Source organism: Myotis daubentonii, chromosome 18 (assembly GCF_963259705.1).
Source record: "Myotis daubentonii chromosome 18, mMyoDau2.1, whole genome shotgun sequence".
NCBI classification, from domain to species: domain Eukaryota; kingdom Metazoa; phylum Chordata; class Mammalia; order Chiroptera; family Vespertilionidae; genus Myotis; species Myotis daubentonii.
The window spans coordinates 13,333,337-13,390,270 of record NC_081857.1 but is presented as its reverse complement, the minus strand read 5'-3'; the positions used below and the strand labels follow the sequence as shown (position 1 = coordinate 13,390,270).

The 56,934-nt window shown below is 52.2% G+C and overlaps 2 protein-coding genes and 1 long non-coding RNA gene across 4 annotated transcripts; 2 read left to right on the top strand and 1 right to left on the bottom strand.

Annotated features, from left to right (window-relative positions):
• Positions 1-383: 383 nt before the first annotated feature.
• G0S2 (G0/G1 switch 2) lies at positions 384-1,410 on the bottom strand. Its single transcript, XM_059675713.1, has 2 exons — positions 1,248-1,410; positions 384-1,102 (listed from the first exon to the last, which is right to left on the bottom strand). Exon 2 carries the CDS (start codon positions 1,075-1,077, stop codon positions 766-768), a length of 312 nt encoding a protein of 103 aa, XP_059531696.1. The 5' UTR covers positions 1,078-1,102; positions 1,248-1,410; the 3' UTR covers positions 384-765.
• A 1,456-nt stretch (positions 1,411-2,866) lies between these two features.
• LOC132220563 (uncharacterized) lies at positions 2,867-16,701 on the top strand. 2 transcript variants are annotated; one of them, XR_009449811.1, is made up of 4 exons: positions 2,867-4,833; positions 7,041-7,181; positions 13,777-13,903; positions 15,056-16,701. It is a non-coding gene; the product is annotated as an uncharacterized LOC132220563 (long non-coding RNA). The 2 variants fall into 2 exon arrangements; XR_009449810.1 differs by lacking the exon at positions 13,777-13,903 and having other exon boundaries at positions 4,572-4,833.
• Positions 16,702-19,296: 2,595 nt separating this feature from the next.
• On the top strand, positions 19,297-55,666 carry LAMB3 (laminin subunit beta 3). The gene is made up of 23 exons (XM_059673765.1): positions 19,297-19,734; positions 21,008-21,072; positions 21,863-22,017; positions 32,458-32,572; positions 33,069-33,142; positions 34,870-35,061; positions 36,390-36,453; positions 36,837-37,030; positions 38,734-38,854; positions 39,762-39,950; positions 41,092-41,247; positions 41,585-41,781; positions 42,232-42,343; positions 43,110-43,488; positions 44,761-44,921; positions 45,036-45,256; positions 45,547-45,744; positions 46,075-46,219; positions 49,411-49,618; positions 50,032-50,173; positions 50,529-50,705; positions 52,245-52,398; positions 55,164-55,666. The coding sequence occupies exons 2-23, from the start codon at positions 21,045-21,047 to the stop codon at positions 55,298-55,300; spliced, it is 3,519 nt and encodes a 1,172-aa protein (XP_059529748.1). The 5' UTR covers positions 19,297-19,734; positions 21,008-21,044; the 3' UTR covers positions 55,301-55,666.
• Positions 55,667-56,934: the final 1,268 nt, after the last annotated feature.

Here is a 56,934-nt window from a genome sequence, read left to right as displayed (position 1 = left end):
TGCTAACATATGGTTAGGAAGAAAGAGGTATCAGCCATAGGAGCCTGTGGTGCACAGGTGAGAAATGACAAAATGTACTTTCTATCCCAGAACTGATCAGTATCTCCCATTCATGTCCCCTAGCTCAGAAGCTGATCTTCTGATCTTAAAATGCCAAGTCTGGTGGGACTTAGGGAAGTTTCTCGCTTCCCACTGCCAACGTGAGACAAAACCAAATCCTCAACCGACTGAGAAGCATGGGATGTGAGTACCAGAGTTCTCAGCAGGGCAGGGAGGTTAGCCTGACCTGCAGGAAGCTGGGCTCTGCAGGGCTCACTCAGGGAGACCCCCTATCCTGCCCGCCCACCGAGGGAACCATGCCCCCCAGGAATCAGACACAGATATAGTACAAAATGCTTTCATTTTCAAAATGCAAAATAATGGTCATTGTAAAAATAATAACAATAACAATAATAATATAAAAAGCATCTCTCCTCCTTCTGCCACGGTGCAAAATGACAGGTGCACTCCGCTCAAAGACACGTGGCTTTGGACATGCCACCCCTCCGCAGTGCTGCACGGCAGCAAACCCACCCCAAACTCCTTTTGGTGAAATCTGTGAGCTTCAGTTCTAGCAGGCAGCGGCTTCTCCGAGGTCCACAGGGCTCAGGACTCCTGCGCTCCCCTGCTGGAATCAGCTTCCGTCTCCGTCTCCGCCTCTCTCTCTTTCTCGCTCGCTCTCTTTCTTTCTCCTCTCGCCCACCCTCTGCGGGGCGCCCACAGTTTCTAGGAGGCGTGCTGCCGGTTGGAGAGGGCCCGGCTGCAGAGGGTGGCTTCGTGCTGCTTGCCCTTCTCCGGCAGGGCCTGTGTCTGCAGGGCCTGGCGCTCCCGGGCGGCCCGCAGCTCGGCCACGGCGGCCTCCTCGTCCCGCAGGCGGCTGGCGGCCGTGAAGGGGCTGCACACAGTCTCCACCAGGACCAGCACCACGCCGAACAGGGCCAGCACGCCGCCCAGCACGTACACCTTCACCAGCCTCCGGCTGGGCTTCTGGGCGATCATCTCCTTGACCAGAGGAATCAGCTCCTGCACCGTCTCCATGCCGGCTCTCGGCGACAGAAGGGACCTGGGGAGGAGCGGAGCAGAAGGGGGGCCATTAGTCCCCCAGGGATGGCTCGCTCCGGTGGCCGCAGCACCCTCCCCCAGCCCCGCAGGGAGGACCCCCAGCCCCGCCGCGCCCAGCCCCGCCGCGCCCAGCCCAGCCGGCTCACCTGATCCGCACAGCGAGCTCCTAGGAGGCAGCGCGAGCTGGGCAGTGAGCGCGTCCGTCCGTCCGTCCGTCCGGCTCCGCGTTCTCCTCCTCTGTGGCCGCTGCGGCTCGTCCAGCTGGAGACTCCACAGCTGACACCCCGTCGGCGTCCCGCGGTCGCTTAAATCTTCCTCCTGGACCCGCCTCCAGGGCTCCCTGGGTTGGGGCCAGCGCCGGGGCGCGCGCTTGCCAAAGAGGCGGAGGAGGGGCGGGGAGAGCCGGAAGGGGGGCCGGGAGAGGGGGAGGAGCGGGGCAGGGAGGGGGTGGGGCGGCCACGAGCTGTGCACGCCGGGGCCGTGTGAACTGGGGCCTGGGAGGGGGAGACCGCGCCAGGGTGCAGGGGAGGGCAGACCTGCACGTGGGAGGTCCTGCTCCAGGTGCGTGCAAGGGTGAGAACCCGAGCCCCGAGGTAACTGCGTGCATTTGCCACCCGACTCTCTCTGGGCGGTGTGGGTGGGTGCACAGCGTCCCTGGTCCCGGGCAGCCTCCGAAGGACCCCTAAGGAGCACATCTGGGGTTCTACCTGAGAGGAAACAGCACTCGTTTTTATCCAGAAGGGTGTCATCTTCCCACAGTTGGGGGGATCGTAGAAGAGAAGGCAAGGGGGAGGGATGGGGTACAGAACAGAGCAGGTGTCCAGGCTCTGCCTAAGGCCTTGTGCGCGGATACCACCGTTTCTTTCTGGCCTGACTGGTTTTATTCACAGGTGCTTGCATTGTGAGGGTCACCTGAGAGATAACTTACTCATTGAGGGTGCCCTGTTAGCACAGGTGGGGTGTGTGTGTGTGTGTGTGTGTGTGTGTGTGTGTTTGAGTCTCTGTGCCTGCAGGTGTTTGCGTATGTATTTCTGTGTATCAGGGAACTGCCATTAAATCCAAATCGCCCCCTTTCCCCAATGAGAAGCGAAGTTGGGGGCTGGGGGGAGACGAAGATGGAAGAGGGGTTGTCTGTAAAAGTTAGCCTGCAGGTCTGGAATGTTAGCATTTCGTGCTGTCCTCAAAAGTTATTTCCCGCTTCCCTGGATCTGGGGGCACAACTACTGTGCCAGCTTAGCTCAACATAGTTTAGGGGAGAAGAATGAGAGTAGAGTTTGGTAAGAAGGTCAAGAATGGAGAGTACTCTTGGAAGTGTGAGGATGGTTGGACTGATTGTGACTAGGATTAAACATCATCCCGTGTGTGTGTGTGTGTGTGTGTGTGTGTGTGTGTTGGGGGGGGATGGAGGGGTAAGGGAGTAGGGGCACATAGGGGGGTTCTGATTTAGCTTTGTTCTCCATATGCCAGAGTCAGCAAGTGAGGAAAAGGAGAAACTGGTAGGCCAAAGGGCTTTAAACTAGGAAAGGGAGAGGGCAGGGGGAGGAAGGGGGAAATCGGAGTGGCCAGAAAATTGCAAAGGTCAGTGATGCAATCTTGCAACAGCCTGTCACAATCATTCAAGCTAAGCCCTGCAGGGAGGGTTAGGAGGAAGAGCTGTTTCAGGGATCAAAAATTTGAGTCTCTGAAAAATTTAACAGTAATCTTTCTTTGGTCGGGGGTGGGGGGGTGGGGGGGTGGGTGGGTGGGTGGGAATAAGGCAGTTTCCCAGACAATTTAGTTAAAAATGGTAACAATAACTACTTCTTGCCTGGGCTATTCATAGTTCAGGAGGTAGGATTGGTTTGTGCAGATTGGTCAAGGTTACCTAAATGGCTAATTTAACATTATACATTTTTGTCTGTACACAGTGTTCAAGGTGACAGTGGTCCTAATTGGGATTATTTCTGGGAAGATTGTATCCCCTGCTTATTATCCTTTTAAACTTGTCAGGCAGGAAAATTCTAGAACAAGGAGAGATTGATATTATTCTTGGCATTTTCTTTGAATCTCTAATAACTGGCAGAAATGATCTGTAGGCCTTCCCAAGATCTATGAGTGTCGCAAACATGGTGGCTTTTGGGAGAACATGTTGCGTGCATCTTAATATCAGGGCCTTTACCTGGTTTCTGCTCTGAAGGTGAGTCAGCCCAGCGATGAACCCAAAACTCCGAAATTAACATGTCAGTATTTCCGGTGTTTCTGTAAAGGACGCAAACCACATGTCCTTCAAGGTCAGCAGACTGTACTTTATCTGGGGTTCCCCTTTCTTGTGATTTCTGGTGGCAGGGCACATCGTCACCTCACATGAATTCTTTTCCTTTTTGATAATCTGACTTCAACCCCCAGACCTCACCAGCTTGCTGGCCAGGGCTGGGCAGAGAGGGCGGCACGTGCCATGCTTTGGGGTTGCCTGTGGAGTTGCTGTTCTGGTTTAGGTGTTAGCTGGGGCTGAGAGAGAGAGATGAAGGGAACAGAAGGCCGAGGAATCCACGGTCACCCCCTAGCTAGGAATTGCTGACACAGCTCCTCTGTCTGGGTGGGGAAAGAGAACCCAGCCTCTAGGGTGGGGGATTAGATATCTTCGTTTCCCAAGCCCATGCATTAAAGCACTGGTGTCACTTTAGAGGTGGAAAGTCTTGTGTTGCAACACACAGGTCAGTCACAGGTTATTGCTGTGACGGTCTGAGCAGCCTTGGTGACCAACGGTCCCTCTTTGCCCAGGACTGAGGGGTTTCCCCCAAGATGCATGACGTACAGTGCTGAAACTGGGGCTGTCCCGGGCTGTCAGGAACAGCTGGTCACCCTACCCTTGAGTCTACCCCAATATTTAATTCTTGACATTTCTAGGAAGACAAAGAAGGCTAGTTTAAAATTTGTTTTGCCTTTCCAAGTCCCTTTCTTCCAAACATTAAGGTACCCAGAGCCACCTGCAGAGAAATCAATAAAAAGGGGTGACGTGTAGTCCAAGGGGGAAGTAGGGAAGAGAGAGCTGTCCCTACAACTGCGCCTTGGAGACTGAAGGAGCAGGGGACAGAGGTCTTTTGGGTGGTTGGTTACGTATGAACCTTAATCATTAGTAGCATTATTTTGTTATCCCATCATCCCATCACCCAATGCCCTGCTTTATTCTTCTCAGCAGCCCTTAGTACTGACTTTTATATAGATATGATTATTGGTTTGCTTTCTGTGTGGTCTTCCACATCCTTTGGAAAATGAGCTTCATGAGGACCTGGACTTCATTTATTTCTTCTCTGGGTCTTCAGGGCCCAGTATATTTCTTGGTACAAAGTAGATGCTTAATAGGTAACTATGGGATTAATGAATGTCATCCCTACTGGCCTATGAAGCCTGGTGTGTGGTGAACCATGTTTTCTAAGCTTGCATGCAGTAAGGTTTTTAGCAGATGTTCAAAAAAGCATTCAGCCTTTTTTTGGGGTGGTGGTGGTGGGGGGGCGGTTTGCTGTTAGTCCTCTTTCAAATCCATCTCAAATACGACCACCAAATAAATCTTCCTAAATTACATTTTATTCTTCATTGCCTGTGTAAAGCCTGGGGTGATTTCTCACCAACATGATGAATTTCTGGTTTCTGCATGTTGAATTTCTTGGAATCCAGGACTTCTATGATCTGATCTTCTCTACTCATCTAACTTTCTCCCCTGCTCATCTCCAACAAGAACCCTTAGCTCCACAGGTGGGTTTGTCACAGCCAAAGAAGTAACTCGTTTGCATTGTTGCTGCCTCACCTTGGCTTATACTCTTCTTCCTCCCTGGAATGCTGTTCCCTTTCTATTCTGTCTTCCCTCCTTCAATTCATGTGCTCCAAGAAGCCACCACCACCTGTGCCAGCACACCCTGACCACTCCTTTCTGTGAACTGCAGCTGCCTTTGTGTCTTGTACTGCACAGGTTGGCACTTGCATTGTGGACTGTGCCATGCAGTTCTCCATTGTTTCTTGTGGGCTTGCCCTGAATCTGTGCAAGACCAGATATTTGTACACTTCATGGTGCTAGCATATAATAGGGGCCCAATCAATGCTAGTTTCACAGACCTGGAAGTCAGTACTGGGATAGAGACTGCAAAATGATCAGTGAAGACTCTCTTGGGAAGTTATTTTGGGCACATTGGCTTGTCCTTAGGGTTATAATTACCCAAGCCCTGGCAACTTGGCTTAGTTCCCTCCACTCTGGGTTCCTCACCTTTCACTTGCACTCCCAGCTTAGTGTCTGACGTGGCAGCGATTGGCTCACTCTCGGGCACCCCTCCAACCTGCTCCTGGGACACCAGGGCCTTGTTAAATCAACTCTGAAGAACAGACCCTTCAAAGACATTTTGCTTTTGTCCCTCATGACTTCTGGTCACGCAGAGCCACCAGCTGCCAGTGCATGCAGATGTGCTGGGAGCCGTGGGTAGCCATGGGCACCCTGCTGCCCACATACCACATCTGAATTGCAGCGCTATACTTTACAGATTGCAACCAGCACAAGGGACTTCCCCCAAGCTCCAGTATTAGCTGGACTTGAGAGTACAGGGATCTGGTGCCAAATAGACTTGGTTTCGTTTAAGTCTTGGCTCCTCTTGCCAGGGTCTGACCTTGGAAAAGTGACTTAACTTCTCTAGCCTCCATTTTCCTATCTGTAAAGTGAGAGTGATGGTAGCCCCCTATAAGGTGGTGAGGCTTGAGTGAGCTAGACCACTATAAAGGGCTTAGTGGTCTGGCACCAATGAAGCAATCAATATGTTATTGATTCAGTTATTATTCTTTTATTATTTGGTTGTCTTTACCTCCTGCTCTATGTCGGCAGTTCCCATGGTCCTTTAAGGTCCAAAAACCTTTGTTGAAGCTAGCTGTGTATTCAATACTGTGTTAAGTATAGTTATAAAAGCAGAGTACAAAATTGTCCTTGCCCCAGAGTAGCTGATATTCCAGTTGAGGACACAGACATTAGGTAAGTTGTTGCATTATACCAGGATAAGCACAATAATGGGAATATATACCAGGTACACAAAGAATAGAGTGAGAAATACATTGATTCAATTCAGGAAGGAGGTAATCAAAGAAGACCCAAGAGTGGATGATGACTGAGCAGCTTAGGGTATTAAAGGATGGATAGTGTTCACCAGGGAACGCTAGGGCAGAGTGGGGGCCAGGGTTGGGAGGTTGGAATGAGAAAGGACTGCATATGAAAATGGGAGGATGCAGGAGAAAGCTTTGCATGGTCCAGGAGAAGTGAGGCAAGATTGGTGTTAGAGCATAAAGGATGGGTTTCGGGAAATGGGGGAAACGAAGCAGTGGTAGGCAGGAGTCAGATATTGAACAATTACATGAATGATCAACTGCATATGCCATACCTAGCAACCGCTGACCACTCCCTTTGCCTAGGAACACCTTCTCCTTGGCTTCCAGGATAGCATAGTCTCCTAGTTTCCCTCCTGCCCTATTCTGGACACTCAGTTCTTTTTCTCACTTTTGCTTTTTATACAACTTATAAATGTCAGCATTTCTCAGGACTCAGTGATGGGGCCTCTTTTCTTACTCTACACACTCCTTTAGATGATTTAGTTTTCTCCCAAGGCTCCCATTACTGCCTCAATGCAGATGACATACTACAAACCTGAGCTCTAGCCCTGTGTCCCCTGTCTGTGCTGCGTCTCCACTTGGTTATCTTGCAGGTATCAAGCTTACCTTGTCTAAAGCCAAATTCAACATTTCTACCCCGTAAACTTGCACCGCCATCTTTTTTTATTTTAGGCTTCATTGTCTGCCTAGTAGCTCAGGCCCTAAGCCTGGGAGTCATCCTTTATTCTTCTCCCTTTCTGTCACTGTTCACGTAAACAATCACCAAGACTTGTCATTCTGCCTCTTAAGTATCTCTCTCTTTTATTTCCTTTTTATGCCAGTAAGGAAGTGAATTATTCTGCAATGACATCAGCTTGAAGGAAGACCCCAAGATCCAGATGAGGATGCAACCCACCAGACAGCTTGATTTATTAGCTTCATGAGACCCCGTGGCGCTGTGCCAGACGTCTGACTACAGAAGTGTGAGTTAATGAGTGCATTTTGTTCTATTGTTTGTAGTAATTTGCTACGTAGTGATTGAGAACTAACATAAGCTGCATGCTAGGAGCTCCTGCTGGGTTGACAGGAAAAAACCCATTTGAACTTGACAAAGCTCTTGCTGGTTTGGCTCAGTAGATAGAGCGTCAGCCTGTGGACCAAAGGGTCCTGGGTTCGATTCCAGTCAAGGGCATGTACCTTGGTTGCAGGCTCCTCCCTGGCCAGGCCCTGGTTAGGGCTTGTGCAGGAGGCAATTAATCAGTATATTTCTCTCACATCGACGTTTCTCTCTGACTTTCCCTCTCTCTTCCACTCTCGCTACAAATCAATGGGAAAATATCCTTGGATGAGGATTAACAAAACAACAACAAACTTGACAAAGACTAGGAAGACTAACCAGGATGGGAAGAACCTGCCTTAGATTCTGTGGTCCATTGTCACCTTGAACTCTCTTGACCTTCTCGGTTTCTTTTGTTTTTACCCAGAAAGACTTAACCATGGTTGGAGTCAGTCAGCTATCTGTTCTATATCAATCTATACCCAAGTAGTTTATTATTGCTGGAGTAAATTACCCATTCAGGCTGACTGTATTTTCTGTGAATTTAAGACCACAAATCTCAAATGGGCAATCTGCTATCATTTATTGTGTTACCCAAGTCACTTATCTTTATTACTCTCTGAAAAGACAGCTCATGACCTGGTGAAATAGAAAGAATCAGACAGGAGCTACTTAATTTTCCAACCACCAAATCTATCTGCTCTCCTTTCTGTCACATTACCGGGGAGGAAGCATTCCTGATTATTTCTATAAAGCACTGCTCCTCCATCTAATCCAGGCTCATCTAATTAAGGTTTTGTGAGTCCATGAATAACTCAGGTTGCTTTAGGCTACAAGTAAGAAAATCTAATTCAAAATGATTAAATAATAAGAAAAATATATGATTTCACTTAAGCAGGGATTTCAGAATCAATTAATTCGGTAGTGAAACGTTATCAAGAACCCGGGTTCTTTCCATCTTTGCAATCTTATATCCCCAGCATGGAGACTTATTATAGTCTTCACATTCTGATTCCAAGATAGTTGCCACAGTGCCAGGCATTTCATTCAATATGACAACATCCAGTGAAAGGAGAGAGGATGTTCTTTCTCTTTTATTGCCAAAGAAAGCTTGCCTAGAATCCTTCCAGAGACTTCCTTTCATGGCCAGAACTGGGATGAATGCCCATCCCTAAGACTACTTGAAGGAAAGGATTACCATCTTGAGCTTAGACCAGTAGTCTCAGAGGTTGTCCTTGGGAACAGCGGCAGCAACATCATCTGAGAACTTGGGAGAAATGCAGACTTTGGGTATGGATTTTGGGTAGGGAGTGAACGTCCTGCCATATCTCTCCCCTTTCCTAAATAATTATTATCTCTTTTCATCATAATATTCTGTTAGCATACAAACATACTCTAATATATATATTTTTAAAATATATTTTTACTGATTTCAGAAAAGGAGAGGGGGAGAGAGATAGAAACATCAATGATGAGAGAGAATCATTGATCAGCTGACTCCTGCACACCCCCTACTGGGGATTGAGCCTGCAACTTGGGCATGTGCACTTGACCGGAATTGAGTCCAGGACCCTTCAGTCCTCAGGCCGACACTCTATCCACTGGGCCAAAACAGGGAGGGCATACTCTAATATCTGAAAAGTCTAGTCCATGAAAAAAAAAGTCTAGTCCACGACCCCAAATCACTATCTAGCTGTTGCATGGTTTTTTGCTCTTCTTCATAACTAAAACTATTTATTATCAGTTGTCTACAATCCCTGTAACAGTTTCTTCATCAACCATTCACTCTTTTACCCATTGCCATATGGTTTCCATTCCCACCACCCCACCAAAATCTAATAGGCTGCAGGCTGTTTATTGATTGAAGTGATTTTTCGCATCCAACAGATATAACCATTTCTTCCTTTTTATTTTTGCTTATTGCTTTAGGGACACTGCACTCTACTATTTTTCATATTAGTTTCTTCTCTCTAGGTCTCCTTTGTTACATCTTACCCTCTTTCAGTCAGTGGTTCTCAACCTTGAATGCACATTAGAATCATTGGGGAGCTTTTGAAATTTCTGAAAACCAGGTAATACTAAGAGCAATGAAATCAGAAATCCCTCTAAGCAGGATGCAGACATCAGTAATATTTATTTTATTTTTATTATTATTTTTTAAAATAATGTTTCCATTGATTTTTAGAGAGAGTAGCAGAGAGAGGGAAAGACAGAGAGAAATAATGATGTGAGAGAAACACATCGATTGGTTGCCTTCTGCACGAGCCCTGACCAGGGCCCGGGCCGGGGAGGGGCCTGCAACCGAGGCATGTGCCCTTGACCAGAATCGAAGCTGGAACCCTTCGATCTGCAGGCTGACGCTCTATACACGGAGCCAAATTGGCTAGGGCAATATTTAAAAGTCTAAAGGTGATTCCAATGTGCAGCCACGTTTGAGAATCACTACTCTTAATGTTGGGGCACCCCGGGTCTACCATGATCCCCGCCCCCCCTCTGACTACATTATTTCCCTAGGTCAGTGGTTCTCAGCCCTGCTCCACTTCAGTCATCCTGGGAGCTTTTATAAATGACTGTTTTATAAACTCATTTTGGGAGTTCCCCAAGATGAACTGACTCTGAATCCCTGGGGTGATTCTAATGTGTAGCCAGAACGGTGAACCACTTCCTAGATGATTTCCTGCAGTCCCATGGTGTGAGGCTCAGTGCTGTCCTATAGAAACCTCAGCAATGATGAAAATGTTATATATCTGCATTGTCCAATATGGGAGCCACTAGCTACCTGTGGCTATTGAACACTTGAAATATGGCTTACGTGACTGATAAACTGAATTGATAATTTAATTAATTTTAATAAATCTAAATTTAAATTAAATCACCCTATAAGTGTGGCTGGTGGCTACCATATTAGACAGCTCTATACGATAATGACTCTGAAGTTTGTTTCTTTCTCATGAGCTTCAGGCTTACATATTAAGCTGTTTAATAGGTAGCTCTTCTTAGATAGTTAATGGGTGTCTTTAACTTAATACACACAAAAAGAAATTTTTAAATATTTTTCCTTTACAACAATTCTTGTTCCTTTCTTAGTCTTATCCCTCTTGGTAAATGGCATCACTTTCCATCCAATTCCGAAAGTCCTAAACATGGAAACCATCTTTTATTCCATTAAAAAATATTCTCACCCGAGGACATGCTTCGAGAGAGGAAGGGAGAGAAAGAGAAACATTGATCGGTTGCTTTCTATACATTCCCCAACTGGTATTTGCCCTGACCGGGAATCTAACCAGCAACCTTGTGGTGCCAGGACAATGCTCAACCAGCTGAGCTACTCCGGCCGGGTTTATTCCCTTTTTTTCTTCACCTTTCTCATCCAATTTTTCAGAAAGTCCTGTTTGTTCTACTTCCAAATATATAATTTGACTTTATCCACTTCTCTCCATTTTCACTGCATCCAACCTGGGCCAAGCTGCCATCATTGCTCACATAGAATGGTCAAAGCTAAAAGCCATTGCATCCCTAATGCTTTCTAATGTATGTATTAATTTCTTAATCTTATGAACAACTCTACCCAGTGGGTAAATTATTATTCCTGGTTTTCAGATGGGAAAACTGAGGAATAGAAAGCTTAAGTAATGTGTCTCAGATCACACCACTAGTCACTGGTTGTGTGATCTGTTAGTTTTCCCTTGCCCTAAGGATCCATACTAATAAATCAATATCTATTTATTGAGCACTTACTATGTGTAAGCACTGGGTTATGCACTTCATTAGGGGATAAAAAGAGTGAGCAAGAGTTGTCCTTATTGTCAAAGAGTTTGCAATCCAGGTTTGGGGACAAATCACAAATTAACTAAAAGTTGCAAAACTTTTTTGTCATGTTGAGACAGAAGGGATTCACACAGCAGAACAGAACTGATTGCTAATTGAATGGTGTAGGTAAGTTCTGCTGCTGGTGTTTGGGAAGAATTGACAGAGAATAGCAGAGTAGCATCACTGGCCCAGGAACCTGAAGCAAGTCTTGGAGTTAGGACTTAGGCAAGGACACCGAGGTGGAGAGGGCAGCGCAGACAGAGCCAGATGACTCAATCCCAAGTGTGGTCAAGGGAACAGCATAGCTGGATCAGAGCACTTGAGTGAAGGAGGCTATGTGTTAGGGCCAGAAACACAGCTTCCCTCAGCAGGGCCCTGGGTGCCTGGCTGTGGACTCTGGACTTTAATCATCTGGAGATAATGGAGTGTGTGCAGGTCAAAGTGCATTCTTTTTTTAAAAATATATATATATTTTTGATTTTTTACAGAGAGGAAGGGAGAGGGATAGAGAGTTAGAAACATCGATGAGAGAGAAACATCGATCAGCTGCCTCCTGCACACCCCCTACTGGGGATGTGCCCACAACCAAGGTACATGCCCTTGACCGGAATCGAACCTGGGACCCTTCAGTCCGCAGGCTGACGCTCTATCCACAGAGCCAAACTGGTTAGGGCTCAAAGTGCATTCTGAATGCAACTTAGCTAATGGAGCAGCAGGCCAAAGCTAACAAGACAATACGTCACATGTACAAGTGCAAGGGATTTGAGTGTTTCTACATGTGTGCCTGTGTGTAAGTGTGCATGTGCATATCCACTTTAAGAATAGCTCCAAGTTAAGAAGGGGCAACCCGTTTTAGCAGTATTTGACTCGAAAAAGACAGAGGTGTTAATGCATCTATAAGCTCAGGATGGGTCTGTGGTGTGCTCTGGCTGGGAAAAGCCTCCTGTCATCAGTTCACAGCAGCAGGAATAGAGTCTCCAGAACAAAAGTCCTCTTGGCTACTATTTTCTTTCCTCAAGTCCACAAAAAGGACTGCTTTAGCCTGGCTGGTGTGGCTCAGTGGTTGAGCTTAGATCTATGAATCAGGAGGTTACGGTTTGACTCCTAGCCAGGGCATATACCCAGGGTAGTCGGCTTAATCTCCAGTAGGGGGCATGCAGGAGGCAGCTGAACAACGATTCTCTCTCATCATTGATGTTTCTATCTCTCTCTCCCTTCCTCTCTGAAATCAATAACAACATATTAATAACTAGGGGCCCGGTGCACGAAATTCGTGCACTGGGTGTGTGTGTGTGTGTGTGTGTGGGGGGGGGGAGTGTCCCTCAGCTCAGCCTGCCCCCTCTCACATACTGGGAGCCCTCAGGCGTTGACCCCTGTCACCCTCCAATCACAGGATCGGCCCCTTGCCCAGGCCTGACGCCTCTGGCCTAGGCGACCGGCCCGGGCAGCGGGGACCCGCAGCTGCAGCGGCCCCACAATCGTGGGCTTCGCTTTAGGCCCAGGCAAGGGACCCCTAGCTCCTGGGACTGCCAGCTTCGACCGTGCCCAGCTCCCATCGCTGGCTCCACCCCTACTTCCTGCTATCACTGGCCAGGGCGGAAAAGGCACCTGATTCTCTGATCATGGCTGGGGGGCAGGGCAAAGGTGGCCCCAGGGCCGCCTTTGCCCTGCCCCCCAGCTCTTAGCTCCCCCCTGGGTTTCCAATCACTGTCAGTGGCAGGGGGCTTCTTCCTGCTTTCCCTTTCGCCTCCCTGCATTGTGCCTACATATGCAAATTAACCGCCATCTTGTTGGCAGTTAACTGCCAATCTTAGTTGGCAGTTAATTTGCATATAGCCAATGAAAAGGGTAGCTCGTACGCCAATTACCATTTTTCTCTTTTATTAGTGTTGATAAAAAAAGAGGACTGCTTTACTAAGATGGCTAACATTCTTGCCTATGGGAGAGTTCTATTCTCATGTGCTGTTTCCACCCAGGTTTTTCTTGGACTCAGAGCCAGCTTCACTTTCTCAGATCATTATGCATCTTCACGCAGAGCTTACTGAGCCATTTGGGGTAACACTTTTAAAACTCGTCTGGGAGAAAAAAGTATTAGTGATCAACCAAGTGACCGAGCATTCGTCTGGGACTGAAGGGTGTCCTGGGACATGGAACTTTCAGAGCTTCAACGAGGAGAGTCCTGGCAAACTAGAATGGTTGCTCACCCTGCAACAAACCGGAATTGTCTCCTTGAAGATTTGCCCTGACCCCAAGTGGTTTTTCCCTTAGAAACTGGAGTGGCATGTACATCTCATAGATATTTACCCTCCAGGTGCAACTTGCAGAGATCTCATTGTCTCTGTTTCCAAAGTTTTCCTGAAGGGCAAACTTGTGATGTTTCAGGTTTTGCAAACTAAACCCTTCAAGGTGGCCCCAGGAAAAGAAAGCGCCTTCTCTCTGTAGCCCTCACATTTGCTGGACAATGGCCCCAAGTTAAGTAACAAACCTGCAGTCAAAGAAGAGCTTTGACTCTTATCTTAAGCAGGTGTGGACTGCTGAAGCCATAAAACCATGTCCCTCTTATGCTTGAAGCCAGCTCGCTGCTCTGTCCTCTGTTTGTAAACAGCCCCTACCCCCACCTTCTGTCCTTCCCTGTTCGGAAAGGCCAGAAGCATGGCCTTTCTTGGGGAGCTCAGTCTTCCCCTCGAGTTCCGTTTTTCCTTCTGGTCCAGCTCATGGGTCCTGGGAGTCTGCAGTCCTTATGGGACAGAGTGGAATGCAGAAAGCACAGATTCTCAGGTTGGGACCTGGGGCCTCCTGAGAAGAGTTGGAGAGGAGCAGCCCAGCCACTACTGCCCCGTGAGTGAGCTATAAAACATCTGTGATACTTGCTCTTTGTTAGAACAACTGTAAAGGCTGCTGGTCATGGCCCCAAACACCTTTGTGTGGCACACACACGTGGGGACAGTTGCCCATTATAGAGCAGCACTTGGCCAGGCACTTTGCTGAGAGGTTTACATGAGTTGTTTCTTTACAAGGACCCATGAGGTCGATTGTTAACTGTTCCCAGTAGAGGCAACTTGCTTTGCTCCTCCACGGTCAGACGGTCAGAGCTGGTGAGTGCAAAACCAGACTTGACGCTTCACCTCTCTCACGGTAAAGTCCAGGCTTTTACCTGCTGTCCTAAACCACCAGTCCCTGAGAACAGCATCCTAGAGCTGGAGGGGGCTTTAAGGCAGCTTGGCAAACATTGAATGTCCTGCCCCTCTGCAGGCCAATTCAATCCCTGGGTGGGGCCTGGCCTGCAGATATGATCTTACAGGTTCTCTAAGTAATTCTAAGGGGTGGCCTGGGTTGAGAACCAGGAAAATCCAACACCTTTATTTATGAATCATGAGACTGAGGCCTGGAGAGGGACTTGCCTAAGTTCATGCTTCTATGGAGCAGCAGAGTTGAAGCTAGGTCTCGGATTTTAAGAGAGGTTCAAGTTCAAGCACAGACCCCATGTGACCATAGGCATTGCAGGGACATGCTGATGAAAGGTCACAATGTTGGACTTAGATCTGGAGAACCTAATTCCTAGAGGGCACAGGCTAGACAGCAGAGGTGGTTGGGGGTGGAGGAGGGGGTGTGGTCATGAGCTGGCCTGTCTGCCAGAGGAAGGTAGGGCAGTGGGTAGGGCAGTGACTGTGGTAGAAATGCCAAAATACTCCTCCCTCTTCTCTGGGAAGCCAGCCAGCCATGCGCCAGCATTTGACTCCTGTTGCAGGCTGCCCCGGGCTATAACCCTTGGGAGGGAGGGGGTAGGACATTTTGGGGGTGTACCCTGGGAGTTAGAACAGAAGAAGATGACCCCCCGTCCCCGGTGACTCAAGGGCCTGACCTCAGGGGCAGGGATCTCCCTTCCTGAGGTGAGGAGGAAGTTGTGTTATCCGTCATCACACCCTTTGTGGTCATCACGCTCACCGCGATGTTTTCCTGGTCACCTTCTTGTCTTCTCACTCCTTCTAGGGTGTTGTTGTCCTCACTCACAGTGGCTTCCTGTTGGTATGAGCGGCAAACCCGAATGGTATGTACCAGAGTCTCGGGGATGAGGGATCTGGGGGCCAGCACCTTCTCCATCTGAGCCCACACAAGAGGGGCCGTCAGTATGGAAAACAAATAAAATGTGGTATCTGTTCTAGATGTTTCTGCAGTGTCTCCCAGGAGACCTCAGTCAACATCAGTGCTCCAAGAGAGGGATCAAGGTCTCAAAGAGACATATTTAGATTGTCTTGGTTAGGTTTGGGAAACAGGAAGTTCAGAGTCTGGACTCTGGTCAAGGATTCCCAAGGGTGGAGTCAGGTAATTACAGGTGTAATTATAGGTAAGGGTCTGGGACCACTTACTAGCTGGGACCAAGCTATTGAAAATGTGCCTCATTTTCTCCATCTGTAAAGGGAAGAGAATTGAGTGTCTACCTCCAAAGAAATGTAGTGGGTGTTAACTGAGTTAATAGATATAATGCCTGGCTTGCTGTGAGCACCCGGTTAAATGTTAGCTGTTGTTAATTTAGGCTGACTGCCTGATTTCTCCTGGACCTCAGGCCTAGGCCAATGTGCGCCGTTGTCCGTTGGGCAGACATTCAGGTTGGGGAGGTGAGAGTGGGGGTAGAGAGAAGGGTCTGGAATAGAGTCACTGCATGACAGGCAGCCCAGGCTCTTCCTGAGCTTGCTGCTGGCTTCTGTCCGAGGCCGGTGCCTATCTGCTCAGTAACACAGCAGATCCACTCTCTCTGGTTCCTGGGGAGGCACACAGAAGAATGACTGATTGTCTGGGCACTTGAGCGGTTGTGCTGGAGTGAGGGCCACGCCAGCTTGAGTCACGTGGCGAATCCAGCACCACTCCTGGAGCCCACCCTGTCCCACAGACAAGGACTCAGCCATGACTCACTGTATGCAGGTGAGGCCTGAGCCTTAGTCACTGGCGCCCCTTCCTCCAACACCTGAGCATCAGCATGCACAGCCTTGACCAGGCTCTCTTATCCTTCCTAACCTCTTTTCTCCTTTTCCTCCTCCTCTCCTCCTTTCCTCACCCTTATCCTTTGACATCTCATTGATCAGATCTTGACTGATCTCGTTAGCAACTTGGACAGATGGAAAACGGAGACAGTAGCTTCCACTGCCACTCCGTTCCCTGTCAGAGACACTGCCAGGAACGCTGATGAGCAGGCCGAGGAGGAGCCTGCCTACATTAGCATGGGGGCAGTTCTGTCATCTGAGGGAAGCTGCCTCAAAAGAGGGCCCCCAACCCCCGCAGCTGACTGATGTATGAATTACCACTATTAGCTGTTCATTCTAGTGACCAAAAGCCCAGACTGTGCCCTCTGAGAGGTAACTACACTGACAAGGGCATGGAGACTCATTAACAACATCAATGATTTACTCTTCATTGTGAATACATTCATTCTACATCTATCAAACACCTAATATATGCCAGGAATTATTTCTAGGCAGTTGAATAATAGTAGTGAACAAAATGGACAAAAATCTCTGCCTTCTTGGACACCACATTCTGGTGAGGGAGACAGAAAATAAGCATGATAGGTAGGTAAGTTATAGAGTTAGTTAGAAGGAAGTAAGTGTTGAAAATAAAACCCCACAAAACCCCACCCCCAAATCCCAACCTACCAATAATGTAGGGTAGGTGGGCTTGGGAGTATTGGGGTGGGGGACAGGGATGGGGCAGGGAGCTTGGCTGTCATTTTATTTTATTATTTTCAACAACAGTTGACATTTAATATTATATGAGTTTCAGGTGAACAGGTGGTTAGACATTTATATGCCTTACAAAGTGATCCCCCCGATTAGTCTGAGTGGTCATTTTAAAAAGGGTCATCAGAGTCGGCCTCCTTGAGGAGTTACTATTTGAACAAAGAGTTAAAAGAGGTGGGAGGGTTAGCTTTGCAGACATGGGAGGAAGAGTGGTCCAGATGGAGAAAGCAGCTGGGGCAACACCCTCAGACGAAGCAGCCAGCAGGCAGGTCATTCAGAAACACAGCAAGGAGGCCATGTGGCTGGAATGGAAGGAGAAAGGGAGAGAGCAGCAGTCATGTAGAAGAGTGATGCGGGGAGGGGGTCGTATCATGTGGGGTCTCTTTAAGGGCTTTGGTTTTAACCTTGATTGCAATGGGGAGCTGGTACAGGGCTCTGAGCAGGGGAGGCCATGACCTGGTATGTTAGGGCTGGACTGCAGACAGGTTAAGAGGCCACTGGAGAAGTCTGGGGAGAGAGGCTCAGCTGGGAGGGTAGCCGTGGTCCCAGTTGCCTTTGGAAGAGGACCCAGCAGAATTGCCTGATGGGTTGCTGTGGGGGCGAGGGAGTCAGGAGCCAAGGATGACTTGGCAGCCACTTTCCTGAGGGGTAAGTTCACATGAGCCAAGGCTCGGTGGGCTCTGAGTGCTGAGGGCTCCAGTGCAGCACAGTGAGAGGCAAGGAGAGAGGGGAGAGGAGGCTGCAGTGTTGGAGCCACGCCCCTGCCTCCCCTGTAGCCCTGGCTGGGTCCCAGCCCAGCCTCTGGCTCTGTATTACGCTTCTTGTGTCTGAACAAATTGGGTTCTGAAGTTCAAAGCCTGGGGCCCTGCAGGCCTGGGGGCACTAGATCTACGGGAGGAGGGCTCAGTGTCCCTAAGGAGTGAGGCTGCCTGGGCTGCTCTTGGCTACTGCAGAAATAACGTCCTGTTCCCTGTTCCGGACTTGGCAGGAGCGCGTGGGAGGCCCAAGCAGAACAATTGCCATTTCCCTCCTGCAAAGCCGAACCACTCCCTGGACTTGCCCCAGCCTGTGATGTCTGAGCCACTCAAGGCTTGTTTACCTGGCTCCTGCCTCAGAACAGGGGAGTCGGAGAGGATTGAAAGGTGAGGCCCACCACCCGCTCGGCCCACCTCGGCTGAGCATCTGGGATTGCCACACGGCTCTTCTGCTGAGCTAACTGTTAATGAGCGGTTTGTCACGTCCTCCTTCCTGGTGGTGGGCAGAGGCCAGGCAGCTCCGGGAGGGGGGAGCTTCCTGGAAGCCTTCCGTTTAGGGAATCGGAGAAGTGGAGAGAAAGAAGCCAGGCAGGTGGCCTCAAAACCCGGGGTGTCAGCACCTCTGGGAACCCCATGAGGGTCTCTGTGTTCTTGTCGGGCCCACGAAGGGAGGCTGCTTGTACCGACTCGGGCGTGTTGGGCTGAGCCAGATTTCACTGGAATGCTTATAGGGGTCAAGACGCTCACGTTTATCGGAGTGTCCATTATGCATGGAAACAACTTACTACCCATTGGCTAATGATTCCTCCTGCCCACCTAGATTTCTTGGGCTGAATTAGAAACGGAGGGTTAAAGTGCCCAGCTCAATCCACGAAATGCTACATTTTTCTCCTAAAGGGTTCTCAAACTGATTTCTTGGACTGAACCCTCCATTGTAGAGAGAACTTCCTGCTCAGGAGAGACTGACCAGCCAGGATTCCAAGTTAAGAGTCTCCTTTAAATAGAAACTTGGAGGCAGTACTGTTCCCGAACAATGCCAGTGCGAGCTCTGAGGGCCAAGCCGTGCACCGGTGACCTTCCAGATGTCTCTAAAGCCCTCGGACGCCAACCTGGGGGAAGAGTGTCCTCTCGATCTGGCCTGTTATGCCATTTACAGTGGCCTGGCCCCCGTGGCCCTGAGCCAGGAGCCCGCCCAGGGTCCCACAAAGGAAGCTGTGTTCCCCAGCCTGGCGGGGGGCCAGGGCTTGTTGGTCCAGTTAGGCTGCAGCCTGGCCCTCCACCACTTGTGGTCAGGCCTGTGTTTGGGCCCTCCAGGCTGGCATTCCTGCCCAGCAGGGAGAGGCTCGGAGACCAGCCCTCCTCCTAAGCTGGGGGCAGTGACTCACAGGTAGTTACCTGCCCTAGGGCTCCCTGCCAACCCAGGGAGGGAGCCGGAGGGGAGGCATTTAGAGTTTAGTCCTGCTTACTGCTCTTAAGCTTCCTCGGGTGAGTTGGGCCTTGACCCCTTCCTGATGAGCTGGAGCCTTTTCAGGCTCTCCCGAATTCCCCAAGAAGCAGGGATTTTCCACCGTTTCTGTTTTCCGTGGGGAAGGGGCGGAGCTGGTGCTTTCCGGGGGTCCTGGGTGTTTGGGCCTCCTCACTTCCCAGCCCGTTCCAGGTCCGGGCGGTAACACCCTAGCTCCAAGCCCTGATCTTGTGTCCCCTGCTTGGTCTCCTGTCCAGGTGGTCTAGGACCTGAGAGGAAACGGACCCCTCTGAGCCTTGAGAAACGCCAAACACAGCGCCTGCCACAGATGCCGGTGCCCTGCCTGCCCCCCGAATTCTGGTCTGGAATGCCCCTGAATACTTGCCTGGTGCTTTCAGCAATGCTCCCTCCCCTCCACCCCCAAGGCACCCACGGGCAGGCGGGTACTGCCAGGCTTGCTGCGGGGCCCCTGGGACCGACCCACTTGCCCAGTCCTGTCCTGGGGCTGTGGGGCTGTGGGGCTGCGGTGACGGCAGATGGGCGTGCCAGCTGCCAGATTCCTGAGACCCGCCCTGCAGTGGGCTACGCCCAGCCTGGGAGTCTCCAGAGGTGAGGCCCGTTGTTTAAAAACTGGGAGCCAGCAGCGGAGACCCCCACATTCAAGGGGTGCTCACAGAGAGGCGATCTGGAGGAAGGACAGTGGCAGCAGGGAGCCAGGTATGTTTCCTGCCCTCGCCTGCCGGGTGGGGGCGGGCAGGGAGGAGGGCTCTGTTCTGGGCGGCTGGGGCCTGGCTGCAGGGCCCGTTCTTTCTCTTCCTACCGCCTCACCTGAATGAGCCACCTGCAAAGGCTCCATTGAATGTCTGCCTCTGTTTGAATTGCCTTTTCACATCTGATAAGCGGCTCAGTGACTTGGGAGAAAGCAAGTTTAGACTGGGGCTGAGCACAAAGAGGAGTGGGAAGGGTGGGCTGGCGGGGCCAGGGCTCTCCTGAGGCCGCTCCCAATGCCTTGTTCTGGGAGTGAGGGGCAGAGACAGCTCCGGAGCCAAACCAGAAGCTGGGTCTTCCTCTTGGGCCATGATTAGCTGCATGACCTCAGGTCACCTATCTCCTCCCTGGGCCCCTGACGCTTCTGGGAACGGATTGGTAGGAAGGATTCCAAAGCATTAGGATGTATAACTTAAAGAGAGAGCCCCAGTTCCCTCTCTGGTCTTGCCTTGCCAACCTCCCTCCCCCAGCAACGGAGCTGTGGCTGACAGGAGCAGAGCGAGCATCCAGGCCCAGGCAGAGGCGGGTGCTGCATGAGCTGGGCAGGCCTGCCTGCCTCTTGGACCCTTACAGCATCCATCCCCGGCCTCCTTCAGTCCCTGCTGTGTGGGCTCCAACCCCACCTTTCCCGCACAGCCCTGGCCCATCATTAGAGACATTTAGGATTTAGATCAAATCCTCTAGGCCTCCCCATCACATTCCAGCTAACTGCCTAGGCTGGAGTTGTGGCCACCACAGCCTTACCCTCGAGGTGGCCCTCAGTGGTATTAAGGCCCTGCCCATGGAAGGACAGGGCTCCCTCCAGACTTTCAGCCAATTTGACCCACTCGCCTTTGGACCTGTGGGCTGGGCCAGGCTCTGAGAAAGGCAGTCCTCTTTCTTGGGCAGCGACAAGGCCTCAGACCTCTCTGCAAAGGGCCCAGCCATTTATTGCTCCCCATGTTGTCCTTATGACTGTCTGGGGCAGGGGAGGAAGCTGAAGTCTGGGAGCGGATGGCATTCCCCCAGGGCACCCCATGAGTCATATGCCAGCTGGGACAGCAGTCTAGGGCTCTGGCATTTTCCAAGCTTTTGGCTCCAGATGTACCTGTTGCTCAGAGGTGTCCTAGGTCAAGACCCTAGGTAAAGACTTCTGAAAAAACCTGAGCCCAGAAACAGGAAAGGGGCTAGTGTGCCCTAGCGGTTTGCGTGGCTTTACCCAGGCTGCTTTGCTCTGTCTCAGGTGAGGTCCTCTCTGGGGATCACCCCATTGGCTGAAGATGAGGCCAGTTCTTCTCCTGTGTTTCAGTAAGTATCCCTCCCCATCCTCCTGGGATCTGTCCTATAGCAGGGCGGTGACAGCTCTGGGTAGAAGGACAGTTAACCAAAACGTGAGCATTACTTGTCACCCTTTAGTCCTAGGGTTTGGCACACTTGTCTATTGGGGACACCTATGAGGTTTCTCTGGTCCTTCAGGCCTTCAGGAAGATGACTTGCTGCCTCTCTTGAGGTGTCTTCCTATTCCCGCCTGGGGGTGGTTTCTGCTCCCTAACTTCCCTGCACAGTTTCTTTCCCACCCTTTCACTCCCAGGCTGGCTCCAGACCCATCATTCATGGCTTGAGTTCTTAATTTTTCAGTGAACTGGAGCGAGTCACTCACCAAATGTGGGTCAGCTTTGCAGATAAGGGGGCAGCAACAACACAGGTGTCTCCCAGTGCCCCACAAGTGGCCAGCAGCCCGCCCTCCTCTGGGCTGTTGACAGAGGCCACGCTGCCAGCGAGGAGAGTTGTGGACTGTGACCTGGTGGCCAAGCGTGTGTCTGAAGCTTGACCTGAAAGCGACATTTCAGGGTCATCCATGGGTGTTGGTTGCCAGTTTCTCCTCCTTTTTTTCTTTTTTAAGTTGGGGTTACAGAACATGGAATCAACTTTTTTACAGAATAGCCCCAGGATTATAATAATTCCCTTCACCAGCGAGTGTGAGCAGGAGAGAAGGAGAGGGTCTAGTCCTGTCCATGTCTGCTTCCCTGAGGGACACGGGGGTGGCCGTCAGGACCCGCTGCTCTCCAGGCTGACCCCAGCACCCCTGTGATTTCAGTCTTGCCCGGCTTCCTGTGCACCCAGCAAGCCTGCTCCCGTGGAGCCTGCTATCCTCCTGTTGGGGACCTGCTCATTGGGAGGACCCAGCATCTCCGAGCTTCATCCACCTGTGGACTGACCAGGCCTGAGACCTACTGCACGCAGTATGGCGAGGTAGGCCTGAGCTCCGTGGCCTCCAGGGCTGGAGGAAGGAGAGGTGGGTGAGGTGGGGAGCCTGCCATTGTTCACTGAATATTTACAGTGCACTTGGTATAGGCCAGTGGTTGGCAAACTGCGGCTCTGCAAACCGAGGCTCGCGAGCCACATGCAGCTCTTTGGCCTCTTCAGTGTGGCTCTTCCACAAAATACCGACGAAGTTTCAATCGCACTGTACGTGCGCACCCGCATGTGGTATTTTGTGGAAGAGCCACACTGAAGGGGCCAAAGAGCCGCATGTGGCTCGCGAGCCGCGGTTTGCCGACCACGGGTATAGGCCCAGCCCCATGCACTGTGGGGGGTGCAAGAAAGTATAAGGCTGGGCGAGAGGAAAGGTACTCAGAAGCAGCTGAATAGCTCTTCTCTCTCTTCTGCTCCATAAAACGAGCGTGGGCAGGACAGTTATTTCTCAGCCCCCGGGGCATGGGCAGGACAGTCATTTAAGTCTTGGGGACAGGCAATCCGATAAGTAGTGATGCTTTATATGTAAGGTCTGATGTGCCATGTTTGGTGGACAAAGTCAAAGCCTGTGGAGCACAGGCACTGGGATGTGTGCACTGGCTTGTGTCTTGCCAGGGGGAGAACTGAGTGGCACCACGGCCACTCTATTGCCATCATCTCTTTGGCCAGCGCTGGGGGATGGCTGTGGACAGAGCTAGCAGGAGGATATATGGTTGTAGGCTGGAGTTTACCTTTTGTGCTTTGTAGTTATCATGCATGAAGATCCGACTTTCTTACCTCTCAGCCTCCTTGGTCCAAATGCTTTGTTCCCCGAAGCAGAAGGGGAAACATCCAAACTGTTGTTAAAGGACATAGATCAGTGACATAAATGAGGTTAGCCAGGAGGTGCAGGGGCTCAGTGGATAAGAAAATGACCTGAGCGAATCCAGGAGTACCAACACTTCAAGCTACACCAATTAACATCGCTGTAAGGTAACGGATTTATTCAAAGAGCCGTTGTGAGTTTTCTTCTAGATTTTTCTTCTGTATTGGCTCTGGAGTTTTTTTTTTTGTAGGAACTTCAAAAAGGTCGGGGTCTTTTTCTGCTTTCATGTTCGCTAAGGTTGAAACCACTCAGCGTTTTTTTTTTGTTTGTTTCTCAGCTGCTTATCTCATTGGACCATTTTTTTCTGTCCTCAAAATACAGGTTTGGATGAAGGAGTGGGTGAGGGTGTGGTTTGCCTTGAGTCTCTGCAGCCTTTGGGGGGAGGGGGAAAGAGAGAGACAGAAAGAGCAAGGGAGTGAGAGAGATTGATTGCTGGAAGGAGACTTGTGTTATCTGTGGTTTCCTCTTTCCAGAATGTTCTTGTCCTCAGGACCATGGCGATGTATCTGATACTGCATCTGGGCCTCACGGCCCTTCTAGTCCCCGGTGTTCTTTTGGCAACTTTAAATCACAGATGGTATTGAGTTGTCCTTTGAATGTGCTGAGCCAAGATGGCTGTGGTTCTGCATCTCACCCACTTGGAAATGGGAGAACCGTCTGACAGCGTTGGGTAAGATGGCCGGCATCAGGCGAGGCCTCCCTGTGGGCCCAGATTACTCCACAAGCATCCGGGGACCTGGCCGTATTGAGCTTTCTGGGCAATAGAATGACTGTAGCTGTCCCTTCTCACACACTCTCAAAATCCCATGCCACTGAGCCACATCTAGAAATTTCAGAGAGACCTCTGCCTCTCTTCCTTAGGCTGACCCACCTCTGGGAGAGGAAGCAAGGAGAGATCAAAGGCCCCAGGGCTGGGCCGTCCCCTCCGCCCCAGCCCTGTCTGGACAGCCTCCCTCCCGCTGGGCCTGGGGCTTTGGGTTCACCCTGGCTCACCCTCTGAGTCTCGTGGATGCCCCAGGAAGCCAACTGTTTTCCCTGTTTTAAGTTGCCCCTCGAGAGGGAAACAGGGTGCTTGCAAAAGAGAAGTCTAGACTTACAACCCTGGGGATAGATAAATCTCAGCTGTTTTGTAGCTATGAATGTCGGGAGCCATTGGCCCTTTTTCTTTTTCTCTAAGGGGAGTAGATCCATGGGCCCTCTTGGAAAGAGTAGCGGACAGGGCATCTGGAGTGCAGGGTGCAACCCCAGGTCTGCCACTCACCTGTGATGTGGACAGATGCTACCCCTCTCCAAGTCTCAATTTTTCTCTTCCGAGAATGAGTGTCAGATGAAATGGTCTTCAGGGTCGCTCCTTGCTCTGGCCCTCTTTGGGAATGAGCTAACTTCCAACCAGCTTCTCTCCTACCCACTCTGTGTCTTGTCTGATTTGGCCTTCCCTCTCCCTTACCTGCCTAATCTCCCAGAGGCCACGGGTTGCCAGTGGTGAACCCACATACTGAAGCCACAGATACCCCCTTCCTACGATGTACCCCAAGTTCTCACCGGGTGCAGAGGTGGCTGGGTGATGAAAATTGGAAATCTCCCTGCTGAGTTCCAATTTCAGTTCTTCAGTTTATTTTATTAGCAGATATTATAGCAGCTATAATTTACTAAGCATGTACTATTCGTCCCAGGCACCATACGAAGAGGCTTATATAAATTATCGCAATTAATTTTTCACAAAACTCCATGAGGTGGCTCTTGTTATCCCCATGAGCTCCTGGGAGGGTGTGTGCTGGGACCCCAAACCTCTGATGGAAACACATCGGGGTTGAGTTTTCTGAGCAGCCCCAGCTGGAAAGAGGGTGGCAAGATACAGAGATGCATTGCTAATGCCTTTCCTCTCCCCCCAGCCCCTGTCCCCTCTCTACCAGCCCCCACTCCCATATACACACCTTCCTTAAGTCAAAGCCTCTGGTTAGTGCCTCTGTCCTATTTCCATCCAGGGGTGACATTGTGAGCCCGGAGCTCAGTACAAGATCACCCAGCACCTGCTGCCTGCCCACTGCCCTGGCACGGATGCAAGTGCCATGGGGATTGGTGACATTGGACATTTCTGCAATGCTCACTCCCCACCCCCCAGCCGCATGGGGACTCAGTGGAATAGGAGTTGCAGAAGCCGGTGGGACCCCTTCCAGTTCCAAAATTGTCTGTCCCAGCTCCAAATATCAGAGTGTGCCTCTTCTTGTGTGGGCCAGCTTAGCCTGTTGGCATGCTACCTCTGCCCAATTTTATCTCAGTGGCTAAATCCTATTGGCTTCAAAGGCTAGCTTTGGTGGGTTTGGGGTCCATATTGCAACCCTCCCGATGGACATAGAACTTGGCCAACGTTGCCTATGGCACTCCTCCCCGCCCACTTCCAGGCTGCCTATCTTGACTACCCATTAGCTGTCTGGGCTGGGCCCAGGCAGTGTTTTACCTAAATGGCCTGAGGCTGCAGTACCATCCTGTCCCCTTGTTCTCTTTCTTCCAGCTTCTAGATAACCTCTGGGTAACCTCACTGCACCATTGTCCCCTGAAGCTCAAGCATGAATGAAAAGGTCTGTGACTGTCCCTACTCTTGTTCTCTTCTGTGCTTTCCTGGAGCCTCAGTTCCTCATTTGACAAAATGGGAGTAAGGACAGTATCCGCTTCAATAAGTTGTTGTGAGGACCGTATAAAAGAATGAGCCACCTGGCCACTGGCGTGGTGTCTGGAAGATGCTAAATGTTCCATCCGGTTTCCCACCCACCTCTGGGACCTGTGTCTACACGTAGAGACCACTCTGTCTGTGAATCACACTCCTGAGATTTCTTCCCTGATCAGGATACACAGTCACATACCTATTGAAATGAACCCATCCTTGGACCATCCGCTCTCTGCCGCCACGGTGACAGCCACCCATCTGATTTGCAGCGGGTGTTAGAGGATCTGGAGGCAGGCATGGTCAGCGAAGTCGCCTGCCTGGTCCTGGCTGTCGCTCTGGTCCTGGCTCTGACACTTAGAATAGAAACGTGACTTTACAAAGGCCGTGGCTCATCTCTAGACCCCACTTCCCCATTTATGAAGTGAAAGAGTTGGGTTAGTCAACCTTTACATTAGTTCAGCTTTAATATCTCCACTGGCTTCTTGAAGTTGGCTGGGCTGTGTGTGTCTGTGTGTGACCTTGAGGGTCTGCCGTGTTCTTTCTCAGGTGAGCACTGGCAAGGCCCGAGCCATGCCCTTTGGTTGTCTCTGGGCTGGTGCACGCTCCTCAGGAACCAGTGGGCTTCACCTGGAAGCTCTCCAGCCCCATTTCTGCTCCTGACAGTGTCTCCTCCAATGTTGTGTCTGCTCCCCCAGATGCTTTATTTACCCCCCACTCCCTCCTTGGTGGGGGAAAACTTAATTACCCAGCTGCCTTAATAACAGTCTTATGCAGTGCATTCCTCAGGTTAATTAGCTGTGTACACCAAACAGCTGTCTTCTTCTTCTTTTTTATTAAATCCTCACCTGAGGATATTTCCCTGTTGATTTTTAGAAAGTGTGGAAGGGAGGAGGAGAGACAGCGAGAGAGAAACATTGAGGTGCCCTTGACTGGAATTGAACATGGGACCCTTCAGTCTGTGGGCTGATACTCTACCCACTGAGCAAAACCAGCCAGGGCCAGCTGTCATTTTTATCACCTGGGAGCAAGCTGAGGGGGGCAGTAGCCAGTTGACTTCCCTTCCTCCCCAACACACACACACACACACACACACACACACACACACACACACGTGAGTACACCCACACCCACATGCACACACCCAACAACCATTGTCTTTCTTTAGTGATTGTTTTCTTGACCTTTGACATGGCTAATGTGTAGACAAGGGATGGTGTTCATGTAGGTCTTGAGGGCCTCATCCTCTCTGCTCTCAGAGGACTTGGAGACTGTCTCTGAGTCAAATATCTGCTCTCCTGTTTCCCGGAAGCTGTCAGCAGGTCTGAAACTCTCAAAGCAAAGCTCTAACCACTGGGGATGAAGCATTGTTGAGTTCCTTGTTTAAAATGCAAACACCCTTGGGAAAGGCACCATATGAATCTATTATCAACCATTTATAACTCAGCAAGGAGTTGCTTATGAGAAAATTAGCTCTGGATTTTGCAAAAGGTCCCAAGAGAGTAAGACCCAGGATAAGTGACGTTTGAGGGGACAGAAGAAAATGGAAAGGGAACGTTGAGGAAAAGAGTTGCTGTCAGAGGGAAGCAAAACTTGGGTTGGTGGAGTGTGAGATTCTTGGGTCTCAGTTATGGGCTGAGGAGTGTGGCTAATGGAGCTAAACGGAGAGATGAGAGGGGAAAGGTGAGATGGGAAGGCCTGGACACAAACCTGGGTGAGCTCACAGCGTTGCTGGCCTGACCTTTCACCCTATTGCTCTAGGGATTCAGCTCACGAGAAGTTTCTGGGCAATTTCTTGCAGACCTACTCTGTGTTTTTGTTATCAGGAACTGTAGGAACTATTGTCACTGGAGTCAGCAGAGTCCCAGGCCAACTCTCTGCACTCAGGTGTGAGGGGACCCCTCCTTCTGTAGGGGTCTGGGCTGGTCTGTCCTTCCCAGGACAGAGGGAAAAAGCCTCTTGACAAGCAGTTTTAGTCCCTGCGGTTTTCCATGGTTGCCCACCTGCCACTGTATCCCTTGACTTAGAACAGGACAAGAAGGTTTGGAGGCAGGTAGCCTGGAGCAGAAATCCCTGCTTCCTCTCTTCCTAGCTCTATGGACTTGGACACATTTCTTAACTTCTCTGAACTTGCTCTCCTAATCTGTGAAGTGAGGATACCTACCATTTAATATAGCACATCTATCTCAGAGGTTTTGGAAGGATGAAATGAGGTAACACAGAAGAGAGCATGGTGCATGCAATTTCGGGATGTGTGATATACATCATTTTTATAATCAGCTTTAGAAAGTGACCTTTCTGAACTTATTTTGGATGGAGATAAGGGTGGTATAGAATTAAGGCTTTGGTCAAAATGTACCTCAGAGCATTGGGGCACTCCTACCCGCACCCCAGCAGGCCCCGACTTTTGATCTTTGCTGGCAGCATCCATTGACATAGAAGTGGTGAGGCTGGTGGATCTCATTGGGGTCTAAAGAGGCCTTGCTGACCAAAGGCCTTTAGGGACCTTTCTTTCCCTGTCCACTTTGCTGGGAAGAGTGTTTCTGCAGTATGGGGTCTGGCCAATGGCTTATATTTCTCTTGCTTCCTTCCCATTCTTTCAAAAAATTTAAAAAATATATATCTTATTGATTTCAGAGAGGAAGGGAGAGGGAGAGGGAGATAGAAACAGCAATGATGAGAGAGAATCATTGATAGGCTGCCTCCTGCACACCCCCTACTGGGGATTGAGCCCACAACCCAGGCACGTGCCCTTGACCGGAATCGAACCTGGGACCCTCTCAGTCCACAGGCCAATGCTCTATCCACTGAGCCAAACCAGCTAGGGCTCCTTTGCGTTCTTGTTTGGAGTCTCTAACTTCAGAGCTAATAAGCTGGATAGAGTAAGGGAGAATTCTAATAGAATGGTAAAGCAAGGAGGAATTTCATTATCTTATCCCACCCCTGCATTTAACCAATGAGGAAGCTGAAGTGGAGGGAATTTTTTTTTCTTGCAGAGAGCTGGATTTTTAAAAATTTTATTATTTTTTGTGTGTCCTTTTTTTTTCTTTTTTCTTTTGTCCCTGGCTGCCAGCCACGACCCTGACTGTAGCTCCTTATATAGACACAGGTGGCCTCTGGTTGCTCTTGGGAGGGAGCTGGGCCATGTTTAACCAGGGCCTGTTTTTCTACCCCCCCCCCCCGCTCCCCCGCCCCCGAATTAGCTGTGTTCTGCAAAGACACAGAGCTTTGCTTGCATTGCCGTCCTTTCCCCAGCCCTCTCCACTGTGTTTGGCTCCTGCTGGCTCCTGCTCTCTCCATTGCCTTCCCTGAGCTCTCTGGGAGGGCTTGTCTTCTGGCCAGACTGAGCTGAGCTTCTAGAAGGCTCCAGGAGAAGGAAAGAGGCTCAACCTTGCCAGATGGAGAGCAACCAGGAGCCAAACTGGCCGGAGGCCTGACAGGCTGGATTGATATTAACTCTGTGTCTCCGAGGCAGCGCTGCCAGGAGAATGCAGCCAAGTGACCCCAGAGAGAGCAGCTGCAGCTGTGAGCTTCTATCACTCGGAGAGACAGAGGCACGTACACGTAGCACACACCAGGGGACGAGCCCCACCAGGAGACACACACACACACACACACACACACACACACACTACATAGAGACATACAAGAATGAAGTAGAAAGGGACACTGAGGCCCAAGGGGGAAGAAGAAATCAGCAGCTTGTCCTCACATGGGCTTCTGCCATGAGCAGTTCTATTTCGGGCCGCCATCCCGCTAGCTAGTGGGCAGGCAGAGCTACTTAAAATACCTGTCGCAAGTCGGCTGGCTCAGCCTGTCTCTAAGGATTGAGATGAATCCCTCCTTTAGCCGTGTTACTATGATAAGCAGCACATAGTGTTAGGGGTACGAGCCATCTGATCCCTCCATCAGTGCCTGCGCACGTGGAGGGAAGGTGGAGGAGGCATGGGTACCCTAGACTGTGAGGACTGAGGGAGGCAGCAGGGTAACCAGTCCACACTGAACACCTGGGACATTTTTAGTTTGTTTTATTTTACAAGAATGTCTGTTTTCCTGAGTATAAAAGTTAATATATATCCAAAGTATGAAAGGTTTAAATTATTAAAAAATTACAAAGATGGAGGAAAAGTTACCTGTAATCCATTTCCCAGAGATATTAGATTAAACTACATGCAGTTGTCATTTCTGTGGGTCAAAATGGCTGAATATCAGCGATTTTATAATATTGGTGTATTTCCTTCCAAACATTTTTCTGTTCCTTTTATATATATATATGCTTTTGAGATAATGATGTATATTCAAGTCTATGTCCAACTTTTTTCATAAAACATTATAATGTAAGCATTTTCCTCATATGTCAACAGTTTTTAGTAGTTACATAATAGTCCATCATTTGGGAACATCAAGGGCATTTGCAGAGTCCTGGGTTAAGCTGCTCTAGCACCCATTCCCATGGCCCCAGGAAAGAAAGAGCCTACTTCTGCCGCTCTCTTGGCCAGGGAGCAGCTGGGATCGGCTCCCAGCAGAGCGGGAGACAGCTCTGGTGACAGGCCACCGGAAGACAGCGGCTCTTGTCTCTGAGGGACGTGTGCGTGTGCGGAGTGCAGAGGGAGGGGAGTAGGAACGTTTGCCCCTGAGAGGCTGGGCAGAGTGGGGAGAAGGGCGTGCTCTCTGCCAGGGACCAAAATAGGGACCTGGAGGAGAGTCAGGTCCCAGCAGGAGGCTGCTCTTGCCCAGAAAGGATCATTTGAGGTGGCGCGTCGCTATTTCAGCCACGGACACATCTGCAGTCTCTGTGCTAACTGAGCTGGGTCACCCAGGGCAGCCGGCTTTCTTCCCAAGGTGCTGTCTCTGCCTTAGCCTCCCCCAGGGTCAGCCTCAGGGTCAGAAATGGCCTTTGGGTGAGACAGACATTGTCCCTCTTGACCATGCTTCCCAGGATGGCTGTGCACTAAGAGAGAGAGAGAGAGAGAGAGAGAGAGAGAGAGAGAGAGAGAGAGAGAGGAGGGAGGAGGCAAGAGGGAAGGGGCCCTCTCTGGTTCTGATGCTGATACTGCCCATCAGTCAATAGGAAAGTCACGTAACCTCTCTGAGCCTCAGCATTCTCACATGTAAAATGGGAATCATACTACTTACCAGGAGAGGAAGACAGTAAAATATTGCAAGCAAATAAATAGATGGTGAGTGCACAGCTGTCCAATGGAGATATGTACTGTGAAGAACAATGTGGCAGGGCAAGGAATGGACAGGGACAGAGAGGGGCGGGGGGCAGTGGGTGCTGTGTCTTGCAGGCCACATGTGCCAGCCACAATGGCACATTCAATGTCCAAATATTATTATTTTAAAAAGCACTTTTGGACACGATGAATCAGGATGGTGACAATTCTCTTGCAGATGGGAGGTGAGAGCTGGAAAGGGGTGGGAGGCAGAGGCTCCGCGAGCCAGGACACCTGGCAGCCCTTTTGCGGTCACCATTCCAAGCTGTCAGCTAAGGAGTTTATAACTAAGTCACAGGCCTGACATACTAATTAACTGAGTCCCTTTGGGACGGAGCTGTGGGGTTAATCAGTTCAGCAGACATGACCTCGGTAGCTCATCACCTTTCCTGGCAGGGCAGAGGGTCAGCAGCTGGAGGGCCTCAGAGGAGGAGGCCCAGGGGGAAGCAGAGGCATGGGGGGGGGGCGTGGAGGGACAGTGGTTTCTACCCAGGAGGACCAGCAGGGCAGGGCGGTTCTTGTCCAAGCCTTGCTTCTACTTCTGGGTAATTTGGAGCCCTCGGCTCAGTGATCTTTGCTCTGGACACAAGGTGTGGGCCCATGGTTACTCTGAGAAGACAATTTTATGTGTGTTGAAGGGGCAGCTGGGACAAGGTGATGCTCGCTCTGAGGGGTGTGCTCACACACAATAACTAAAGTGTTCTTTTTCTTGGCGATCCCTGCCCTTCTGTGGAGCCCATGGCATCAGCTCTGTCTCTTGTCTCACTCCAGTGCACAGGCTAGGGAAGGAGTGGTTCTGTGACCTCCCCGTGAGGCTGTTTCCTTCTTGGCTGCCCTCTTCAGCCCCATCTTCAAGGGCAAGAGCCATTGTCCTCAGCCCAGGGCTGCATGCCTCTCTGGCCTCGGGACTGCCTACCCAGAGGCCTATTTGGTTGGCGCCCCCAGGATTCTCTACTGGGGTGGGGGAAGGCCAAACCTAGGAAAGAGCTTCGAGTCCCAGACATCAGTGTTGGAAGGCTCTAGGGATCCCCTAAATGTTACCAGAATGTGGGCTCCCTGATGGCAGGGTCTTTGTGTTATTCATTATTATAACTCCCAGTGCCAGAGCAGGGTCTAACACACAGTACATGCTAACACATAAGTATGTGTTGAATGATTCAATGGCTCTTCCAACCTCCACTCAATTTACAGAGGAGAACACTGAGCTCAGAAAGTGAGCTCCCAGAGCTAGGGCTGGAACCCCAGATTCCCTGGTCCCTTTCCTTGATCCTCAGAAATGCAATTCCCCCCAGGCTGCCAGCATTAAGTGAGATGTGACATAAAACTCTGTAGCCTGCATCTAGCACATAGTAGATGCTACATTAATGTGTTTTTCTTCTCCCCCCCCCCCCCCCGCCCCCGGCATCATTTTTAAGTTTCTCTTGGAGGTAAGGTCATATACCAATGATTTTCTACCACCTCACACTTCTTTCCCAACCCTAACTTTAATTTATTATTCATTTAGCTATGTCTTAGGATGGACACAAAGGAATTAAGTTTAAAGATGACCAACATCCTTGTTTTAAGAGGTTAATCCTTTCAAGTGTATCCGTGGGGAGGATTTCCATGGAGGGAGTGCTCTGGGCTCTCAGGATCCAAGGGGAGACTTCTGTCTGGACCCCACCCCTGAGTCTGCTGTCTCCCTGTCCCCACAGTGGCAGATGAAATGCTGCAAGTGCGACTCCAGGCTGCCTCACAATTACAACAGTCACCGAGTGGAGAATGTGGCTTCGTCTTCAGGCCCCGTGCGCTGGTGGCAGTCACAGAAAGGTAAAGGCCGCTGCCTCTAGGGGACCAAGCTTGAAAAGGGTCCCACAAGTGGGGTGGCCAAAGGGTGCCTGGGAACTCTTTGGGTTTCGCGGGCATTTGTTAGGGCTCTGGGACGTGGTGGTTGACAAGCAGACTGCTTTCTCCAGGCGTGAGGTCTTGCAGATGTTACAGGTATTTTACCCCATTTGCCCGCAATGGGCTTGTTGGAGGAACTGAGGTTTGGGAATGGGTCTGTGTTGAATAGACAAGTTGAAACCCCTTTAACGTCTCAGGGGCAACAAGTCATGGTGGGCAGGGAGTTTGGCCAAAAGCATACAGGATGCTGAAGAGATAATATAAGTAGAAACGTGCTGGTGCCATTCCTCACCGAGAGGGAAATCGGAGAATCAGGGTCAGCGAGTTTCTCACTGCCTAGAGCTGGGGCGGTCCAGAACCTTCTTCAGGCTGCGAAGGTGGAGAGTCCCTGGCCTGAAGGTCCTCCTTTTTGTCCTTGCAGACGTGAACCCTGTCTCTCTGCAGCTGGACCTGGACAGGAGATTCCAGCTCCAAGACATCATGATGGATTTTAAGGTGCGCTTCCCGGGATGGCACGGGATACGAGAGGGGACCCTGGGTGATGCGAGCTGACTCACGGGGAGCTGGGCTGATGGCACCACATGCTGGATAGGCCTCCCTCCCCTGGGCTGGACGACACTTGCCCTGAGCCTATGTCGTGGTGACAGCAGAGGCCCCATTCCAGGGAGAACTCCAGGCTCCCTGTCTCTGCCGTGCAGGGGTTATCAAATCCACTTTCTCACCACTGTCCCCCCCCCCCCCCCCCAGCACATCTAACTGGTTCAGCTCTGCCGAGTACCAAGTCCACTGGGCCTGTCACTTATACAGTTGTGCCCTCTTGATTACTCTGCTCTCACAAGTTTGCTGATGAGGTTGAGTTAACAAACAGCCAGGAGCTGGCCCATCCATCCACAGGAAGGTGCGCTCTCGGAGCTGCCCTTCTGGTGAGCTGACTGCTCACCAGCACGGTGGCCTCTCAGAGTCCTCTCGGCTTCTGCTGTGGGACTAGCCTTCTGAGGTACTCCTTTCGGAGCGAACATTTGTATTCCTTTGTGATGGGTCATTTTTTGTTTGTTTGTTTCAGAGAAGGTTTGATTTTATATTTCTACAGAAATGGTGAAATATTTAAGGATCAAGATTGGTTATTAAGATTAGATGGCCAGGAAGGGGGATACCAATTTCGGGAGTTAAAATGAGCTGAGAATAAAAAGCAATGGAACCGAATTTCTTGTGTGACTGAGGAAATGAAGAGCCTCACCCCAAGAAAAGGCCAAAAGTGTTTTGAGAAATGCCAGTGTCGTTGAGTAAATGCCCAGTCTCCAAGGGTACCTGCCTTGGGATGGATATGGTTGTTTCGTTGTTTTATTATCACTCACCCATTCATATATATGTCCATTCTTGCTACAGACACATAGGACACTGATTATGTTGGGTTTGGTGCCAGCTGTCAGGGATAAAAGATGAATAAAGCTAAGTCATGATCCTCACGTTGGTTTAGTACATGCAGGGAAAGCAGCGAACCAGTGGCGAGAGAGTGTGCTGTGATATTGCTAAGTAGGGGTTCTGGGGAGCATGGGAGGAGACATCTAGCTTGCTGTGTCTTGTAAGGGAGGTGTTAGAGAATGCAACCATGGGAAGATAAACCTTCCTAGACCACTAATAGCCAGGGGAGGGGCAAAGTTCTTTCTAGGCAAAGGGAATAGTAAAGAGCAAAGACCAGGAGACAAGAGGCTAGAAGGTATATCATTGGGGAGGGGGCAAGGGAGTGGACATGGGGTCTGGAGGGGAAAGTGTGCGTTGGTGGTGAGAGATGGGGACATGGAAGGCAGAAAACTGGTGAGAGATGAGTTTACAGATATAAATGAGGAGGTGGAAAGCAGCCTAAAGACTCACCTATTCATTCAACAAATGTGTTCTAAGCACCTACTATACGCTGGATGTTGGAAGTACAACTGTGGATAAGACAGACAAAGGGGTGTGTGGTGTACGGTAGTGGTACTCAATCAATCGGGGTATTTGGCAATCTCTGGAGGCATTCCTGGTTGTCATACTGTGGGTATTGACGTCTAGTGAGTAGAGGCCCAGGTAGAGGTCAGTAGAGGCCAGGGACGCTGCTAAGCATCCTGCAGTGACCAGGACAGCAGCCACCAGCACATCTCTAGGAGCCTGTTTCTGTGACTGTGTCCCCAAGGTCCTCCTCTTCCTCCAGGCACTCAGGCCTCACCCTGTCTGTGTCTCCGCAGGGGCCCATGCCTGCCGGGATGCTGATCGAGCGCTCCTCGGACTTTGGGAAGACCTGGCACGTGTACCAGTACCTGGCTGCCGACTGCAGGTCTGCCTTCCCCCGCGTCCGCCAGGGCCAGCCTCAGAGCTGGCAGGACCCTCGGTGCCAGTCTCTGCCCCAGAGGCCTCATGCGCACCTAGACGGGGGCAGGGTAAGTAGACGGGACCCTGGACATGTAGCCTGAAGGGATCTCTGACATGGCATCGCTCATACCTTCACCCAGACTCTTGAGAAGACATGAGAGCCCCCTCGGGCAGTGCGCCTCAATGTCTTTCCTGAGCTCTCCACCCTCAAAATATTCGTTGCTTGTCCTCTTCGTGCCCAGGAAGGGTATTTCAGAAACATGTTGAGCGCACTGTGATCCGGCCCTGCCTTCTGCCATGGCCCCCTACCCCACGGCTCACCGGCCTGTCCCCACAGTGGAGAGGGCACAACCGACTGCTCCACTGTGAGGATTTTGAGATGGCTGCTTAGAGTCAAGTGAGCAAAGACACACATTTCATCTGATCTCCGCTTTCACCTCAGTAGGGTATAACACGAGAATTAACTTTCCCATTGAATCCATTCATGGAGCCCCATCGTTGCCTTGGAGGGAATCCCGGTCTAAGCCACAGTCCCCTAAGCCTAAACCCTGGGCTGGAAATGAGAACCTGCCCCTGGAAACAATCCAGTGCCTCTCCTCCAAATCCTCCCGCCCGGGTCAAATCCCCTCATTCCTTCCATCACTGCTTCCCCCGCCGCCAGCAGGAGGCTGTTTGTCCTTTCTCTGGCCCAGGCTCAGGGGAGCCCTCTGCGCTGCTCTGACCTGCTGATCTGCACGGGGTGCTTGGGTGGCACCTTCCCTTCGCTGTAACAGCTGCTCCCTGGTTATCATCACATCCAGATCCTCAATGACCACAGTCTCCAGACCCCAGAACAAAATACAGGGCTTTTTCCTGATTTGTGGAGGGTTGATGTGAAAACTCTCCTTGGGATATGAGATGAAGTCACATCCAATGAATGACTTTTATTAAAAAGACAAAGCATAGTTAAAATTGGGGTGTAGAGAGGGATAGTCACCACATCCATGCACCCCTGGGCTCCGGATCCTCTTGTTCATTTTGGGCTTTGGAAAATTAGTATCCTCTAAACCTGTGCATGTGCAGTCCATCTCTAACTGTAATTTCTGGTCCCAGGAAATCAGGAGATTCTTGGAATCGCTATATTTTCAATGGAGAGGAGAGACTGTATACACACACACACACACACACACACACACACACACACACTCTCACACACACACATGCTCATTTAGGGCCCAGCAATCATCTCGCTCTCCGAGGGCAGTTGGCAGGCCTCACATTCATGGTGGTCTTGAGTCCCAGGTTAGAAGGACCTCAGCGTAGCATGAGGAGGGTGGGACATTGGGTGGAAAGGAGCCTTCTGAGCCTGGGGACACATTCTACCACCTCCTCAGTGCCTCTCTCTTTCCTCTCTTAGGTCCAACTTAACGTTATGGATTTAGCCTCTGGGATTCCAGCAACTCAGAGTCAAAAAATTCAAGGTCAGTGTGGCTGCCCCTCAAGCCCGTGGGACTGTGGGTGGAGAGCAAAACAGGGGTGGGACCCAGGTCACGGAGCATCCCTGCTCTTTCCTGTTTCTGACAACACAGCTGGATTGAACGCTTGCCCTGCTTACCCTGTGGGGTTACTGTGGTAGCTCAGAGCTGCAAAAGGCCTGAATGTGTGTGTGTGTGTGTCTTTTCTGCCTCGGAGGGTTGATGGGGAGGATGACCCTTGGGATAACCTTAAAAAGGCAGGGAAGAGGGTGGGTAAAACCAGAATTTCCTTCTTTCCCACCTTGCCCATGGAGACACTCATGGCCTCTAACTTCCTTTCCTTATTGTCTTTTCCCATCCCCCTCCCTCCCTGTGTTTGCCCCTCTCAGAGCTGGGAGGGATCACAAACCTGAGAGTCAACTTCACCAGGCTGGCCCCCGTGCCCCAGAGGGGCCACTATCCCCCCAGCGCCTACTACGCGGTGTCCCAGCTGCGCCTGCGAGGGAGCTGCTTCTGCCACGGCCACGCTGACCGCTGCGCTCCCGAGCCCGGAGCCCCCACCGGCCCCTCCACCGCCGTGCAGGTGACAGTCCAGGGTGGGAAGGACGAGGGGCAGGGGCAAGACCAGAACAATTAGGGACATCTATGAGCCCCCCGTAAAGCAGGGTGGGCACTCCATTCAAGTCGTGAATATTTCCCGTTTTAGCAATGGTGAGCAAAGTGTAAGTGATTATCATTTCAAAGACCAGGATTTCGTAGCCCTGCCTGAGATCTGCAGTTTGGTGTTTTCAGTTACACGCAAGCACGCGTGTGGGCGTGGGGGAGTTTAGGCAGTGCTTCTCAGCCCTAGCCACACACCATCAGTTCCTGGAAATATTGCCGGGCCGTTGTCTTCTAAAGCTTTGAGATGTCCTAATATCCTGTCAGGGCTGAGCAGTCCTGGCCTGGAAACTCCGAAGTCCCATCTAGTGGTGAGCGATGGGCAGGGTGAGAGAGAGAACATCTAACACAGATGCCACGTGTGCCCCAGACCAGCCGAGTCGGATGCATCAGGGATGCGGTTGGAGGCTCCAACGTATCCAGCCACCCAGGGGCTATTGCTGTGAAACCAAACAGAGAACCACCAGTGGAGGAGAACCCTGAGCCAGGAAGGAGGGAGCCGTCATTTCGCTGTGCAGGGCTTCCATTCTACTCACATAGACAGCCTGCTATTTGCCCTGTCCACAGGTGGGCACCAGGCAATCATGTGACATGGCCTGAGAGGGAAATACAGGCGAAATGAACATCGGTCAGTGTTATTCTTTCTGCTTTCGGGCCAGCTCTTGCCCCGGCTGCAGAGGAGGCCAGAGGGAGGCCAGAAGGCCCACTGACTAAGGACCAGAGCATGGGATTGCCAACATGGGGAATACGGCGTGCTGTGGGCTGGAGCTCAGGGAGGGGGCTCACCTAGCCCCAGTGGTTTGCAAATCTGGCTGTCCAAGGAAATCGCCACTCTAAAAAGTACTGATGCTTAGCCTTTGTCCCTGAGATTCGGATTGAATTGGGCCTGTTGTTGGTATTTAAAAAAAACCTCCCCACATAATTCTGGAGCACATTCAGGGTTGAAATCCACAGAACTGGAGGGGCCAGGGAGACCTGCGAAGGAGGTGCCATTGGAGCTAGCAGGGTTTCGTGGGTGCACGGGGAGAGAAAGGTATTCCAGGCAGAAGGGAGAACATCAGTAAAAGCCAAAAGGTGAGGGAATAAGGGCTTGTGGAGGGTGCCACTCCGGAGCTCAGCTCGGCTATGCTGTCAGGAGGGAGTGATGGAGAATGGAATAAACATACAGGTCCTTGAATGCCAGGCTGGGTGTGTTGGGCTGAATTTGGAAGACAATTAGCACATAATAGCTATTCTATTTTTATACCTTAATGAGTCTAGTAACGATTCATCATGCGGTCCATTAGCCAAACAACCTCAGTCATAGATTGTTGCAACAGAAAGCTCTACAGGGCCGCCCACAAACTTCTCGAACCACAGTTTACCAGTGAGGGTGTCTGGGTAACTTCCGGGTGCTGCTTTGGATTGGGCATCATGGGGGTGTCCAGGTGCAAGGAATGGGTTTGCAGAAGCCCAGCTAGAGGAGCAGAGCACACACACGCGCGCACACACAGGCACCCCGGAGGAGCTGGGGTCTGAGCTGGACCCTGAGTGGTGGACCTAGGAGAAGGTCAGAGGGAAAGGGGAGGTCCATCCTGGGCCATTCCTTTGAGAATCCTTCCTGATGACTGACGGCCCCTCTCCTAGGTCCATGATGCCTGTGTCTGCCAGCACAACACTGCTGGCTCCAATTGTGAGCGCTGCGCGCCCTTCTACAACAACCGGCCCTGGAGACCTGCGGATGATCAGGACCCTCACGAATGCCAAAGTATGACTGAGTGGGATGCTGGCCCCTCTGGGCCTCAGGGACCTTTCCTGGGACACAGAGAGGATGGATTCTTTATTATTTAAATTTAGTCTTAATTGTGCCCCTGCAATTTAAGGTCTCCTCGCTCTGTGGGGATGGAGAGAGTATTTGGGTTGCAACTTCCCTGTGCATCCCCCTCCTTCTCCTCAGCCAGGCTGGGAGAGATCCTTGCTCTCTGGCCTCTTCACTTGCCCTCTCCTGTGTAGGATGTGACTGGGTTCCTGCTTCAGCTGATCCCCTAAACCAGCGGTTCTCAACCTGTGGGTCGCAACCCCTTTGGCAGTCGAACGACCCTTTCACAGGGGTTGCCTAAGACCATCCTGCATATCAGATATTTACATTACGATTCATAACAGTAGCAACATTACAGTTAGGAAGTAGCAACGAAAATAATTTTATGGTTGGGTCACAACATGAGGAACTGTATTTAAAGGGCCAGAAGGTTGAGAACCACTGCCCTAGACTCTAGGGCCTAGAGTCAGGGCCTTTCCCTGCATAACTGAGGGGACGGAATAGGAGTCCCCAGTCCAGGACGAGGCAGTGACTCAGCAGGAGACCTACAGTGGCAATGGGGGAGGGTTGGGATGGACTATTTGAGGAACTCTCTCTTCGGCCCAACACAGGCATGATTCTTGGGTGAGTCCCCACGCTGGGAGTCAGGAGGCTTGAGTTCTCCCTCTATTCTGCTTTGTGACTGACCATATGACCTTAAATAAATTACACAAATTTCCCTGGACCTCAGCGTCCTCATTTCCCAGACCTGAACACGTTGTTGAGTTGTGAGAGATGCCAACGAGGTAGCAGGGGATGTGCTCTGCAGAGGGCGAAGGCGCTGGCCCACCATCGGCCCTGGGAACTCCTTTTTCAGGGTGTGACTGCAACGGCCACTCAGAGACGTGTCACTTCGACCCAGCCGTGTTCACCTCCAGCCAGGGGGCGCACGGAGGGGTGTGTGACAACTGCCGGGACCACACCGAGGGCAAGAACTGCGAGCGGTGCCAGCTCCATTACTTCCGGAACCGGCGCCCTGGTGCCCCCATTGAGGAGACCTGCATCCGTGAGTAGGGGCTCCCCGGGTACCGTCTGTCCACGATGCCCCATCTGTGCCGGACACAATAGAGCCCATGTCCCTGGGACACACAAACCCACAGGAAGACTTGGTTGTGTGTCAGGATTGTGGGCCATTGTTTTAACTTAGCTGTGAGCTTGCTTCTAAGCAAGTGACCTGGACCACTAGTCAGTTGGTCAATCAATCATATGTAATCCTTATTTGGGGCCTAGGAGAGAAAAAAGTAAATATCAGATACAGTCCCTGCTGTCGAGAAGCACATATACGGTTTGGTAATAGAAACCATACACACAGGAAAAGGAAGGGCACAGCCCTTTGTCTTTATATAGGTCACTGCCTTTACAAGCTATAAGGTGGTTTGCTCCATATTTTTCCATTTCCCCCAAACATTGAGAACTCCTCCATGGCAGGGATTATATCTTGTATCCTCGGGACCTCGCACAATGACAAGCAAATAACTGAGGCTCAAAGAATGTTTAGTGAATAAAGAAATGAATGGCATGTAACGGAATGAATGCCCAGGGTGACTTGACTTGGCCACGGGTCCAGGGGTTCATTCGGGAGAGAGCAGGCTGGACGGAAGCCATCCGACTCAGGCGGGGTTAATCAGGAAAGCCGTTCTAGAGGCAGGGAGTCTGTGTTCTGAAAGGCACGCAAGAGGTCTCGGTGTGGTGGTGGGTCACTTCCTGTTGATATTATTTATGGAGTGAGAACAACTTGAGTTTGACTTCTGTTTCCAGCACTTTCTTGCTGTGTGACCCGAGTACATTGTTTACCATCAGTGAGCCTCAGTTTCCTCCATCTGCACAGTAGGGATGATCATCTCCACCTTTCATGGTTGTCATGAGGATGACCTAGGGCAGCATGCCAGAGTGCCTGGCTCAGTGCTTGGTGCATAGTAGGTGTTCAGTAAATAATGTGACAGAACGTGTATAGTGCATCACACCTGCCAAGCCCTGGTCCCTGTGACATTACTCATTTATTCCTCAAAAGAAGTCTATGAGGAAACAGGCACAGAGGGTTTAAATAGCTCTACTTAGGTTTTCACCAGGAAGCCTGGCTCCTACAATGGGCTCATTACTCTATGCTCTTCCTTATTCCTCCTGTGGTGGCCACTTTTGTCTCTCAGCCTGCGAGTGTGACCCGGACGGGGCAGTGCCGGGGGCTCCCTGTGACCCAGTGACCGGGCAGTGCGTGTGCAAGGAGCATGTGCAGGGGGAGCGCTGCGACCTGTGCAAGCCGGGCTTTACAGGACTCACCTACACCAACCCGCAGGGCTGCCACCGTGAGTAGGGAGCCCAGCCTGGCATGGCCTGGGGCAGGCTGCATGGAGCCACCAGATCCATGACTTAACCTGCTCGCTGTGCTATGCCTTCCAGCAGGTGGCAGCACAGGCCCAGTTTGGAAGGTGGGACTGAGTCAACCAGTGGGAGGCAGGGCGGGCAGCCCATTGGGCAGCTGCTGGGACTGGTGGGAACCCCGGTGGCCTTCTGAGTCAGCCAGGTTATCTGGAGGGATCAGCCCTGCCTGCTTCTCCAGGCTGGGCCCCTCCTACTGCATGTTCTCTGGGGGTGAGCTTTTGGTGGGCTGACCCCCGAGCTCAGCAGCCTTCCCTCCTGCAGGCTGTGACTGCAGCATCCTGGGGTCCCGACGGGACATGCCATGTGAAGAGGAGAGCGGGCGCTGCCTGTGCCTGCCCCATGTGGTGGGCCCCAAATGTGACCAGTGCGCTCCCTACCACTGGAAGCTGGCCAGTGGCCGGGGCTGCGAGCCGTGTGCCTGCGACCCAAACAACTCCCTCAGCCCCCAGTGCAACCCGGTATGTGGTGGGGGTGACACCGTGGGCCCCCGGACAGGAGAGGGGACCCATCCACCAACACGTCCATATCCCCTCCCACTGCCCTTCTGGGCCTTCCCAGAGTCAGGCTGGGCTGCTCTGTCGCCAGCGCCTTTGAGAGGCCACCCACTCTTAGTAAGCTTTGGCTCTGGAAGCTTCTATAATTAGTTTCCATCCCCAGAGTCCTCACCGACGTCAGTGCCCAGGCTGTCCAGGTGTGTGACTGCCCTAACTCTCACAATTGAGCAGTGAGCTCCCTCTGTGGCTGGGAGCATTGGCATTGGCCATGCGCCACCCCTTCTGCGGGGCCATCCTGGGCTGAGACTGAAGAGCTTGTCTCTGAGTGGAAGCCCTTGTGTGGGGGCACACCAGGGGGTTCTCCGAGGCTGGGGTTCCAGGGAGGCTCCCTCATGGTCTCCCCCCTCCCCACAGTTCACAGGGCAGTGCCCCTGTCGGGAAGGGTTTGGTGGCCTGATGTGCAACGCTGCAGCCATCCGCCAGTGTCCCGACCAGACGTACGGTGACGCGGCCGGCGGATGCCGAGGTTCGTGCCCGCGGAGCAGGGGGACGTGGACGCTGTGGTGGGATGAGCACGTGGGTGGGCCCGTGGTGGGGGCACGTGGTCTGGGATCTGGGAGGATGCCATGTGCTTCATGTGGTGGGCCCTGGGGGCCCCGGGAGAGCTCAGGCTCCCCACTGCTCCAGCAGCCGGCTTGGCTTCCCAGCCCTGGGCCAGGGACATGGGGTCCTCCCCACGTCCCCATGACAGGAGGGTGCTTTGCTCCCCACCTCCCTGAGCAAGCATTTCTCAGCGCCATCTCCAGGGCTGCAGCGGGGGGGGGGGAGGGGCGATGCTTGGTCCCTCTTCGTAGGTGGAGACAGTGAATCCTGAGGGAAAGGACTACTTTGCTCAGAAAGTTCATTTGACAAGTGGCCACGCTCACTCAGCCTTACTGAGTGACAAGGACAAGTCACCCCCCAGCCCCTGCAGGCCTCAGTCTTCTCCTTTGGGGAAGGGGCACTCGGTACCTAACCTCTCTGGGCCTCAGTTGCCTCATCTATAAAAATGAGAGCAGGAGGGTGGCCAGCTGTCGTGGAGCGGCTGTGAAAGTTAAGCGAGTTCCTGTGTGTGTGGTGACTTTGAACAGTGCCTGGGACGTAGTAGGTGCTAAGACAGTGCTAGCTTTGGTTGCTGGCGTCACCATGATTTTATTCTGGTCTCTTATTCTGAGTCAGAAAGACCTCCTCTTCAGACTCTCCCTACTAGACCCCTCTGTCTCCCTGACCCCGGCCTCCTTCCTCCTCCCCAGCCTGTGACTGTGACTTCCGGGGGACGGAGGGCCCAGGCTGTGACAAGGCCTCTGGCCGCTGCCTCTGCCGCCCTGGCTTGACCGGGCCCCGCTGTGACCAGTGCCAGCGAGGCTACTGTGACCGCTACCCGCTGTGTGTGGCCTGCCATCCCTGCTTCCAGACCTATGACACCGACCTCCAGGAGCAGGCCCGGCGCCTCCACGGCCTCCGCAATGCCACCGCCAGCCTGTGGCCCGGGTCCGGCCTGGAGGACCCCCGCCTGGCCTCCCGGATCCTGGATGCAAAGACCAAGATAGAGCAGATCCAGGCGATTCTTGGCAGCGCCCCGGCCACTGAGCGGGAAGTGGCCGAGGTGGCCAATGCCATCTCCTCTCTCAGGTAATCCTCTCCCTGCCAAGCCCTGAGAAGAATTAGGCCACAGGGCCTCACACCAGGGCGCCCCAGTCTTTCATCACGTGGGTAGAGCCCTTTGTCATTTACAAAGCATTTCCACAGACTCTTTTAACTGTCACAACGGCTCATGTGGTTGGTGTGGTGAGTGTCATCACTTCCATTTTTCAGGTGAGGAAACAAGCCCAGGTAGATGAGATGACAGAGCCCTGCGGCCACGGGGGAAACTCTGAGCCCAGGCCCGAGCCCAAGCCGGTTCTTTCCAGTGCCGGGCCTGCCTGGGAGAGGGACTCAGCTCTGGATTAGTCACCCGGCGGGCGGAGGGCATCCGAGAGGCAGGGGATCTAAGAATAACTTGTCTTTTTCTTTGGAATGGGAGCGGTCCCACCCACACCCCTCCTACCAGCAGAAGCGCCTTCTTAGTGAGATTTAGCTCTGGAAGCTTCTATAATTAGTTTCCATTCCCAGAGCCCTCACGGACGTCAGGGCCCAGAGCTGTCCAGGTGTGTGACTGACCTAACTCACAATTGAGCAGCAAGTCCCTAGGCGTTTGGTAGGCACGGACAGGCAGTCCGTGGATGGGCGGCCCAGGCCTGAGCACACCGTGGAGGTGGAGCATGCGAGGCTTGGAGAGAGGCCTATCTCTGAAAGCTCTATGGCTTGGGTCTGGGCAGGTGACCCCCTTCAGGTGCAGCCAGCCAGCGGGCAGCAGCTGTGGAAGCTCAGTGGGCAAGTGTGGCTACCGAGGAGAGCCTCAGTTACTTACACAGGTGGTGGCTGAGGTCAACCTGTAGGGACCCCAGGAGGAGGGTCAGGGTGCCCCTTAAGGGAGCCAGCTGTGGGCAGGTGCAGGGGAGTTGGGAATGTCAGGGTCACAATCAAGGTGCAGAGGAGTCAGGAATGTCAGGGTCACAGTGAAGGAGCAGGGGAGTCGGAGGTGTCGGAGTCACAGTGAAGGTGCAGAGGAGTCAGGAATGTCAGGGTCACAGTGAAGGTGCAGGGGAGTCGGGGATGTCGGGGGCACGGTAGTCACGGAAGGAGAGGTTTTCCTGAACCTGCCTGCAGAGGGAGGGAGGTAGGTTAGGCTGCCCTCCCAGCCTTTGCCCAGCAGAATCCTCAGCCTGTGGCATCTATGTCCCATTACCGTTGTTGAAGGCCTCTCTGTCCTTCCTGACTTGGTAGCAGTTTCTCGAAAGGGAGGGCTGTTTCTGGGGAGTCAACCCCTCCTGTATGTCAGTGCATACTCCTCTCACATCTCAGGCGGACCCTGCAGGACCTGCAGCCCGCTCTGCCCCTGGAGGAGGAGACCTTGTCCCTCCCCGGAGACCTGGAGACTCTGGACAGAAGCTTCAATCACCTCCTCGTTCTGTACCAGAATAAGAGGGAGCAGTTTGAAAAGATCAGCGGTGCCGACCCTTCAGGTGAGGAGGGGGAGCTTAGCCCCGTGCACAACCACACCACACCTCGCCTCCTGATCCTCCATCTCCAGACCTCCTGGTCCAGGGTGACTCAGTTTCCCTCTCCTCTTCCCACAGGAGCCTTCCGGATGCTGACCGAAGCCTACCAGCGGTCCTCCCAGGCCACCCAGCAGGTCTCCGACAGCTCCCACCGGCTGCTCCAAGTCAGGGAGAGCCGGAGAGAGGCCGAGAAGCTGGAGCAGCAGGCGGGAGGCGGCGGAGGAGCCGGGGGTCCCCAGCTCGCAGCCCTGAAGCTAGAGATGGCTTCCTTGCCTGATCTGACACCCACCATCAACAAGGTGAGGCGAGGCATGGCATGGAGTCCCACTTCCCAGAGGCCTTGTCCCAGCTTGTCACACACCCCAGCTTGTCACACACCAACTACTTGTATGCATTTCCTGTTAGGGCAGTGTGAATCTACCCCACTCCCCCACCCATCCTGACCCTTGGCCCCTCACGGTGTGCTCAATGGTTGCCAAGGAAACAGATTTCTGGTGCCCAGTTGCCATGGAGATGTCTGGCTCTTTGTGTGGGATGGGAGTGGTTGTTGAGGAGCCTTGGGTACCTCTGATGGCCCCTCTCTGCACAGCTCTGCGGGGGCTCCAGGCAGACACCTTGCACCCCAGGAGCGTGCCCTGGTGAGCTCTGTCCCCGAGACAACGGCACAGCCTGCGGCTCCCACTGCAGAGGCACCCTCCCCAAGGCCGGTGGGGCCTTCCAGACAGCGGGGCAGGTGGCCGCGCAGCTACGGGGCTTCAACGCCCAGCTCCAGCAGACCAGACAGATGGTAGGTGCGACCAAGGTGAGGTGGGCACCCGAAGGAGGAGGCAGAGAGGACACAGTTCCCTGGAGAGGTCAATTCCCATTTTACAGACCAGAGATGTCCCCTGACTTGCCCGGGCCCCACAGCAAGTCAGAAGTAGACTTTGGTGCTAATGTTTTGGGCTTTTTAAAAAAAATATCTGACTCCACATCACTTTTCTCTGGGACCAAACTGAGTTAGTTACAAATGTTTCCCAGGCAGATCTTGGGTAGCGGGTGTTCTCAGAACCCTGGGGTTTGCGGGGAGGCCCTCCTGGGGTTCTGGTGATCGCTGACCTGTAGCGCGTGTCTGCAGATCAGGGCTGCCGAAGAGGCCGCCTCGCAGGTGCAGTCAGATGCTCAGCGCCTGGAGACCCAGGTGAGCACCAGCCGCTCCCAGATGGAGGAAGACGTCAGGCGCACGCGGCTCCTCATCCAGCAGGTCCGGGACTTCCTCTCAGGTGAGCCTGGCCTTTGCCCACCCCTGGGCTGATGTTTCCACTCCCGCTGTCCTGGCAGGACAGCCAGCCACCTCCTTCCCTTGCCTCCAGGCCACCTGCGCCAGGCTCTGTCACTCCCCTGGCTGGCTGCTCCCACCTCCCTTCCTGCTCCCTCAGGTCCAGCCTCAACAAAAACAGCCAAAAACAACTTTAAAAAATGTGTGCGTGGGATGCCACTCATGCCTAAAATCCTCCCCTGGCTTCCCCTTGTTCTTGCAATAAACTCCCAGCTCCTTATCGTGGCCTCTGCTCACCTCCGGGGTAGGCGGCCCTGTGTCTTCCTGCTTTGCTCACTGATGACCTTGAACAGGCCAGGCTCCTGCCTGTCTGGAGACTTTTGCTTGGTCTTTTCTCTGCTTGGCGTGCTCTCTCCAAGGCTACGCATTCTTGCCCTCCAGGTCTCAGCTTAAATATCATCTCCCGTGCAGGGGGAGGGGGAGGGCTTCCATGACTGTCCTACCTGGTCCACCCCTCCTCCCCACTCCCCTTTGGCGTCTGACCTTCATCACGTTGCTCTGAGCCTGTGTTCTAGAATCCATTCTTCCAGGAGTGAATTGTTTGTCTCCCCTAAACTCCAAAAGGCAGGGATGGCTGTCTGTCTTGTTCTCTGTGTCACTGGCACCTAGGATAAGGCCAGACACCCAATGCTGGTTGAATGAATAAATGAACCAGAGCCCCTCTCACGCCCCCCGGGGAGCACAAAATTCCCTGGACAGGACGCAGGAACCTGGTGACTTTGGGCAAGCCGCTCTTTGCTTTGCCTCATCTTTTGCTTCTGCAAACTGGGATGGTAGTATTTCACAAGTGTATTCCGGGGATCGAGTCACTGATGTAAAATGTGTTTTGAAAAATTAAAGGTGCCTCAGGAATACGAGTTGATATTAGATTTCTGGTCCCCGCCAGGGAATTTGCTTGGCTGGGAGCCTCGTTAAAAGGAGCTGAGGGCTTGGTGTGACGACAGTGGTTCTTCTTGCTACTATTGAACTGCCTTTGCTCCAAACAGGTGGAAGCCCCTCCTGAGAGTTGATAGCCGGTCAGAGAGGGGCAGAAAGGATCCCTTGAGGTCCCCTGGCTTCTCTGTGGTCATGCTGGAGCCGCCCTCCCAGGGAGCCCCAGTGGGGAGAGAATTACCTGGGGATGCAGGGAGATGGTGCCCGACATGGACAGAGGGCCAGGGCAAAGTTTGGGGCCAGACTCAGACCAAGTCTGTCCTCAGGGTGCAAGGCTCCCATGAGCAGCAGGGAGTTGCGGGCTGGGGGGGCCACTTTTGTCCTCTCAGTTATACTTGTGTCTCAGGTCAAGTCCTATTACAGAGCCAGGGGCAGAGAGAAGGAGGGACCCAGGACAGTTCTCAGTCTCCATGGCAGGGTCTGGTCTCCGGAGTCCTGGTGCTGGCACTCAGGGTCACAGCGTGGGGGCGGAGACCTTGGGGAAGTGGGGGTGTCGCCTTTCCTGGCTCTTCAAATGGAACTGACAATACAATAGTTCAGGTTTACTGAGTTCTTACTAAGTGCCCAGCATTGTCCTGAGTCAGTGGTTCTCAACCTTGGATGCACATTAGAATCATCTGGGAATCTTTTTAAAATCCTGATTTCTGGGCTTCATCCTCCGGAAATTCTGTTTCTTTGTTACTCATGTTGTGGCCCCACCCCATAACAAAGAAACAGAATTTCCGGAGGATGCGGCCCAGAAATCAGGATTTTAGAAAGATTCCCAGGTGATTCTAATGTGCAGCCAAGGTTGAGAAACCACTGTTCTAAGTGCTTCTCATGTATTACATCATTCCGTCCTGACCGCCTACTGCTCTGCAGATGAGGGAGGCTAAGTAACTTGCCTATGGGCATCCAGCTTGGAGGGAGTGCAGATGACTCATCTTACTCTGTAATTCACACAGACACACGAGCATGAGCACACACACAAGCATGAGCGTGCACACATATTAGTACACACACACACACACACACACACACACACACTTGCCTCCTTGCCTTTGCTAATATTTTTCCTCTCCCTGGATTGTCTTCCCTGCCCCACCTCTCCTTACCTGCTGATTCTTCCTCATCCTCTAGGAACTCTCCAGGTATCTTACTCTCTAGGAAGCCTATCCCGGACCCTTTAGATTGGGTCCTAGGGCCCCAGAGGAGTTCAAGTTCAGGGAAAACCATCTGGGTAGGTGGGCTCCCCCTTCCCTTCACTACTGCATCAATAGCAGTGGAATCTGTAAAAAGTGAACAGGGAGAGATGCGGAGGAGATGCTCTCTCTGGGCTTCTGAGCTTAATCTCTGATCCAGAGATGGTTTGTAAAATTCTTGCTACTTGATTGTGTCATTTCATCCCTTCAGGTTGAGGATGGTTATTCCCATTTCACAGATCAGGAAACTGAGCTAAGAGAGGCCTTGCCCCAGGTGGCTCAACTAGCAGTTGCAGTCATTCAGTCACTCTGCAAACACTGAGTGTCTCTACGTGCCGTGCACTCTGCTAGGGGATGGGGATAGAGCTGTGGATGAAACAGACCCTGCCCTCATGGAGCTCAGGTTCTAGTAGGAAAAGAGACAGAAAACCAGATAAATGAGCTACGTGTTGGCATGTGGGTGGTGATAAAGTAGGGAAAGATAAGCAGAGAAGAAAGGTAAGAGAGGTCAGTGTAGGGTGGAGGTTGTGATCTGAGATTGGATGGCTGGGGTTGGCCTCTCTGAAAAGGTGACCTTTGAGCAAAGACCTGATCATTTTCATCTGCCTTTGCCAAAAGGAGCACTCTGGTCTGAGGGGGAGCATGCCGAAGGGGTCGTATTGCCAAGGGAGCAGTTCCAGTTCCTGGCCGCCCTCCCCAATTTAGGGCTGATTATGTTTGTGCTCCAGCATTGTGCAGGACCAGCTGTCTGGCACCGCCTCCTTCTCCCCAGCCTGCAGTTTCCTGTGCCACCAGACACTCAGTTGTCACAGCTGTGCCGACAGTCATCTTCCCACATCCCGGAAACCCTCAGAGAATGGGCCGCTGAGTGTGCCTGAGAGGGGGCAGCAGGGCCTTGGGGCACCAGGCGAGATGCCACAGTGTTGCTCCCCCCACCCCGGGTGCCGCTCAGCCCAGAGAGGCCTCTGACCTTGGGGGAGGCGGCGGGGCTCTCCCAGTCTGACCGACGGCTGTCTTCTAGACCCTGACACTGACGCAGCCACCATCCAGGAGGTCAGCGAGGCGGTGCTGGCCCTGTGGCTGCCCACAGACTCGGCCACGGTCCTGCGGAAGATGAATGAGATCCAGGCCATCGCAGCCAGGCTCCCCAACGTGGACCTGGTGCTGTCCCAGACCAAGCAGGACATTGCCCGGGCCCGCAGGCTCCAGGCCGAGGCCGAGCAGGCCAGGTAGGGCCCTGGGCCTGAACTCCTTTCCCTGCCCAGCATTGGGCTGGCGTCCTGCTCCCCAAGTCTGTTGCTGGAAGTGAGAGAAGAAGCTCTCCGAGTCAGAGGGGTGCAGGGGGGCTGGGAGACAGGAGGGGGTGCTCACTGTGGTGGGGAATGGTGATGTGAGACTCAGTGGAACTTTACTCAAGGTGACCCTTGCCTTCCACATGGGAAACTGTGCAGACAGGGTGACTCTGACATAACCTCCCATTCATCATGTCTGCTGGGTGGGGGCCTGGCATGGAAAAGCTACTGAGTTAGTTCTCCCTTGTCTTGGCTGAGAAGAACATTCTCTCGGACTGGTGAGTAGGTGGAACCACTCGCCTCTTCATTCCTGCCCACCCATTCTCTCCCCTCTGCCCTGTCGGCCCCAGGAGCCGGGCGCACGCAGTGGAGGGCCAGGTGGAGGACGTGGTGGGGAACCTGCGCCAGGGCAGCGTGGCGCTGCAGGAAGCACAGGACACCATGCAGGGCACCAGCCGCTCCCTTCAGCTCATCCAGGACAGGGTTGCCGAGGTGAGGTGTCACGGCCTCCTTCCCTCAGTTTGGGAATGAGCAAACAGATTCAGGCACAGGCATAGAAGATGCCAGAAAGAGACCTGGATGGGAACCGAGCTGGGGCCCTGAAGACGGAGGGTTGTAGCCTTGAACCTGGCCTTAGGCCTTGGAGCCAGGTGCAGAAAGGAGTGAGGTCGCTGAGCTGGAGAGGGGGGAGGCCGGGAGGCCCTGGACAGGCTGGGGATTGGGAGGGGGCGGTAGGGATGTTCTGGTTGGAGAAAGCTGTAGCTGCCTGGTGCGTTGGAGAGAGGAGGGGTCAAGACCACTGCCTGTGAGGCCCACCACTGAACCAGGTCTCCCTCTTTCCACAAAGGTCCAGCAGGTGCTGGGGCCAGCGGAAAGGCTGGTGACGAGCATGACGGAGCAGCTGGGTGGCTTCCAAGCACGGATGGAGGAGCTCCGCCGCCAGGCCAGGCAGCAGCGGGCACAGGCAGCCCAGGCTCAGCAGCTCGCGGAGGGCGCCAGCCAGCAGGCCCTGAGTGCCCAGGAGGTACCGAGAGGCCACAGTTGGCCTGAGGAAGCACAGCGGTTGGCGGGGGGGGGGGGGGGGCGGGGGCGGGGCTCGCGAGCAGGAGAGGGCCCTTTATAGGAAATACTTGTACACTTTGTAGGACGAGGGGCTTAAGAGCAAGTAGAATGAAAGTTATTCTAGAATAACCAGAAAGGGCTTCAGGATTCACCCAAAACTGGCCAGACATCTGAATTCTACTTCTGGCTGCCTTGGTCATAGCTGACTCAGACATGTTGGACATGATCTAGTCCAATCCTTCTCCTTTTGCAGATAAAATGGTAATCTTGTCCAAAGCAAAGCTCATCTACAAAGCAGGTGTCTTTTCTTTTTTTAATTCTTTATTGTTGAAAGTATTCCATATGTCCTTTTCCCCCCATTAACCTCCTCCAGTCCCCCACCTCTGCCCCAGGCCTTCAGCACCCTACTGTCTGTGTCCATCGGTTATGCATATTTGTGTGGAGAGCAGCTACAGTGTTTGGACAGGTTCAAGCCTCGGACTAATGAGAGGGCACAGTCCTCTCATGGTCACGTGCAAGTCCCAGCTTGGAGGGCAGAGCCCTCCCAGCACAATTATGGCCAATAGCTGTAGTTGTAAGCTTGAACCTATGGTCCGAACATGTGACCCCACGTGCCTGAGTGATGTAGGGTTGATAGAGTTCAGGTGCATGTAGTTGAGTAGGATCGAAACCCACGAGAATGCTGTAAACATCTTGACCACGCCCTTACTTTGCCTGGTGGCACCTGCTATGAAATAAAGACACGGCTTGTAGTCCGTGGCGCTGTCTCTCCATCCTGGAGTGCATCCCACCCAGACTCAGCTTTTTCTCTTGTCTGTCTTTTCTCCATCCTTCACTGCCCCCTCTCAGGGTCACTGAACCTGGCTGAGGTGGCGAGGCACATAAGGCACCATGGGGCTGAGCATGCCATAGCCGTGCCGGCTCACCACATATATGCATACAAAGTCTTTGGCTGATGAGCTTCCACCCACCCACCCTCCCCTGCCTTCCCTCTGAGATTCTGCACTCTTTCCATGCACAAAGCAAGTCTCTTGACACCCGATCCAGAGCTTGTCCCTGTCATGGCCGCCCAGCCCGGACACACTCTTGACTTAGCCTAACCTGAGAGCTCCCTCTCTCTCTCTCTGGCCAGTATTAGACCAGAGAGAAGATCAAAGAGCTATTCTCAACGTTCTCAGTGTACCAGGGACGTTAGTACTTAGTCCTGGTACAATGGCCAAGCTGTCAAATACTGCTAAGGGACAACGATATGCCCGACACTGTACTGGAGGTGAGTGGGAAATGACCGGGACTATAGATGAAGGGAGGGACATGCAGAAGAAGTTTAAGATCATTTATGGCCTAGATTGTTTTTTTTTAATAGGCAAAACCAATCCACTGGGGATATTTGGTGGTGCCGTATCCCTCGGTGTTGATTTGGGTGACATCACTTGCTCTAGCCAAAGGTCTTTTGGACTTTGGATGATGATGATGGTGACAGAGACTGTTCTACCTTTTTCAGGGATTTGAGAGAATAAAGAGAAAATATGCGGAGCTGAAGGAACGGTTGGGTCGTGGCCCTGCTCTGGGGGAGCAGGGCAACCGCATCCTGAAAGTCAAGACGGACGCAGAGGAGCTGTTTGGGGAAACCATGAAGATGATGGACAGGATGAGAGGTGAGGGCTGGTCCCACCCCAGGGCTTCTGAGGCTCAGTCTTGTTGGAGCTCTCGGTGCTAAGGGAGCGGGGCCATTCTCAAGTTCCTGAGCCTACAGTAAGTACGGGCCACAACAGTGGGGCTGTGGGGAATGTAGATGTTCACACGGCGTGGCCTGTTTTCAAGAAGCTTGCAATCCAGATGTAACCGTTTTTCCTATTATTCACCAGGTGCATGGCACTGTATTTAATAGCATAAGGGGGTCTATGACAGGATCCCAAATAATGAGAGGTCTGGGGATTCAGAGACTAAACAGTGTCAGAGAAATGTTCAGTAAGGGATGTTCAGAGAAGATAAGATTAGACATGGGCCTGAAAGATGTATACACATGGGAGAGGCTGTGAGGAAGGGAGGGATCTCAAGACAGGGTGGGCGGGAAGGATGAGGTTTGTTCTGAAGATGGGGCAGGAGCACCCAGCAGGAGAGGAGGGCCGATGAGGCTCAGGGTGGGATGGAGAGAAGTAGCAGGGTCTGTGCACCTGGCCTCCATGCCAGGATGGAGGCAGACTCAGCCCTGGAGGCTGCAGGGGACCTTTCAAGGGTTTCAAATACGGCAGAGGCGTAATGAAAGGAGCTTCCGAAAGGGTTCTGAGTGTCTCAGAAAGGAGGACTGGGATTTCCAGGGACCAGGCTCTGTCTGTAAGATGTGATGGTGATGGGGTCGCTGCACTGGTGTGCCAGCGCACGCCTCAAACAGTTTCTCTGAATTTCAGAGAAACAGACAAAAATCTGTCTGGCTAACCAGGTGGATTCTATGGAGAAGGTTGGGCTGTTGGGTCAATGTGATCAGCCAGATCTTAGGCTGAGGTGAGAGGAATTGACCTTGATGGAGGAGCCAGGGGCTGGGTCAGTGGGTGCGCGGTCTTGTCCGTTGATGTTTCATAGGAAGATAAAGAATATGCTAATCAAATCTGTGTACAACAGGTAGTTAATACACTAGATAAGAGAACCAGTATTTTAGGAGATCTCAGACGTATAAATGGATGGGCTGAAACACTATGAAATTAAATAAGGGGAAAAGTTATCTTCCCCTCTGGCCTCATTTGGGCCTAAACCCACAAGCACAGCACAGGTGAGGCCTGGCTTCTCAGTGGCTAATGTAATGAAAACACTCTATTAACCAGTAAGTGACAAGCAAGTGTGAGTTGTTACTCACCTGAAAATGACTTGAGTGTTGAGTAGCTGTAACCTTGATATAAGTCAGCCATGCATTGTTACGGACAAAGAGCGAATACATAAAAAACAGCCAAAATAAATACTGGCTCAGGGATGATATTAAAAATATTTAGAAACTATGTAAGTGTGTCATGCACTTACCAGTCAGAAAAAGCTCAGGTTGCAGCCTTGGGACAGCCGTGTAGCTGCTTGCAGGGATTTACCTTTAATTACAAAATTATAGGATGATCATGCATCGGGGCCCTAAGGAGGGGGACCGGGAACAGGACAGCAGCTGTTAAAATTTCAATATTTTATGAGCCCATAGGCCCACATGAGTGCTCCCCAGCTGAATGTCGGCCCAGGAACAGCCTTGTCACACTCTGCTGATAGGATCTCACCTGGGGGTGCTGTGCAGTGGTGGCTGCTACACCTTCAGAAAGGACAGTGACAAACCAAACATCAGGGGAGAGTGACCAGGGTTCGGAGGTAGAGAAGGGCTCTATGATACATCAAATGAGGAACGGATGAAGGAATTAAGGAGGTTTAATCTAGAGAAGATGAGCCTCAGACATTTGAAGGACTGCAGTGTGGGAGGCAGAGCAAATATATTCCTATACCCCCCAGGAGATAGACCTGGGACGATGGGTATAAGCAAGAAGTGATCAGATTCTGGCTTCATGACTAGTCTTTTTTAATTTTTAAAAAATATATTTTTATTGACTTCAGAGAGGAAGGGAGAGGGAGAGAGATAGAAACATCAATGATGAGAGAGAATCATTGATCGGCTGCCTCCTGCACGCCCCCTATGGGGGATCGAGACCGCAACCTGGGCATGTGTCCTTGACTGGAATTAAACCCGGGACCTTTTAGTCTGCAGGCCGATGCTCTATCCACTGAGCCAAACCAGCTAGGGCGATTAGTCTTTTGTTAAACAACTAGAGGTGCCTAACGCTGGAGCCTAGGGAGGCAGTGCACTCCCTCTCTATTCCTGGAAAAGTCCAGCTGCCGCCGGGTCTCAGCTCTCATGAATGTGGTAGAGGGTCTCCTGCCTAGGGTGACAGGAGAGATAGGCCAGACTAGGCCACTTTGGGGTCCTTCAGATCCTCCATGCACAGTCTGGTGGTGGTGTGCAGAATGGACTGCAGGGAGAGGACTAGATTTATCTGGAGTGGCATTCTGGGGAGAAATTCTGCTCACTCGGCCAGCTCTTCACCATGGGGCCCAGTTGAGGATCATTGGTGGGATGGCAGCTCTCTGGGTCCAATCGCAGCAGGTGCTAATCCTGGCACCAGTGGCCTCCCTCATTAGTCTGGGGTAACGGAGGGAGCCTGGAGCAGAGGAGAAGGGTAGGGGCCATGGGATAAGTGGGGCAGGGGCTTCCTGGGTCTGGCCTCTGCCATGTTTGTTTCTCCAGCAGTGGGATAGGGTTGGAGGGGCATGGAGCTCCCCAGAGGTGATTCCTCCTGCAGGTGCTGCCTCTAGGTGGGTGGGAGAAGGAAGGGTTGGGAGTCTTTGGGGGGGTCTCCCCAGCCCCACCTTCTCCCCCTGCTGTTCCATCTGCCCTCAGTCATGGAGTCGGAGCTGCTGCAGGGGAGCCAGGCCATCATGCTTCGCTCCGCGGACCTGACGGGGCTGGAGAAGCACGTGGAGCAGATCCGCGACCACATCAATGAGCGGGTGCTCTACTACGCCACCTGCAAGTGATGCTCCAGCTGCCAGCCCGGGCCCCACGCATCTGCCCTCTTTTTTTTTGGTGGGGGGAGCAGACTGGTTTGGAATGCTTTCCAGCTCCTTTTATGTAGCTGAAAGCACCGCCCGGACCACCCCTGGTGTGCAGCTAATGTTACCCTGGGCCGCCGCTGAGGCTGAGCGGATGGACAGCCACATGTGAGGGACAGGAATGGCAGAGATGAGCCATACCTTTGTGACCAGGAGCTCTCAAATGGAGGGAGCTAGGCTGGGCAGTGTCCTCGCTCTTCATTCTCCATTGAGGCTGAATCCTGGACCAACACAGAAACTTAACCCAAATGATGTACAAGTGAAAAAGCCCAATAAAATCTTTGGAAAGGAGCCTGGAGGTTCAAAGAAGGAAAATAATCTGTCTCCCATAAAATGACACTTTATCACGTGTGTCTGCCTCCCCAGGCCTGGTGGTGTAGGAGGTGTCGGCTGCCCCACGCTGCTCCTCCAGCTTGCTCATCACCCAACCATAGGGGGACCCAGCCCCTTTGTGCCAGGGCCTGGCAGATTCCATCCTCTAGAGACCCAAGGAGCCGTTTCATCTTTAAACAATGACCTGATTTCATGTTTATAGACGAGGAATAGAAATCCAGAGAAGGGAAACAAGGTGTCCAAATTCACAGGGCTTCTAGAAGCAGCACTATGACCAGAACCTCTGTGTTTTGGGATCTCAAAGAGAAGTTGTAATGGACGTATCTGTGTGTGTGTGTGTGTATGGGGCGTGGATATGGAAATGGCCTGAGGGTTTGTGTGCTGCCATAGCCCAGGCACTGGGCTAGACATTTATCTATAGGAACATCTTGATTGTTATTAGGCGTATTATTTATTGACACTGGGCAGGACACATGGTCTGCACTATTTCATGATGTAGGTGGCGCTGTTGTTCTCATCTGACAAATGAGGAAACCAAGGTGACACAGAGGGTTCCATCACTTCCTCAGGGTCATGGATGTGTCAGGGCAGGGCTGGGCCTCAACTTCATGCTCTTCTCATACAGCCATTAGGAGCATGGAGGCTGCAGCTGGACCACCTGGGCTCCAGGGGGTCCTTGTGAGGAGTCAATGGGTCAGTATGTTAACTCCCATCGCCAAGTGCCTGGCACACCGCGTGCTCCCAGTCCATGTTTGCTAGGTCCTTCCTGGCCTCAACCTCTCCATGCACTTTCCTCTCCACACATGCTCACAAGTCCCCGAGCTGCTTCTGACTTTAGAAGAACCCCATGAGCCTGCCCAGCATGGCTCAGTGATTGAGGGTCCATCTATGGACCAGGAGGTCATGGTTTGATTCCCGGTCAGGGCACATGCCTGGGTTGCGGGCTCCATCCCCAGTAGAGGGCATGCAGGAGGCAGTAGATCAATGATTCTCTCTCATCATTGATGTTTCTATCTCTCTCCCTCTCCCTCTCTAAAGTCAATAAAAATATGTTTTAAAAAAAAAAGAACCAAAGGAAGCCTCATAGAGAAAAATATGTCCATTTTATTGAGCACAACACTGAGCATGAAGCCGAAAGAGGGTGGGATGGCAAGAAAAGTGGGGAGCGATAAGAACGCCTGACTCTCAGGGTGAGAGAAGGGAGCAGAGGCAGAGTTAGACTTACT

Coding starts and splice junctions, on each gene's coding strand:
- G0S2 (XM_059675713.1), bottom strand. CDS start 1,077: ATGGAGACGGTGCAGGAGCTGATTCCTCTGGTCAAGGAGATGATCGCC.
- LAMB3 (XM_059673765.1), top strand. CDS start 21,045: ATGAGGCCAGTTCTTCTCCTGTGTTTCA. Junction 35,062..36,389: donor CGCACCTAGACGGGGGCAGG/GTAAGTAGACGG, acceptor TTCCTCTCTTAG/GTCCAACTTAACGTTATGGA. Junction 37,031..38,733: donor GCCCCTCCACCGCCGTGCAG/GTGACAGTCCAG, acceptor CCCCTCTCCTAG/GTCCATGATGCCTGTGTCTG.